The sequence below is a fragment of the Tinamus guttatus genome, unplaced genomic scaffold (assembly GCF_059628265.1).
Source record: "Tinamus guttatus ecotype Peru unplaced genomic scaffold, ASM5962826v1 Tinamus_guttatus_pri_ptg000563l, whole genome shotgun sequence".
In the NCBI taxonomy this organism is placed as follows: domain Eukaryota; kingdom Metazoa; phylum Chordata; class Aves; order Tinamiformes; family Tinamidae; genus Tinamus; species Tinamus guttatus.
Genome location: NW_028289097.1, coordinates 1,154,199 through 1,215,995, shown reverse-complemented (window position 1 = coordinate 1,215,995; position 61,797 = coordinate 1,154,199). Strand labels below are relative to the sequence as shown.

General features: G+C 54.2%; 2 protein-coding genes across 4 annotated transcripts; both read left to right on the top strand.

The window, feature by feature from the left end:
- Positions 1-4,625: 4,625 nt before the first annotated feature.
- Positions 4,626-46,389, top strand: KIF21B (kinesin family member 21B). The gene is made up of 36 exons (XM_088534510.1): positions 4,626-4,729; positions 22,130-22,352; positions 22,709-22,891; positions 25,419-25,568; positions 25,790-25,924; positions 26,330-26,494; positions 27,008-27,123; positions 27,776-27,971; positions 28,748-28,937; positions 29,047-29,110; positions 29,708-29,932; positions 30,243-30,324; positions 30,762-30,879; positions 31,171-31,362; positions 31,871-32,070; positions 32,333-32,440; positions 32,931-32,999; positions 33,543-33,772; positions 34,259-34,406; positions 34,507-34,701; positions 35,734-35,835; positions 36,063-36,228; positions 36,627-36,687; positions 37,006-37,063; positions 37,582-37,787; positions 38,271-38,345; positions 38,517-38,630; positions 39,319-39,357; positions 41,242-41,378; positions 41,629-41,809; positions 42,691-42,855; positions 43,368-43,485; positions 44,133-44,303; positions 44,813-45,012; positions 45,500-45,752; positions 46,294-46,389. Exons 1-35 carry the CDS (start codon positions 4,692-4,694, stop codon positions 45,597-45,599), a joined length of 4,920 nt encoding a protein of 1,639 aa, XP_088390636.1. The 5' UTR covers positions 4,626-4,691; the 3' UTR covers positions 45,600-45,752; positions 46,294-46,389.
- A 10,297-nt stretch (positions 46,390-56,686) lies between these two features.
- On the top strand, positions 56,687-61,170 carry ELF3 (E74 like ETS transcription factor 3). Of its 3 annotated transcripts, none has more exons than XM_010218124.2 (9): positions 56,687-56,794; positions 57,759-57,932; positions 58,611-58,832; positions 59,081-59,167; positions 59,253-59,360; positions 59,569-59,664; positions 60,146-60,262; positions 60,432-60,627; positions 60,751-61,170. In XM_010218124.2, exons 2-9 carry the CDS (start codon positions 57,770-57,772, stop codon positions 60,869-60,871), a joined length of 1,110 nt encoding a protein of 369 aa, XP_010216426.2. In that variant the 5' UTR covers positions 56,687-56,794; positions 57,759-57,769; the 3' UTR covers positions 60,872-61,170. The 3 variants fall into 3 exon arrangements, with proteins under 3 accessions (XP_010216426.2, XP_088390664.1, XP_010216425.2); XM_088534538.1 differs by having other exon boundaries at positions 56,703-56,794; positions 57,764-57,932; positions 59,310-59,360; XM_010218123.2 differs by having other exon boundaries at positions 56,703-56,794; positions 57,764-57,932.
- The last annotated feature ends 627 nt before the right edge of the window (positions 61,171-61,797 follow it).

Sequence of the window (61,797 nt, the reverse complement as noted above, 5' to 3'; positions counted from 1 at the left end):
TGCCGTCAGAGATCTGCCCCTGATCTGAGGAACGCACACCCTAACCAGCCATTTTGGGAATGTGAAGCTTTGGGAGGCCCTTGGCATCCCAGGAGCCGGCACCCAGCAGCTGGACCTAGAGCCCTTAGGTCTGTGGTGGAGTCTATTTCTCTTGCTTATGGCTGAGTGTTTCCTGTGGGGAGCTGAATGAACATTGTCAGAGGAATATGACTTTGGGGTAGATACTGAATAATGATTTATTTCTCTTCAGGAACAGGTCCGTCTAGGTTAGTGCTGCAGATTTCAGTGTTCCAGAAGGGATCTCGCTGAGACTTTCTCTTTGTCGCGATCTTGCTCCAAAGGGCCTCCAGCCCAACCTAGCTGAATAATACAGGGCTTTTTTGCTAATATGTATTAAAATGCAGAGAACTGATGAGTCCCAGGGGAGGTATTGAATCAATAGAGCTTGTCTGTTCTCCAGCAGGGCATTTATTTGTTAACTTAATAAAAGAGAAATGGCTGTTGTAGAATTCCAGCTGCAGCCCGAGTCCTGCAAAGTCAGCCTTGTATATGGGGCATGCAGAGCAGACATCATTTCCCTGAGGGCATTCAGGCCATCAACAGGGATAGTGGTGGGGGTAGCCCTGGCACCTCTTTCTCCTGCTTCACTGCCATGGGACAGGACATATGCACACCACACATACACCAACACCTTAACCCATTCATGGAAGACGGGGGTAGGGGGTAGTTGCTAAGGTGTACCTGGAATCTGGCATCTTGAGGGAGCATCAAGGACTCATTTCATTAGAAGTGGAAGGTGATGGTTTTCCAGTCCCGTTAGTGAAGAAATGGTACAGGACATATGTGCCACTTTCCTAGGTCAGAGGGGTAGGTAGGTGCTCCAAATAGGGAGGATAATACAAATGTGCCTGATCATTTTTGGTGCCTCTCTGTCCTCTCCCTAGTGTCTGTGGCTGCATGGAGAGCTAATCTGCTCAAAACTAGTGTTTGTGGGGATTCTCTGTGGATATGGTTCCCAGCGGAATCAGGGGACTGATCCGGCTAGTGAGAGAGGCTGGCACAAGGGTGAGGGGCAGAAATGCCTTGCAAGCATCTTCATGGCAAGGTCAATGCTCCTCTTTGCCCATGGCTTCATTGGGAAAGGGTCCACAACATCCTGTCTCCCCCTGATCACAGCAGGATGCTGCTGTCCAACACCAGCCGTACAGGATGGATCCACCTTTAGAAGGTGGCCCCTGGCAGCTCGAAGGTGGGAGGACCATGAGCTCCTCCCTGCCCTAGATGCTGCTTTCAAACAGGCCCCAAAAGACCAAGGAAGAGAGAAATGAGTCCCTGTTTGCCGGGCACCTCAGAAAGGGAGGGAGCACTGGGACACAGAGGGGCAGAGACACGGCTGCTGTGAGGAGAACACTGGCCAGACCCCAAAGCAAAGGGCAGGAGGGTGCAGTGCTAGACATGGCGCTGGGCTCAGCGCTGCCTCTGTTAGATTTTGACCATGAAAGCTGGAATATCTTGGTGTCGCAGAGCAGATGAGCAACTTCAACCGGGAAACAGACTGGATTCCTCTGATCAACACGTGGGAAAGGGATGGACTTCAAAGTGCCCCTTCCTCTGAGAGTGCTCCCTGCTCTGTCGCCTGCTCTGAATGGTTATGTTGGAGAGAAGGAAGAGGAGAGAACTGCTGAGAAAACAGACATAACCTGAGCTGTCCAGGCTGACCACCACTGCCCTAGACCTGCTCCAGTAGCAGCCCTAGAGGTGGCCATTTCAGGGGGTGCCTGTGTTGCCTCCATCATCTTCTCATTGCTGCTGGTCTCCTAACCAGACAAAGAGCTGCACGGTCCTGGTCTCTCTCCCATCACTTGTGACATCCAGTATGTCAGCACCTCCCTAGCGCAGGCAGTCTTCATTGGGACCATGGTGGTGGCAAGTTTGGTCCTGGGATGATGCTGGGCTGCAATTAACCTCTCTGCAAGGACAGATGTTTCCCTTGAGGGTGCCAGTTAGCACTGGTGTGACAGAAGTCAATGCTGGAATGGTCTTAGAAAAGCAGCACTGGGTGAAGCGGCTGCAGGGCCAAACACAGAACTCTTCCCTCTGAAACAGCTCAACATTGGAGGGACATGACAACAGGGGTGCAAAAGGGGCTGCTCTGATCTATTTCCAAAACCAAATCCAAATCCCTTCCCCATCTTGCAGCTGAACAACCAACCACTGCCACCACGAGTGCATAAAGCCAGATGCAGCTGCACTCTTGCCTACATATAGCTCTGAGGTTGTCCCTTGTTTCCCCAGCTTGTATTTAAGAAACACAGCAACTTCTTTGGGGGAAGGGGAATAGAAGGCGTCCATGGGAATGCTAGAGGTAGCATCCATTGGTATTGCCCCCTTCATCCTCCTTCTGAGGCTGGAGGGAGGAGCAGAGGGGGAGGACAGGGAGTGCAATATGGTAAGATGGTACTTTGATCCCTCCAATTCCTGCTCATTCCCGGGGTTCCAGATGTTGGGTGGTGTTTTACTGATGTTGGTGGCATTGGCTGGCACAGAACATGTGTTGCTTCTCCATCTTAGCTGCAGCCCGGGCATCCAGCAAGAAGTAGGTGGTTTCAGGCCCCGTGGCTCTGCCTGGGGAGGGGGAGAGGACAGCTACCCTGCTCTGAGACGTACCCAAAAGAGCACGGTGATCTGGACGGGATCTGATCCAACTAGCCCAAGCAGGACCAGGAAGGAGAGTCCCAGACCTCAGAGGAGGCAGGTAGGAGGGAGGGATGTGGTTGAGATTTACCCCTCTCCATTGCCCACAAAGGGGCCTCTGGTGGGTGGTGGCCATAAGGAGTGAGCCCAGGCCCTGGTGCTGCCTCACTGAGTCTACCACATTTCCAACTTCTCTGAGACATAAAGTCATGAGGTTCCCCCGGGCCAGGATGAGTGTGAGTCTAATGTGGCTCCATGCACAGCCCCGTGGAGACCTCTCCGCTCTCGGGACTGCCCAGCTCCAACCACGCTGCAGGAAGAGCATCTTGGCCATCCCCTCATTTCCGTGCACCAGCAGCCCCACACGGTAGCAGAGGGCAGCCGGGCTCCGTCCTAGAAGAAGCTGCTCGGTAGCAACACGTTTTTAGGAGCAGACCGGGAGCTTTGCAAGATAAAAGCTCTTGCGAAATGAAAGCCAGAAACTCGGCTGTGGCCGTGTGGTCTGGCCCAGCTGCTCCGCCACTGCTGCCGAGCGGAGGGGCCAGCAGGCGGCAAACGGGCACCACGGAGCGGCTGGGCAGGGCTCAGTGTGTGTGTGTGTGTATGTGCATATATGTGTGTGTGTGGTTGTGTGTGTGCGCCTGTGTGTGCACACGCATGTGTGTGTGTGTGCATATGTGTGTGTGCATCTGTGTGTGCACATGCATGTATGTCTGTGTGTGCATGTGCTTGTGTGCACACGCACATGCTTGTGTGTGTGCATGCATGCGTGTGTTTGCACAAACATCTATGTGTGACTGTCAAATCCGTGCGACAAGTGTGCGAGTATGAGTGTGTGTATGCATGTGAACATGTGAGTGGGTGTGGGAGTGTGAGCATATATGCATGTGTGTGCGTACATGGAGATGCACATGATAGAGGAGGGTGTGTGTGCCTGCATGGGTGCTTGTGCATGTGTGTGTGAGTACACACGTGCGGGGGGCGAATGTGCATCTGTGTGTGTGTGCATGTCACACACAACCTCTACATGCACTCGCAGACCCCCCTCCCACAGGCACACGCACAGATGCACACACACACACGTTCATGTGTGTGTAAATGTGTGGAAGAGCATGTGTACGTCTTCCTGCATGTGTGTGCACGCATGTCTATGCATGTGTGTATATGTAGAGGAGAGGATACACGTGACAGAGTTGTGTGTATGTGTGTGCACAAGTGTGCATGCCTTTGTGTGCATGCACGTCTGTGCATATGTGTATACGTAAAGGAGAGGATACACATGGCAGAGTTGTATGTGTGTGCACGTGTGCATGCCTTTGTGTGTGCATGCATGTCTATGCATGTGTATATATGTAGAGGAGAGGATACACGTGACAGAGTTGTGTGTATGTGTGTGCACAAGTGTGCATGCCTTTGTGTGCATGCACGTCTGTGCATGTGTGTATATGTAAAGGAGAGGATACACATGGCAGAGTTGTATGTGTGTGCACGTGTGCATACCTTTGTGTGTGCATGCATGTCTGCGTGTGTACGCGTGCGTGTGTGCCTGTGTGTGCACCTCTGTCCACGTGTGTGCACGCGTGTCCGTGCCTGCCGCGTGCAGGTGTGCGTGACGGTCGGGTTTTGCGCATGCACGCGTGCATGCGTGTGCATGCGCGTGCACGCGGCTGCGCGTTTGCGCGTGGGGGGGGTGTGCGCGCGTGCACGTGCATGTGCCGGGGGGTGCGTGTGCACGTGCGCGCGCCCCCCCCCTCCGCGCGTGGGCGTGTCCCGCGCGGGTCCGCCCCGGCCCGGCCCCCGGTGCGGCGGCGGCGGCGGCCGTGCCCGCGCGGCGTGCGCGGCCCCAGGGCTGCGGCAGCCGCCCCCTTGCCTTCCTCCTCCTCCTCCTCCTCCTCCTCCGCGCCCTCCTCCCGCCGCCGCGGGCACCTGGAGCCTTCCTCCCCCGCCTCCTCCTCGTGGATGCTGCCGCGGCCGCGCGGGGCCGGAGCGGCGGGGCCATGGCGGCCCCGGACAGCTGTGTCAAGGTGGCGGTGAGGTGAGTCCCGGCGCGGGTGCCGGTGCCATCTCCCCGCTCAGGGGCCTCCTCCGGCTGCATCCTGGGGCGGGGGAGGGAGGCTGGATGCGCCTGCCCGGGCAGGGCTCGCTGCATCCCGGAGGTTGGGGCTCGGTGCCCATCCGAGGAGGCGGCGGGGGCGGTTGCCGGTGTCCGGGACCCGCCTCTGCCGGCGTTTAGCGGCGAAAGCGACGGGGGAAGGAGCCGCGGGCTCGGTGCTGCCCTGGGCTTCCTCCCCGGTGTCGCCTCCTCCTCCTCCTCCTCCGCGCTGCTCCGGGGCTGCCTCGGCCACCCCCGTCACCGCGGTCCCTGCGCGGCTCCCCGGCGCTCCCGCTCTGCCCGGGGCCCGGTTCCCTCCTGCAGCGTTGGGCAAGGGGCGGTGACCGGGCTGGGGACCGGGCTGGGGACCCCCTGCGTCCCTGCAGGGCCCTGGGGCCCGTTCACCTTGAGCTCTCCCTGCAGTGCTGCCCCTCGGCGCTTCATGGCTGTGTTGTGCGTGGGTTTGACACGCAGGGGTGTCAAGTACAGGCTGATTTGGAGGCGGAGAGGGGGAGGGGAAGCGGGGGGGTGGCTGCTTGTGTATGTGGTAGTGGCCAATGCGGCATCTCGGTGTCCTTTGTGCTGTCTCTGGGTTGGGAACAAAAAGCCTGCTAGATCCTGCACCCAAATGAAGGCGCTGCCAGGGGCATCTAACCTGTGTGCTGTTCTGGGGGCTGCAGGGGGAAACAGGGCCCTGATGTGGGTAGTGGCCAGTGGGGCAGATCTGTCATCGCTTTCACTCTTTGCAGGTATGAATGAACCTCGGGGCCAGATTTTGGAGGCTCTTTGTTAAGGATGTACCGAGCTGGGTGTATTCTGAGCGCAGTCACTCGAGTCTGGGAGCCCGGAGTGTCGTTTTCTTTGTTCCTCCCCGCCAAGGAAGGCGGAAGGAGGGCAAGGATAGTCCCTGGCTGGAGAGGGGGTAGCAGCTGCCAGGGAGAGTGTGTACAGCCAAAGCCCAGCAGGAAAGCGGGGTGCCCGTCTGCCACGGCCAGGCTTGTCTTGCGTGGTAGCCAGCGTGCAGAGCAGCCCGTGGCTTCCTCCGTCTCACCCCATGCCTCTGCTGAGTCAGCCCAGCTTATTCTGGGCACAAGTGAGCATGCTGCGGCCCCAGTGCTCCCTTGCAAGGTGTTGGAGGGGCGAGAGGGAAGGATTAGGCCTCCCCAAACCGCCTAGGGAGGCAACCGCCTTGGCAGATTCTAGACAGATTTACACCAATCTCCCCATCCAGCTGCTCTTCCCTTGTCTCCTGCTATGGGGCTGCAGTGGTGCCCGTGCAGGACCAGCTTTCCTGACAGATTGATGGGGTAACTCTAGGGAGCGCAAAGGGGTGCAGTGTCCCGCTGTCCACGGTCCAGAAAGGCTCTAGCATAAGGCAGGTGGGAAGGACATTGGGAATCTTCATTAATATAGGAAAGAAGGTTTGCAGGTGGCGTTGCTCTGGCTGGTCCCTGCCTGCTTGGGTAGAGCAAGAGCACAAAAGATGCTCAGTGCAGTTGGTGACGGAGGGGGAGTGGGTGTGGGGCTGCGAGCACTGCTGCATACGTGTGTGCGAGTGCCCTGAGACACCTCCCAGCGCTGCCTGTGCTTTGAGCCTTCTTATCCTGGAAGCAGGAGGTGATTTTTTTTTTTTGCCCTGCTCTGTTCAAAAGGCAGAAAATGGGAATCAGGTTCTTCAGTGTTTGCAAATCTGGGGGAGCTGCCCACGACATGACCAGGTGCCTCCTGTGGATCCAGCGGGGAGCAGAGCCGGCAAGGGGGGTGTCCGTGCCAGGACACTGACCTGGGAACCAAAGGATGCTGGAGTGGGGAGGTGGAGATTTCCTGCTGGCCAGACCCTTCCCATCCTCCATCCTGCCTTTCTTTCAGGATGGAGCCTTTTAACAAAAGACCCGACTCCAGCCTGGGAGTCCCTTTTCCCCAGGAGCTCTCGTGGGTGCTGCAGCGCTGGAGGCCTTTGTTCCAGCCCATTCCCACTTGGTGCCAGCAATGGGGTCACAGATTGTTTGTTGCAAGCGGCGTGGGAGAGGTCACGAGTGGGAGGTGACTCAAATGCGTGGGCTCCCCTCCACGGGACCACTGATTGCCGGTGTTGCAGTGGGGCTGCAGTATCCTGACGAGGACCTGGGCAGCTTCACCTCTTTCTCAGCTCCTCCTTGAAGGAGCAAGCTGTTGTCCAGCTCCATGGGCTGTTTTATTTATTTATTCATTTATGGATTGTGGCTTTGTATGCAGAAGGGATGCTCGAGCAGAAGGTGAGCTTGCAGCGTGAGGGAGGGGGATTTCAAGTGATGCAATTCAGCACCAGACAATGCAGGCAGGTTTTCAGCATTGTGCTGACAGCATCGAGCTGCTCCCGAGTGCCAGGCTGGGTGGAGAGGGCTGAGCTGCGCTCCTTCAAGGGCAAAACAGCTAAAGGTCTCAGGATTCAGACAATATGTGCGTCTTTTCTGCCCAAGCAGCCTCAGGACAGGGTGATCTTTATTCCTTCCTGCCCCAGATGGGGAAGAGAGGGAGGTTGCTCTATGTGTGCGCCCTGGGATCTCATGCCGTGGGAATGGCCAGGCATTTTGCACACCCCAGCAGCCTCTGTGCAAGCAGTGGGTTGAAACTTGCCTTCAGATTCCACCTCCCACCTCTCTCGTGCTCTGCCCAGAGCCCTGTCCTACGTGAATGTGCCATCTGTGATGTTTCTTTGGGCTGTGTCCCAGTCCCTCACAGCCCTGCTGCTGAATGAGAGCAAGGTGTGACCAGCACCCAGGACCCTGAGGAGATGCAGGGATGCTCTGGGGTAATGGAGGCTTTGGAAGGAGTTGCTGTCCGTCACTGTGGTTAAGTTGCCAGTGCTGGGATGATGTCGGAGGTGCTGCAGCCATCAGAGCTATCTGCCTTTGAGGCTCTGCTGCAGCAACAGGGGTGGCAGGGCTGTGCCAGCTACGCTCCTTCCCTTGTTTACAAAGCCCAGCCTAGGAGATTTGTTCCAAAGGCTGCTTAAAACAATAAATGTACCCAGATCCTGGGCACACCTTGCATAAATGAAGCAAAATTTGCAAAGTTCCCAGCACCTGGTGCACAAGCAGGGGCAAAACTGGGGCTGTAAATCAATCCCCTTTCTTCATCAAAGCCAGTTCCAGTACAGCCTTCTCGAGCGTTTCCAGCTAAAGGCACAGATCTGTCTTGAAGGTACATGAGAAAGGGGGACAGTCCATCCCGATCTCCCCATGATGGTGGCATGGCTGTCATTGCAAAGGGGTCTTTGCCTTGCTCTCTCCGCAGCTCTCTGCTTTTCCCGTGCAGTAACAGCAGGAGGGATCATGCTTTCCTCACACCGTAGTTTGACTCTGTTATCTACCTGCAAACCAGGTGCAGGCCTGTCCTGGAAATGCCAGGGCAAAAGCTGATCTTTGCAGGAGGCTCTTGATTCCCAGCTGGGTGTCCTGGCCTCCTGGCAGGAGGAGTCTGGAAAGATGCTGTGATGTTTCACTGGTAACTTTAAAGTGAAACTTCTCATCGTCTTCCTTCCTCTGTGGAGGGCTCCCTCTTATAAATGCTCAGGGAACAGTGTTTTGTTGGCACTGGGAGTCCAAAGGACCTGAAAGCCAAGCCACTGATCAGGGGCAAGTGGGTTTCTTTAGGCTAGGCCTGCCCACAGAGTGGAACGGCCTGTACTTGCTGCAGAACCTTCGTGAGCTGAGGGAAATGCAGGCACCTCCACTGGGGTTGACTCGAAGCAGCATTGGAAAGCTGCAGCTCATGCCCTTGTTAAATGGCCACAAACTGAAGCACCAAAAGTTCCGCATGAACTTAAGGAAAAATTTTTTAACAGTGAGGGTGCCAGAGCACTGGAACAGGCTGCCCAGAGAGGTTGTGGAGTCTCCTTCTCTGGAGATCTTCAAACCCGCTTGGACGCAGTCCTGTTCCACGTGCTTTAGGTGACCCTGCGTGTGCAGGGGTTGGACTGGATGATCTCTAGCGGTCCCTTCCAACCTTGAGCGTTCTAAATGCTTGATGCATGAAGAAGAGGGCCGGTCCTCGTTGCCCAAGGAGCACCCCTGTCTCCAAGAGGAACCCCCTGGGCTCTGGCCAAGGGCAGGACACGTCTGCCTTTGCTTGTCAGTCGGTTTTGAACCCGTCTTGCTGCATACACGATCCCTGCGTGGGTGCTTCTGGCTTTGCCACCTTAAAGTGTTTGATACCGTAAGTGGAAGTGGGGCAGAGCTGACACAAGCAATGCTGCAGCGGAATTGCGCCTTCGTGGTGGTTTTTTTTTCTCTTTCGTGCCAGTTTAACGGATTCAACCTTGAAACCACCACCAGCTTTCGTGGTGCCATGCTGAGGCCAATGCAGAGGGGAATCTTTGCACTCCACAGCCCTGAAATTTGGGGAGGCAGAGGGGGAGAAATGGATGTGACCTCTGAGCTGTGGCTGCAGCGATCCCACCAGCCCTGCAGACTTCTTGCTCGTGTCCTCCATCTAGAGACCTGTCTCCCTTTGAGCCTTGTCCGTACCCGGGTGTTGGTGGCCGCTTGCAGCTACGGCAGAGCCCGGGGTGCTGTGGCAGGAGCCAAAGGGAAGCTAAATCCTGCACCCACTCCGTCTGCGGGAGGTTTTTGCTGCGTCAGGAAGGGCCTTTTGACCAGAGGCTGTTAAACTCCTTTGGTCTTGGCTGGGGGAGGTTTGGGAGACACGTTGTTTGTGGATGTGCTCTCCCCAAGAAAGGACTTTTGGAGGGCTCGAATGCAACCTCACCTCCCCCCGAGCCGCCTGCAGCACCCACGCTCGCCTGGTGGGCTGTGGACTCAGGAAACGGAGCTGGTGAAATTGGGGAAGGAAGTTGAGTCGGATTTCAAGTTTATTTAAACTGTGCAACCTCCCTCCTCTGCTGCTCTCATAAATATTCCGGCTGAGATATCCTCTGCCCCCCGGCCCTTGCTGACAGCCTCCAAGTGTCTCCTGCTGCAGGGAGCTCCTCTCATCTCCATCCCGTTCCCCCTTGGGACGGAGCGGGACGTGGAGCTTGGCTTTGGACGGGCACAGCAGGAGCACGTGGCGCCTGCAGCCTCCCTGGGCAGGCCCCGGGATACCGGGACAAGAGCTGGTGCCTGGGCACAGGGAGCTACAGGGTTAACTGGGCTCCAGGCCCTGACGGGGGTTCTGGCATTTTCGCTCCAGGTGGTTGTGTTTGCCAGGATGGTTTATGGAACATCTGGGATTAGCCGAAGTTGTTTTCCGCAGAAGCAAGTGAGCCGAGGTGCCTCCAGCCTTTCCAAACCCGGTAGGGAGGGGTTGTCTCCACCTCCGGCAATTTTGGGAGCAGATGTGGAAGGGCCTGAGCCCAACATGTGTCGTGCTGGGTTCAGGTGCTGAATGAGAGCGTTGACCCGGGTAGGGTGGTGCAGGTAGCGATGGGGTCAGCAGGGTCCGTGCAGCTCCAAGCTCCCTTCCAGTGTGGAGGGATGGGGTGGCTCGTGGGATGCAGGCTGCATGTGGTGGCTTCACAGGGCAGAGGGGGAGATGAGACCAGCTCACCCCCACCTCTGCACTGTTTCTACCCCCAATATGTCCTCTTCCTTCTGCCTGTTCTACCCCCAATATGTCCTCTTCCTTCTGCCTGTTGTGGGGACATGCCCCAGCTCCAGTGAAATAAAAACACCCCATCCTGGTGTCACTGCAGAGCCCAACCTAGGGAAGAGAGGAGGGTTATGGGCCTTGTGCCACGTTTCTCACAAGGAAAAAGGTCTGCTGGGAATTTAACGCAGCCTGGACACATCACCCCCAGATTGAATGGGTCCAAAGGGAACATTACCCACGGGGTAATTACAGGGGGCTGTGGCTGGGTCCCCAAAGGGCTCTGTGTTGTAAGGAAGGGAACATCTCAGGGGGCTGCAAAGCTCGTGTGGGCATGCAGGGCCACGGGAAGCCCCAGGTTGTTTCCCCCCATCCTTCACCTCCATCGGGGCAACTCAGGTCTCGCAGCAGCTCCTCCCAGCTCCTGCAGTTGCATTTCACAGCTCTGCTAAACCCATTAGCGTGACTGCTGCTGCTCTTTGCATTTGCACACTCTAGCTCTCGGCTTCCGTGGCTTCAGAGAGCCTGTTTAAGTTGAGCTCTCCGCTCCATCAAGGGAAGTCACTGTCCTGGGCAGATCTTTCCCTCACCTCGCCGTGCTGGCCAGGGGAAGCCACATTCGTGACCCCAGCAGAGCAGAGAGTTCAGTCTCAAACCGGGTCACTGAGTCCAACTGTGTGGGTGAGAGAGAGTCTTTTTTTATTTTATTCTTTTTTTTTTCCTGTGCCTGGTTTCAATCAGACACACGCTTGCTGGGTTTTACAGCGGAAATGTTAAAAACGAGATGGAAACATTGATGGTGCGTGCCGGGGGGGCAGCCCCACAAGCGCAGTTTTGGTGCACGCAGGGCAGTGACGAAGTTGTGTAAACACAAAGGCAAAACCACCTTAAGTGGCTTTTGGTGCCTGCACCCAGTTGCCCATCAGCAGGGATTCAGGTACTTAGTACCACGAAGTGCTGGGGACTTTGAGGCACGGGCTCTTTTTAAGCTGCTAGAGCTGCACTGAGCCTAGTTACAGCTTTTCTGCGCAAGGAGTATTAGTTACAGCAAAGAAGTAAAATTGGGGGTAGGAGAAAATCACAGGAGATGAAGCTCTAAACAAACTTGTTAGGAATAAAACTCCTGAGCCCCTAGAGAGAAAAGGAGATACCCCCGCTGAGCCTGGTGCTAATTGAAAAGCCAGCTCTGGCCACGCAGTTGTTAAGTTGTTCCCATAGCGGGGCTGGCCTTGGTGGTCCCGCAGGGGGTATATCCTGCCAGAGGCTGTCAAAACAGCCCATGTTGTAGGTTAAACAGCATGGAGGTTTGGGGCAAAGGGAGTTACTGCCAGCCCCTGCCACCCACCTCCTTGTCCCCCTTGGTGTGACCGTGAGGAGCAGCCCTGCAGCTGGGTGCTTCCCACCCTGGTTGGGTGCTAAAGGGTTTGTGTCTTGGCTTCCAGTAGCCCTGCAGTCCTCTGCGAACTGGTCTTGTTCATGTCCAAGGAGCCAGACGTGTTTCTGTTGGTCTGGCCAGCCCGAAGGGGTGGGTTTGGGCACTGGGTCGGCCTGAGGAGGATGGTGGCACCGGCCTGACCCTCCCCAGGGGTAACAGATTTAATAAAGATCCATCTTTCCCCACTGACAGCTGGGAGCCTGCAGGCACCCAGCCCCTTCCCTGCGGAGCTGTGCAGCCTGACCTTTAGCATTGGGAACAAAGCTGCCTGTGACTGCTCCCCATGGGCTCTTTCTTCTTTTTCAGTCACAGCCTTGGGCGCAGGGGAGTGCTGGGTCCAAATGTCCAGTGTCCATGAGAGTGGAGCAGCTGCTGGGTCATGGCATGGGGTGACGGGATGCTCCGTAGTGTGTGTTGAGCTGCGTCTGCTCGGCCTGTTCCTTCCCAGGAGAAGCAATAAGGTTTTCACTCCTTCGTGAGAGCTTCTGTGGTGACTGATACAATAATCGCAGTCACCCATCTGCAGAGTCCTCCCCGTCTGTGGGCAAACTGCGGAACACGTTGTTTGGACAGACGCATCAGGACGGTGATGTCTCTATCCCTGCACTGGTCTGGAGAGCAGGTGAGAGAGATTGGGAAAGGAGGAAGGGCTTTGTGGTGGGACACGGGGAAGACTGAGCTCTGAAGAAAGGCTCAAGGTAGGGCCCCGCCCCTTGTGAGAGCTGTGGGATTTGTGCAGTAACCTCAGCCTGGTCCCCTGTCTGTAGTGGCCCCAAGCCTTGCTAGGAGGAGGTCCTCTGAGTTTAGAGGTGCTAGATGAGCAGATGGGCAAGGTGAGCAGCCAGTGAAGCATGTTGAGAACTGACCGACTGACGGAGCTCAGGGGATTGCAATCAGTGCTGCAAAGTCTAGTTGGAGGCCTGTAGCTAGCAGTGTCCCTCAGGGGTCAATACTGGGTCCAATCCTGATCAATTTATTCATCAGTGTCTTGGATGAAGGGACAGAGTGCGCCCTCAGCAAATTTGCTGATGATATAAAATTGTGAGGAGTGGCTGGTATATCAGAGGGCTGTGGGGGGGACCTTCAGAGGGACCTTGACAGGCTGGAGAGGTGGGCAGAGAGGAACATCTTGAATTCAGTAAAGGGAAAGTGCAGAGTCCTGCACTGAGAGGCATAACCCCATGCAGCAGGACAGGCTGTGGCTTGACCCGCTGGAGAGCAGCTCTGCAGAGAAGGACCTGGGAGTCCTGATGGACAACAAGTGACCATAAGCCAGCAATGTGCTCTTGTGGCCAAGAAGGCTAATAGTCTCCTGGGGTGCATAAAATGAGCATCTCCAGCAGGTCGAGGGAGGTGATCCTGCCCCTCCACTCAGCCCACATGAGGCCATACCTGGAGTGCTGTGTCCAGTTCTGGGCTTGCCAGTTTAAGGGGGACATGGCACTACTGGGAAGAGGCCAGCATAGAGCTATGAAGATGATTGAGGCCTTGGAGCATCTCTCATGTGAGGAGAGGCTGAGAGAAATGGGCCTGTTCAGCTGGGAGAAGAAGACTAGGAGGGTTTTTTATCAGGGTGTATAAATATCTGAAGGGAGAGTGTAAAGAGGATGGGGACAGACTGTTCTCGGTGGTGACTAATGATAGGACAAAAGGCAACAGCCACAAACTGAAACACAGGAAGTTGCATCTGAACATGAGAGAAAAAACTTCTTGACTGGGAGGGTAACAGAACATTGGGACAGGCTGCCTAGAATGGTGGTGGAGCTGGTGGAGCTGTTCAAAACCCACCCAGACAAGGTTCTGTGCAATGTGCTGTAGGTGACCCTGCTTGTGCAAGCGGATTGGACTAGTTGATTTCTAGAGGTCTCTTTCAGCCACATCCATTCTGAGGTTCTGTTCTGTGATTCTCAGTCTTGTGGCTACAGCCTCTGCTCATCTATATTTCATGCTGGAGCTGCCCGAGGGGATTATTAGAGTTTAACAAGCCTATTTCCCTTCCTTGCTGCAATCCCTGCCTTGGTTTACTCCCAGATTTTTTTTTTGTAGCATTCCTCTTCCTGTTGGCCAAGTGTTCAGGGATTTTTATAGGGGAGAAACCCCTCTTTCATGCTACCTGCTCTCCTATCTTGCAGGCGAGTTGTTTCTGATGTACCCTGTGGGCTTTGGTGTTGCAGGAAATAGGTTGTTTGGAATTTTTTTGCCGTGATTTAAATTCTCCAGTGGGGATGTGGCATGGAAGGGGACTGGGAGCTTCAGGTGGGCACTCTTGGACTTGAGGAAGTTGTGAGGCCCTCACCTCCAAAGGGTTCACCAGGTGGGACTGAGACTCAGGAGCACTCCAGAAAGAGAGAGACCCCATGGTGTGATCCACTGGCTTGGAAGGAATCAGGAGCCCTGCCTGGTTATGAGGATGCACATCTGGGGGACTGTGAGTAGGCAGAGAGCTCATCTACCAGCTTCCGTCCTGTGACATCTCTCTGCTTGCTTGGGGTGAAGCTGACAGCATACTGGGGACAGAACCTCCTGGCTAACAATGACTTCCTGTTACTAATTAATGATTGCCAAACTTCATAGCCTCCATGCCATCCCTGCATGGTTGTAGGGCCAGGGGTATGTGTTGAGTTTGGTTGTTTTACCACATGTGCTCTACGTTGTGTTGCTGATCTGTCCTGCTGCTTCCTTTTCTGGTCCTGGAGCCCTTGGCAGATGACTGCCCTGAGTTACTGTCCATCACCTTCAAACATCTCCATGGCACTTTCCACTCCCTTCTTCTAAGCAGTGCTCGGGGAAGATGTCAGTTCCCATCTGTTCCCACCAGTTGTATTTAGACTCCCGCTGTGTAGCCTGCTAATCCTCTATGGAGCTGATGGGATTGGCAGTTGCTTTTTTTTGGCTTGCTGAGGCAGTGGAATAATCCAGAGAGATCCCCGACTTAGTCCTCATCTTTCCTCTTAGGTGAGATGATGGCTATATAACACACCCTTTGTTTCTCTGAGGATCTTGTTATGCCCTCACCATCTAACCATTGGGTTGGATTTCTCCCTGGATCTTTCCTTGCCCCTGGCTGCTGAATCCTTGTGTCCTGGAGACAGTCTCCTGGAGTGGAAGGTGGGTCTCACTGCCCCTTCCCTGGCTGTAGCTCCAGACCAGATGGTGCAGCTCATCACCGGTGTGCTCCTGCCAAAACCAATGAGCAGCACATGCTGGTTGACAAGGTCTGATTTAAAGGTTTCCCTAAGCCTGGGAAAGCCTGGAGAGAAGGATTAGCAGGGGCCCAGGTGGCTCGGTGGGACTGCTGTGCTCTGTGGAGCCCTGCTCAGGGCAGTGCCGTTTGCACTGCATGGGAGTGGGTCTGGAGAGCAGCAGCAGAACGTCTACATTGGGGTTGGCTTCCTGCAGGGTCTGAGCACGGGACAGCAGCAGGCCCCACTGCTAGCCCTGTGCCCACACACCTCCATGTACACCCAGATCTACTTGCTCTGTCCCGACCTCACACCTCAGCACCACCAAGGTCTCAGAACTGGACTGACAGGCAGTTCACCTTGCCCTAATCCCAACCCACCCCTACCCATGGGACCACACTGTCCGTGGAAGCTTCTGCCTTGGTGGTGGCAACGATTTCTCTGCAGTAGGTGCCTCTGGAAACAGGTTGAGGCCAGCACTTTCCCATGTTGTACTCACTCCTACTAGGAAATGATTTACTATATCTCTTAATCTGAGCATTTGCTGACCAGACCTGACAGTCCCAGGGGAGCATTATTCGATTTCCTCTGATTGCGAGCTGATTGCTGAGCTGCTTTCCTGCATGGTAATTAAATGCTTAACTTTGTCTTGATTTGGGTCCAAAGCAACCTGTGTGCAAGTAACTGTTTCTTGGTAACAAGCCCTCTCCAGAGACCCTGTCCCTTGGTAGAGAACGAGGCTGGAGATTCCTAACTCTGGGAGAGAAGGGCAGACCATTCAAATGGAGAGACCCACTCTGAGCTGAGGCTCTGACTTGCCACTCTCTGCTGGCTGATGAGGATGGCTTAATGTGCTGGCCTGGAGCGATGGAAAAAAATCTCTTGCTCTGATCTTTCTCTGGAGATGCTACAAGCACCTAGGTACCCTGGGGAGCTGCTTACTGGCCAGTCAGGCTGAATGCAGCCCATAGACCGCCACACTTCTAGCCTCGTGTGCCCATTATCTTACCTGTTGGGCTTGCAACAATTGGTGGGGCTCTTAGGCTTGTAGGGTGTCCTACAAGGTTACAGAAGGATGTTAGAGAGATCTTCTGCTCATTGGCTGTGTCCTTCAACTCTTTCTCCTGGGAAGAGAGGCATTTCTAACCTGTTTTCCCGTCTTAAATTAAAGCTTTTGTCTGGTGTCCCTAGTCTTCCTACCAAGCAAAGCACCTCTTATCCCAGACTGCCCCATTCTCCTTTCACCCATACTGGGAGGGAACCCAGGAGAAAGAAAGCTCAGTGGGCAAGTTTGGGTAGAGGTGATCAAAGTGTGTGATAGGCAGGTAGACAGTGCACAAGTCTGGGTCATTTGGTAGATGCTCCTGCAGCGCTGGAGGCTGGAGAAAGCGTGATCAGGCATGGGAGCCAGAGCAGGTGATGTGGGAAGCAGAGCCAGACTCGCCTGGACTTGCTCCTGTACTTGCCTTGGCAAACACAGCCGAGGTGGTGGGGCTGGCCTGGGGGCTGCCAACCCCACGCTCTGCAAGTCCAGATCCTGGGAGGTGCCTGCAGCAAGGGAGCCCTGGCCTAGAGCCTCACAGTGTGAGGTACCGGCAGGTGTCCTTGCTGCTCTGGAGACAGGGAGGGCAAGAACAAGCAGCACCAAGCCTCCAGGGCCTGACACGGATAGGGAAAATCCTGCGGAGCTCTTCCACTCTGCTGCTCTTAAATCCTTTGCCCGGTGGTGCTGGTTCTGCTTGCTGTGAAACCCAACCCTGCCCAGCTGAGCAGCCTTCTTGGCCTCAGGAGAGATACGGGGAGGGGAGCAGCACTTTGCAGCCTCCCGTCTCCTTGGCAGTCCTGTTGGATGAGGACTCTGACATCCCAGAGCCGTCCTTGCTTCCAGACTGGTTTTCAAGAGATGAAAGCTCCCTGCTGGAGCCAGGGCAGGCTCTGCCTGGTCTGCAGGATAGTTCACACTTGCAGGATTATAAAAGGCAGTGAGAGGCAGCTGCAGACAAGATGCCAGGTCCCATGTGCCAGGTGAGCGCTTGGCATAAACTGGCACCCCTAATTGGGATGGGCTGCCATGCAGTCCCATGCCAGGAGTGAGAACATGTGTGCTCTGCCTCCATGGGGAGCACAGAGGGCTGGTACAGCCCCTGTTTGAAGTGGAGCATTGAATGGTGGCTCTGAGGGAGGTGAGATCACTTCTTCCTCTGTGCCCTTTCTCTCCTGTTGCTCTGTACCCAGTGGAGCAGCCAGTCTGCTCCAGAAGTGGCTGAGCTGAAGGAGGACTGTGCAGCTTTTGGGGAGCATGGCATGTGCAGGGCTATGGGAGTGTTCACCAGGGGGTGAACAGGGACGTTGTGATGGCTCTTGCTGTAGGTGTATTGAGTGTGATATGTGCTGTGATGGCTTTGGCAAAGTGCTGGGGACAGGATGCTCTGCAGCCCCCCGATATTGCCTTTGCAATGGGCTACGAGTGGGGAAACTGAGGCAGTCAGGGTAGGGAGGCAGACAGACACTGGGACACAAATGCAAACGTTTTTTCACATGTGTTGTGCCTTCTCATTCTAGGTAATGTCCTCCTCTGTGTCCCTCTTTGAGGGCTGAACGGCATTGGGTGGCATCTGCTTTGCACCCAGTGTGTGCAAGAGGCAGAGCGCTGAGAGCTGGACAGTTCATGTGCCCTGTGCACCCCTGTCCCCTCAGCGAGGAGCAGGGCACGGGGTGCCAGGGTGCACGAGCCTCTTCCCACGGGGGCTCCGCTTGGAGGGAACACCGAGCCAGCCCTTGGAAGGCTCCCCATGAGAGCGAGCTGCCCCACCGCTGCCCACTAAAGCCTTGGCTCCCGGCCTGGCCTGGCTGCCCCCCTCCTGACTAAATGTTGGCTTATGGCAGCGGCGCTGAACAACCCGGCCTTTGTGCGCGCCGGGCTCACCGAAGAGCGTTCCCGCGCACGCGTCGGCAGCGCCGTCGGCCCGGTGGGATGCAGCACCCTCTTCCCCCCTTCTTCCCGCTGCTGCATTGCCATGGCAGCGTGGCTGTGCGGACAGGCGCCTCACAGCCTGCCAGCAAGGCAGGAAAAAAGGGCGAGAGACAGCGAGGCTCCTTGCCGAGGTCCCCTGCGCGCTGCCTCTGTGTCTTTATAAACTGCTCTGGGGCTCTTGTTCTCTTGAATCTGGCTCCAGCGGAGACCGGATGCGGGCTCCCCCTGGCATCCATTGCCTCTGTTGCTGTGGGATTGGGATGCTGGGAATGGAGCAGGCAGGCTCCATTCTGTCACTGCCCCTGCTGGAGCTGCTGCTTTGGGAAGGATCAGCCCGCGCCGCTGTCTCTGTGTGTCCATGTTCCTCCAGCTCTGGGTGCTGGTGGTCCAAGGCCGGGGAGCAGCAAACCTTGCTTGGCGAGGGGCTCTGTGTGACTCTGTCCAGGGCACTCTGCTCTGTTTGGTCGCCTCCCATCACCATCCGTTTGCAGGGAGCAGGCTGAAGGTGTGGATGTGTGTGCGGGTGGATGGATAGGCGGATGGATGGGTGGCCGGTGATCTCCTCCTACCTCTTTGCCATCTACCTCCTCATGCTAAGTGTCCTTTGCCTGCTTTCTGACCGTGCCTTGCCTTGCCCAGGGCACATTTATCAGTTTGGGGAAGGGTGAGATAGGACTGGGGTTGCTCTTCCTGGCTGGGCCTTGGGGCAACCCCTATCACCCCAGAGCAAATAGCTTCAAGCAGAGGCTGCTTGGCACAACCTGCTCTGTGAAGCTTGGACTTTAATCCCTTCTGAGCTGGGGAACAATGAGGAGCTCCCTGCTAGTTAAGCTCTGGTTTATTCTGGATGCTGCTTAGAAGATAAGCCCCTAATTGCCAAATAGACATAGGAACCTGGGCTGTGGGTGAGCAGACTGTGGCTCATTTGGCTCTGTCATGGGCCTTCATCATAGGCAAAAGTTGTCCCTTCACCTGGCACCCATGACCACAGGCAGAAGAGTCATGCCAGCCAATGGGAACGTGGTTGAAGGGAGTGCATGGAAGGCACAGACTTACATTAGGGAGCAGCTGCAGGACCCTAGTAAACAAGAGCTCTGGATGCACTCAGGCCTAAAACCAGGCAGTGTCCACAGGCACTAGCTCTGTCACCCTTAATTTTGAGCTCCTGACAGCATCACCCTCAGTTCTCCCAGTGCTCATGGACAGACAGGACATGGGAAGCTTCCTTTTCGATAGAGGTAGTGATAGGAAGCGCCAGAACCAATCTAGATATAGTGACTTTATGATTTTCTCACCCTACTATCAAAGTTGCTCATTTCTGCTACAGAACAGGGAAACTGAGGCAGAACATCACCTGATGGGGCTGATGACAGGACTGAAGGAAGAACCTGTGCTGGGTCTCCAGGTCCTTAGAGCATATTTGCTTTTGTGCTGCCTGTTCATGGCTTTACCCACAAATACAGTCTGCTTCTGCCGCCACGGATTGCAGATGAGGGCAAGGTGCCAATGCGGAGGTGCTGGAACTGCCCTGGTTTGGGGTCCTGGACCATGTTTCAGGATGGGGTTGTTTGAGCTCTTTGCAGTCTTGAATTGATCCTGGTGGGATTTTCCTCTGCCACTTAAGTCTGGCCCAGCCAGGTCTTGTGTTGCCCACTGCCTGGAATGGAGATGTTCCTGCTGGAAGAGCATGGATTGTAGCCAGTTCTCCCAGTGGTGGTGAGCTGGGCCTATAACACTCAGGAGCAGGAGGATCAATTACACCAACAAATCCTATTCAGTGTCTCTTGGTGGCCGTGTAAATCTCCTGCGATGCTGGGTGGCAGGGCTGCTGGTGACAGCCAGTTCCCCTAGACATCTCTGCACCATGCAATGAAGGGCCAGGCCTTATTGTCACTGCCCACGGTGTCTGCCAGGGTTGCTGGCACACGGCGCTCTCATTCTGGCCCTCCTGCTCTGTTTTGTCTTGCTCTCACAGCTGGGAGGCCCCAGTATTCACAGCCCGGGTGGCAGCTGCTGTCAGCTGGAGTGGGTGATGCTTGGCCGATTGCCTGGAAAACGGAGCCCACACCGTAGCCTGGGCTTCCATGTGCTCCATGCAGGGAGCTCCAGCACGGGAGTGAGCACCGGGGCCTTCAGTTGCTGTGGAGAGACAGGACAGCTCAAGTGCAGTTGCTTTGACGTCTGGGCTGATGCCCAAGTCCCCTCTGGCCCCCTGAGTCCCATGTGTGCAGGGATTTGGGGTGATGGATGAGGTTCCTGTGGGCGCTTGGAGCTGGCCAATGCATTTGGACAGCCAATTACAAGAGTCAAAGTGGGGGAGACATCTGGTGATGGCACTGGTATGTGGACAGCTGGAAAAGCTCAGCACAGTGTGGTCAGGCTCAACGTGGTTTCCACGCTATGGAAAATGCCTGCGCACACATACACACACATGCATCAACTGTCCCGCTCATCCTGTCTTCCAAGCTCACATGCATGCACGTATTTAATCACTTCTGGGTGGGAGAGACATATTTTGCTGAAAACCCTGCGCTCATTTTGCTAGAGACAGAAACTTTCCAAAAATACCCTGCTTTCAGTTTGTTCCGCTCCCCCTTCCCTGGGGACGATGTCACTATGTGTGTAGAGGGATAAAGGAGGGGAGTGCAATGTGATGGTCAAAAAGTAATTAGGAATTGCTGGGTTAATTTTCCTGGGAGAGGGTGGGACTAGTGCAGTCTGTCACTGAGCACACCAGAAGCTGCTTTCTATTGTGGCTGCTGAGCTAAATATACCCTCGTACATATATAGGGAAGAGCCGTTCCCACATGCCTGCTAGCCAAGACTCCTGGTTGCGGGATGCACGATGCCCACGCTTCCTCCCATCGGCCTCGTCCTCCGATGCGATCCATGAGCCACGTGCAGGCTGTGCAGGGATGGACTCGCCCCCAGCCAAAATGTGGATGGTTTTGGTCTTCAGGGCTTTGGGTTTGCTGCCGGATAGCTTGGCAAGGCCTGCTGTGTTGTGCGAATGAAAGCGGAGTCCTGATCCGCAAAGCATCTGCTGCGGTCTGCATCCCGTCCTGCTAGTTATGTGGCTTAGGAGGAATTAATTGATGTATTTATGAAGCATCTAGGGAAGGGAGATATGCAGTCATTAGCCCTAATGAGAGTTAGGACATTTGCCAGCATATTTGGCTTTGTGTTCCTTCTTTCTCCACAAGTCCCTTGGGACTCACCAGCTTCCTGCTGCCAACGTGATCCCCTGAAACCCGAAGCTTCCTCCCAGTCTCATCAAAAGCTGGTCTCCATCGCCCGGCAGAGCTGCATTTCCATAGTCAGCATCACAGCTCTTTCGGTCTGCCGTGGTGTAGCTGAAGGTCTGGGCAGGTGGAGGGCAGGAACGAGGCAGGTAGTTGTTGCCTGCAGACAGAGTCAGGAGCCAAGTGCAGCTTTGTTGTCCCAGTTTCATCTGCTGACTCCTTGGTTTCAGTAAGCTACCAGAATGGACGGTGGTTTATTTCAGATGGTTGTTTTGGTGCTGGGGCTGTCTCCTTGTGATTTTGTAAGTGAGGCCTTCATAGCTGCAGCTTGAGCTTGCTGCTTCCTGAGTGAGAGCTCCCACGTTGCAGGCGGGATGGGCGGCTTGACACTGAGATGCATCCTGTCTATGTGCCTGTGCTCCAGCAGCCCCGTTAGGGCTCCTGCAATGAATTGATTCCTGCCTATGTGCAGCCTGGAGCTCACTGCCTAGCCAGGGACATTGCAGCAAGCGAGCTGATGTGGGAACAGGGAAGCTGGCTGGCATGGTAGGGGCTATGCTGAGCCGTATTTAGCTCTTGGTGCAAGGGAAAAGTTTTAGGTGTGGGCTGCCTGCTTTCTTTTCGCCCTGGAACTGCCCAGCCTTGCCTCTCTTCTAGCTTGTGGAGGTGGCTGGTGGCATTGCTGCCATCCACCAAGCCTGTTTCTCATCCACAAGCAGATAAGGATCATCGCTGGGGCAAGCAGATCCAGGCAGGGGAGCAGAACTCCAGGAGAACATCCCTTGTGCATCGTGTGCTGTTTGCTTCGACCTGCACACAGCAGTGCTATCAACCCCCTTCCTGCAGCAGCCAAGTTGCAATGAAGAACCATGCTCAGGTTCCCTGGGACCAGGCACTCAGGTAAGTCATGAGGCAGTTCTCACCCTGTTTCTCCTCCTGCAGGATCCGTCCCCAGCTGTCCAAAGAGAAGATTGAGGGATGCCACATCTGCACCTCTGTGACACCCGGAGAACCTCAAGTGCTTCTAGGAAAAGACAAGGCCTTTACCTATGACTTTGTCTTCGACCTGGACACATGGCAGGAGCAGATCTACACGACGTGCGTGGGCAAGCTCATTGAAGGCTGCTTCGAGGGCTACAATGCCACGGTGCTGGCGTATGGCCAGGTACCTGCTTTGCCTCCTCCTGGGACTCTGGGATGGACCCTGGGCTCTCTTTAGCCCAGAGTGTCAGCTCTTTGCTGAGTGTGACACCTGTGCAGGGTAGGGGACAGCGGGGGTGTTAAATCCCTTGGCTGTGGAGAGGGATGGAGGATTGCTCCTGGTCCATGTGGAAGCCAGGTTGGAGGATGACCATGGGTAGGAGAAGGGGAGGCACAACTGCTGTATGGCTTGGGTACCAGTAGAGTAGGGGAGAGAGGGAATCAGAGGAGTCCAGCAGAGTTTGGGAAGCCAAGGGGTAGCATGGGCAGGTGTGGGGCACTATGGGTTGAGCTGGCTTCTTTCTCATTCCCTCTTTGCAGACTGGTGCGGGGAAAACGTACACCATGGGCACTGGCTTTGATATGAACATCTCCGAGGACGAGCAGGGCATCATCCCCCGGGCCATCGGCCATCTCTTCAGTGGCATCGAGGAGCGCAAGCGGACTGCGCAGAGCCAGGGCATGGCAGCCCCCGAGTTCAAAGTCAGCGCCCAGTTCCTGGAGGTGGGTGACGGAGGACCAGGAGGGACGTTGTTGGGGGGACTGTCCTTTGCACAGCGCCTGTGTCCTGGTCTCCTCGAGTTCTGCGTGTCCCAGCTGCTCCCCACATGAGCCAGGGCAGAGCACCAGAGCATTGGTGACCTTGTGAGGACCACACACAAGGTGCCTGGTGGTGACGCTGTCTTGGCTGTGGAGAAATAGCTTTCCGGTGTGAATATATTTTCCCTGTGGAGAAAAGCTTTTCCCCCTGCTCATGTCTAGATTCCTGGGGAGGGGTAGGAGGTTCAGGGGTCACTGGGCTCCCTTAATCCCCCAGTTTGGAATAAAGACCAGTCTTCCTTGCGCTGTAGGTTTGGATGTTGTTTTCCTCAACCCCTTCCACCATGTGACATCCTTTCCCCTCCTTTGTCAGCTGCCCAGGTCTGCTCTTCAGGAAATCTTCTCTGGTGTCCAGTCATAGTTTCCCTTCCTCAATTTTTTTTTTTTCTGCTTGCTCATCAGGATGACCCCACACTGCCCCAGTGCGCTGGGTGACCTGTTAGCTAGGGTTGGGGTTTTGCTACTTGGAAGTGTGCAGGAAAAGCTTTGGAGAGGATTGCTGCTGGGGATCCTTCAATCCCCAGCCATCTCTCAGCCATCTTTGCAGGCAGCCCTGTAGAGCCCAACAAGGTCCAACACAATTGCAAATAGACCTGGAGAAGGGAGGTGAATGATGGAGCAGTGGCTTTGCTTCGGTCAGCTCTGGCTGCCACAGGGCTTTCTTGTGTATTTTCTCTCTTTTTGCCACCCCTCTAGCCCTGGTATTTTTTACTGAAATTTTTATTGAAATAGCCTTGGAGATCTTTAGGTTGAAGGGGAGAGGAGTTGCAGTGTTGCTGGTCCCAAGGGTGTGCGGTGACAGATGGGGACAAGGTTTCCTCCAAACAAATTATACTGGTTTATTTCAAAGCCGTTTGCATCCATGCTTAGCTGAGCCCAGGCAGCCCTAAGGGCCATCTCTAGCATAGATGGTAACATGCAGAACCATTCTGCCTGCCAGCTGGGGGTCTTAAGGCTTTCCAGAGGCCCTGTTATGTCTGGTGAGAGTTAAAACCCATCGCTGAAAAGCCAATGAGAAAGGCACTTCCAGCCTGCTGAGGACTCTGCCCACCAGACCACCCAGCCTGCAGGGAAAATATTAAGCCAGGACAGATCTTGTGCCTTTGCTTGAATACCTGCCCTTAAATACACCCTGGGCCGGGCATCCCGTGGAGGATTTTGTGGCCAAAACAGCCACTTTGTGCAGTATGGGCATGTGGCTGGGTAAGAGGCTGTTTACTGAAACTGCCATCCCAGCAAGGGAACAGGTTTTGGCTCTACTGATCCCTGTCCTGTAACTGCTGGGAGCAGAATTGTTAGAGGGAGGTTTAAATGCTCCTGAAATTCTTTTGAACCGGGGGCAGCAGGGTATAGATTAGCCCTGATTTGCTCTACTGGCCAGGAATCTCTAGTCCTCAGGTGACCTCCTTCTCTGAGTCAGGACAGGGGTGACAGCCCATGTTGTGCTGCCTTCTCTCTATGAGCAGTACAAAAACAGGATCTTCAAGGCCAGAGACAGTGATCATGACCATGCAGGGTGAGATCTCACAGCATCAGCCTGCTCAAAGAGCCTGGATGATCGAGTTCTGTGCCTGAATCATCTGCATGGCTGAAGTGGCTGCTGCAGGCTGTAGTATTTCACTAGCTGAATTTTGGCACTATATGGAAGAAAAGAGGAGCTGGGAAAGAGGGATGCAAGTATTAGGGGGAGGAAGATGTGTGGGAGCAGCCTGGGAGGATGGACAGGGTTGTGAAGTCATGAGGGAGATAAAAACAAGGTTATGGCATAAGCTGCGTTGAATCCTTCCCGTCTGAGGTGGAAGGCACTGGAGTCCCCCCATCTCTGCTGAGTAATCAGGAAAGGTCAAGGGCTGTGTAACTTGTGCGTGTACATTTAGACTCCCTGGAAAGGGCTCTGAAAGTCTTCTGGTTCCCACACAGCTGCTTGTGTGAGCCGGGGCCAGGATGAGGTTGGCAGCTGGGACCGAAGTGCAGCCGAGAGCTTTGCAGAGGTGTGGATGCTCTCCTAAGTGTGCACACAGCAGCTCTCCTGCATGGCCTCTTCTCCAAAGCAGCATGCGTGCCAGTTTGTGTGTGTATCTGCTGCACATGCGCACACACACACACACACACGCTTGCCTGTGTGTTATCTGCTATACACATGTACACACATAAACACCTCACAACACACCTTTTCCTGCCCTTGCACACATCTTCACACTAGCACTCCTGGTTATCCTTTCCTACATGCACAAGTGCATATAGACACATACATGTGTGCACATATGCAATAACACAGACACATGGATGCCCACATACAAGCTCTCCTCCCAGCTCTTGGGACCTCAACAGTTGGAGGGCGTATGGCAGCTCCTGTAACTCCTGCCATGCCAGGCTCTGCCAGCCTCCTGCTCACTGTTACTCATCCCGTAAATGTTTTCGTCCCTCTCAGCTGTACAATGAAGAGATTCTGGACCTGTTTGACAGCACCCGTGACCCTGATGCTCGCCACCGCAAATCCAACATCAAAATCCATGAGGATGCCAATGGGAGCATCTACACCACGGGAGTCACGTCGCGCCTCATCAGCTCACAGGATGAGGTGGGTGTAGAAGAGGACATTCAGACAGGTCCTACAGGTGGGAGACACACCACCCAGAGGCGTTAGGGCGAGGATGGGGACACTCATCTGGGATAGTTACATGGGGTGATGCGTGGGGCAGGTCTTCGGTAGCCCTGTGCTACAGATCTGTAAAGAGTGTTCTGGTCAACTATAGAGGGGAACTTAAAGGTTTTGTTTCTTCCTCCATGGTACTGTTGCAGCTGATCCAGTGCCTGAAGCAAGGGGCTCTTTCCCGCACCACCGCCAGTACCCAAATGAACGTACAGAGCTCCAGATCCCATGCCATCTTCACCATCCATCTGTGCCAGATGAGAGTGTGCACCCACCCCGAAATGGTGAGATGCAGGGAGGTCTGGCAGCGCTTTTCTCTTGGTCGGGCTGTTCCCAACTCTGATACCCAGGCAACGTGCAGAGGCTCCCCTGGAAAGACAAGAGAGTTTGGAGTCTTAAAGCTGGAGAGTGTGGGCTGTGTATTGTCTCCTTTCAGCTAAAGCAAACATAAGCATTTCACGAGATTAAAGGTCTGTGCAGAGCAGCTCCATTCCAGGCAGGGGTGGTCTGGCCCAAGGGATGTCCCAGAGTAAGCTGCTTTTGGTATCCTTTTCCCTGATTTTCAAAGGAGTGGATGCCAAGGGGAAACACAACGGTTCTTGCTGACTGTGGCTATGGAGTTTCCTGGCCACTCCAGGCCTGTGGTGGGCAATCCTTGTGTGTGTTTGTCTGCATGTGCTTGTCTGTAGGTGAACGGGCAGGTGACCGGCCTCCCGGATGGAGCCCAGCCCACGGAGTACGAGACCCTCACAGCCAAGTTTCACTTTGTCGACCTGGCTGGCTCGGAGAGGCTGAAGCGAACGGGTGCAACAGGAGAGAGAGCAAAGGAAGGCATCTCCATCAACTGTGGGCTGGTATGGCCCTGGGGAGGTCAGCGTGCGGAGGGCAGGGGAGGCAGGGCCTGGCTGGAAAAGCCTGGGACAGCTTGGGGTCCCTCTCAGAGCTGCTCTTACATCTGTCATGGTTTGTGCTTCCATGTCATGGTTTATCCATGATCCAGAATGCCAATGAGGAGTGCACAGCCCTTTTGCCAAGGGCAGAATGTGGCGATAACTGAACTGTGATGATGGAGTACAGAGGAACAGGGGTACCAGTCCTCAAAAGGTAGAAATATGGTAACTTGAGCTTAAAAACAACTTCAGGGTTCACTGCTGTTCCTCAGTGCCCTGATGCAACATGGGAGTGTGAGGCACAGCCCAAGGAAGGAGGGTGAATACTGGAATGGGCAAAGGAAGCCACGTGCCTGCATCTGTTGCACCCCAAATCTGTGACACATCATTCACCCCAGGCCTGAAATGCTGGGAATGTGACAACCATATTCCCAGCAGAGGCTGAATTTGGGGGGATACTTTCCTTTGCATTGGCAGCTGGCCTTGGGGAATGTCATTAGCGCCCTTGGAGACCAGAGCAAGAAAGTTGTGCACGTTCCCTACCGTGACTCCAAGCTCACTCGTCTGCTGCAGGATTCCCTCGGGGGCAACAGGTAAGGGATGCTGGGACTGACATGGACCATAGATGAAGGGGCTGACCCCAGTGGGAGAACTGTGGGGAGACGTCCCCATGTTCAAAGGGTTGAGGGTCTGTGTAGCTGTGTGGGAGCTGTATCAGAACTCGGACACCTTATGGGTTGCCCAGTGTGGAGGGGATGCCTTGGGGCAAGCAATGCTTGACTTTGCAGATTTTAGTACGTTACCTGCTCCCAAATCCAGATACAATTAGCCAACTTCGGCAAAATTGCAAGAGACTGCTGCTCTGAGAGTTAGCACATGGCATTGCCCAGCATGGGACAGCTTTCATTTCCTGCCTGCTTTGACTGTATCTGTTTGAAGAGCCCATTCTTTTCTATAAAGCTTTACATGTGCGAGGCAGTTTTGGAGTAGTGGATTTTGCTTCATGATGCTTAATGCTGTGCAGGTACAGTGGTAGATATGGATTCTGGCTCAGAGAGGTATTGAACCTGGTTTATATCTTGGTTGTGAAGTAAAGAAGGGCCTAGGTTGGGTGTCTGGAGACAAGTGATCTTTGGTTCCTGGGGGAAGCCCATCATTGAATATGACTGAACCTGAGGATTCATCTGCCAGGTTGGCATAGAGCAGGAGAAACTGTCACCTCACTCTGACCTTCATCTCCCCAAGCCAAACCATCATGATCGCCTGCGTGAGCCCATCTGACCGGGACTTCATGGAGACCCTGAACACGCTCAAATATGCAAACCGGGCTCGCAACATCAAGAACAAAGTGGTGGTGAACCAAGACAAGACAAGCCAGCAGATCAGCGCCCTGCGGGCTGAGATTGCTCGACTCCAGATGGAGCTGATGGAGTACAAGGCGGTGAGTGGCTGAGTAAACAGCCGGCCGCTGTAAAGGTGGGATTGATTCAGAAGCAGAAAGAATCCTCCTCATGTTTGAACTGGGGCCATTTTAGAAGGCAGGACCCTCCTGGTCACCACACTCTCACGCTATGGATACGTAGTTCTTATATGGCCCCATTACATAGCCCCACTTCCCCATGAGCAGGTTCTGTGGACAGTTGACTGCTCCAGAGATGCCACGTTTCAGTGGCAACGTGGTGTTGAGAAAATCAGCTATAACAAAATACTGAAAGTCTGTAAAAATGACAGTTAGCTGTTAATGGTGAGGGAAGTTTTTTCTGAGTTTTTTTTCTAAGAGATTACTTCAAGGTTTGTTTTGCCATTGTGCATCTGTCCAGCTCTTGCTGCTTTGCTCTCCATAAAAGCTAGCTCTTGGTTGGTGAATGGCTTGTGCCAAGTCATTTATGTCCCCACTGCAGGCCCCTGTGAAGGCTGGCATAGTGGTTAGTGCATGTGCTTCAGGCACTGGGGATAGGAGTTTAATTCCTGCCCTGTCACATGTAGGACCTTGGATAAATCTTTGAGCTGTTGAGGCAGGGAGAAGCCTTTAACATCTCCAACCCTCCGTCTATGCCATTTCCTTTTGGGGGTTTTTGCTCAGGTTTTCTTGGGATCCCTACATTCTCCGTGAGCCTACTTTAGGGATCAGGATGCATCTGACCCCAGGCATGCTCCTGGTGTGGCCCTACATTCTAGTACATCCTGTGCTCAAGGGCTCCTCTCCTGTCCCCAAAGGGCAAGCGGGTCATCGGGGAGGATGGCTCAGAAGGTTACAGTGACCTTTTCCACGAGAATGCCATGCTCCAGAAGGAGAACAACACACTGCGCATGCGAGTGAAAGCCATGCAGGAGGCCATTGATGCCATCAACAGCAGAGTCACGCATCTCATGAGCCAGGAGGCTAACTTGATGCTGGCTAAAGCAGGTGAGGCTGTGCACATGCAGTGCAGGGAGTCAACCCACACATAGGCCCATGGTGTCCATGTCAGGGCCTGTGTCTTGCCTTGACTGACCTGAGCTTCTGCCTCCTCCAGGCGATGGCAACGAAGCCATCGGTGCCCTCATCCAGAACTACATTCGAGAGATTGAAGAGCTGAGGTGAGTCAAGTTCTGTTGTTCTCCCCTTCTACTCACTGCTGAAGACAGTGAGAACTACTGTGTTTAGCACTTGTCACCTGGATACCGTGGCATGCAGGACACCACCTCTGCTACCTGCAGAGACTGGGTCTGAGCCCAGGTGCTGCTCTTCTCCTTGCTAATGTCATGAGCTAGTCATGGCTCGGAAGGACTGCTGGGAAGGTGGTTTGTTAGGAAGGGTTAAGGCTGAGGAAGGTGTAAGTCTCAGTGGAGTAGCTGCTGAGACCGCTGGCATCTCCTGAGCAGTGTGAATCCCAGTTTCAGTGTTGGGCACTACTATGGACATAGTTATACATTCTGTGGCCATCAGTAGAAGAAGAGAAGAATTGGCAGGACTTGATGTTTCCTAGGGACTGCTGACTCCGGGTACCTCCGCTTGTTTCACATTTCCCTCAGGTGCTCCCTGTTTGCAATGTCCTCGTCTTTTAGCCCAAGATGAGTGGGGATGGTTGGGTAGTGTGTCTGTGCCTGACTTTTGCCTTCTTAAAAGCCAGACAGGTCTTCTTCTTTTGATAAGGGTATCCTGCTCTTTGACCACATCCTGTCTCTCCTCAATAGGACCAAACTCCTGGAGAGCGAGTCCATGAATGAGTCGCTGCGTCGCAGCCTCTCACGCGTCTCCACCAGACCCCCCTACTCCGTGGGCTCATCCCCAGCACCTGGCCTGGCCGGCCTGAGCAGCCCTGCTGCTGCGTTGGAGACGGAGGCCTCTGATGTCCTCCGACGGGCTAAGCAAGACCTGGAGCGTCTGAAAAAGAAAGAGAGAAGGCAGCAGAGGAAGAGGTCAGGTCCTGCGGGACACGGCAGGCGGCTGCATGTCAATCCTATCTGACCTTGCAGGACCGGCTGTGTACCCTCTTCTCCCCATCCTCGCCAATGACCACAGACAGGGAACCCCGAGCCCTGCACTGCCTTCCCCACAACTGCCGCCTCCTTGATATCTCTTTCAGGCATCACACACATCTAGATGTTGCTTTCCCAGATGGGTCAAAAGCAAAAGGATGTGGGAGGGGAGCAGTGATGGCTCTTTCGGACCCTTCCCAGGCTCCCCCTCGCAGAGACTCACTCCAGCCTTCCTGTTTCTCTCCACCAGCCCTGAGAAGGAAGCATTTAAAAAGCGTCCGAAGCTGCAGCAGGACAACGGGGAGGAGACTGATGAGAATGAGGCTGAGGAGGTGAGGATCAAGGACTAGCCTGGCCCTGCGATGAAACTTGGGTGGGTGGTGGAGATACCAGGGACTCAATACAGACAGGAGCAAGAGTAAGGATTGGGATGCTCCACAGCCATTGTGCAGCAAGGAACCAGTGTCCTTTTAGGTTTTGTTTTATCCTGTGTCAGTGAAAGGAGGTGAGGTGATGCAGTGCTGCTCCGCTGCGAGAAGCGCAAGCATGGGGCAGGCCCAAGGCACAGAATTGCCCATCTCTGCTGTGTACACTGGGGGCTCCAGCTTGCATGTTGCAGCCTCCATATACCCTCTCGAGGAGGCTGAGGCCTGTTGCTGAGGCCACAGCCCCTTGCCGTAGGGATAAGCACTGGTTTGGAGATGGGGAGAAGCAGCAGAGAGAAGGACAAGGTCGTGCTGCAAGTTGAGGCCTGGCATTCTCCTTTTAGGAGGAGGAGGAACAAGATGAGAGCGGCTGTGAGGAAGAAGATGGGCGTGAGGATGAAGATGAGGACTCGGGGAGCGAAGAGAGCCTGGTAGATTCGGACTCAGATGCGGAGGAGAAGGGTAAAGTTCAGAGTGGCCTGAGCATCTTGGTATCTGGGGCTATATTAGCTATGGCGTCCTGCCACTAAGGAAGGGGGAGTCTGATGGGACCCTGGGCCACATCTCATCCAGGAGATGTTGCTACAGAGGGTGTCCAGGGCTCTTTGGGAAGCTGCTATTCCTCAGCAGTGTGCACTGCACCCCTTCCTCTTCAGCTCCTTCTGTCCTCTCTTTGCACTATGAATCAGTGGGGTTGTGGGAATGATCCTATCCTCAGTTCCTCCCTGCCTGACTATCCCTCCTGGCCTCCAGCTGTGAATTTTCAAGCTGACCTGGCGGATCTGACATGCGAGATAGAGATCAAGCAGAAGCTGATCGATGAGCTGGAGAACAGCCAGCGACGTTTGCAAACCCTCAAGCATCAATACGAGGAAAAGCTGATCCTACTGCAGAACAAGATCCGGGACACACAACTGGAGCGGGACCGTGTTCTGCAAAACCTCAGTGAGAACTATTTCTCCTCATGGGATCCCATTCCTAATCCCCCTTTTTGCCTAGTGTCCACAACTCCAAGCCAAAGCATACACCCCTCCACACAGTCATGTGGAAGCAGGACTAGTCCCCTGGAAAGCTCATGTGGTGCTAGAGATGTGGCTGGAGGGGAAGGAGAGGTAGTGCCTTTTCTATCCTTGGACACTGCTTCCTGGGATATGGGGTCCTGTAAGATATTTGGAGAAACTGAGGCACACAAGTATACCCAAAAGACCCAACAGTCTTAAGTGATCTTGAGGCTCAGCAGATAATGGATCACATAGGCAGGCTTCACATAGCTGTAGACCCACTTCCATGGCTTCTTCTATGGCCCTTTGCAATTGCAGCATAAATTGCTATCCTGAATGGTGCCTCCAGACAGACCCCAGGTCAGAGCAGAGGGGATAAAGAAAGATCTGGTAAGACGAGAGCACAGTGCCCCTCTGTGAGAGCATCTCAGTCCCTCTCCGCACTTCTCCAGGCACCATGGAGTGCTACACAGAGGAGAAAGCCAACAAGATCAAGGCAGACTATGAGAAACGACTGAAGGAGATGAACCGGGACCTGCAGAAGCTCCAGGCAGCCCAGAAGGAGCACGCTCGGCTACTGAAGAACCAGTCCCGCTACGAACGGGAACTGAGGAAGCTGCAGACAGAGGTGGCCGAGATGAAGAAGGCAAAGGTACCCAGGCGGGTGGCTGCTATGTGCTGGGATGGGGAGGGCATCCCATGTGCCCAGGCCTGGGAGGAGTTTTCCAGTGTAGTAATGAAGCTGAGACGGGCATAGCCAAGTGGGTAGGTGCAACTCTGCTCAAGGGAGAAATATTCTCTACTTGATAGAGCAAGAGGAATGTTTTCATGCTTGGTAGCAAGCACAGGGTGGCTTTCTGCTTGCTGCACTGCTGGGTGCTCGTGCCTTGGCAGACAGCATCCTTCTGTTCCAGGTCGCTCTGATGAAGCAGATGCGGGAGGAACAGCAGCGGAGGCGGCTGGTGGAGACTAAGAGGAATCGGGAGATTGCTCAGCTCAAAAAGGAGCAACGTCGGCAAGAGGTTGGAGCTCTGTCCAACTAGCCTGTGTCATACTAGGTGTCTCAGCGCAGTGAGCACTGGGCTTTGTAGGAAAGTCAACTCTTGTCCTGCTCTGGCACTTTGGGGTGCTCAAAAATATCAGTGAAACTTGAGACACTGCTGCACCCATTTGCTTGTAAGGAGCAGCACAGTACTTGGCGCAGGGCACCTGATTGAGCAGCTATGTCCTCAAGGCCTACTTGCAGCTCCCAGTGTGGTTATCAGAGATGCTGTGGGCTCCTCACCCTGCTCAGAAGGGAGTGTGCCACCAAGGGGGCTATAAACCTCTCTGTTAAAATCAGGAGTGACTCTGTTCACATCCAAACAACTGTTCAAGAATCTGGTCCCAGTATGGAATTACACCATGTCCTGGCTTCAGTGGTGGGACCTGAGGACTGAGATAATTGCTAGGGTGTTTGGGCAGCCCTCCCTTCCCTTTAAGACTCAAGGCATCTTTTTCTCTCGTGCTCAGTTTCAGATCCGGGCTCTGGAGTCTCAGAAGCGGCAGCAGGAAATAGTATTGCGAAGGAAAACCCAGGAGGTAAGAGAGTGACAGTCACCTCTATTGGGGCAGGGGCCTCTGAGAGCTCTCTGGGGCTGACAGGAACCATCTCCACCTCCATTGGGGTGGCAACCCAAGTACTTGACTTGGAGACAACCAGCCATTTGGAGAATGTTAGCCCTGGGGTTACATTTCCCAAAGGACTGGTAAGGTGTTTATGGCTGTGAGTAACCAGGTGGAAGACAACTGTGGCCAGCAGAGGAAATTCCCGTCTCTTGGGGCAGCTGATCTCAGGCAGCAGGAGGATGAATGTGAGTCAGGAGGAAGCAATCCTCTGCGCGCTGTCTGTAGAGTTGCACAAATGCCCCCAGGGCAGGGCTCAAACTTCCATTAGAGCTGCTTAGCCTGGGCTAATTTCCCATCGTGGCTTTGCTATCTGAAGCACCCATCTGTGTCTTGAAGCTTTGGTTCTCTTTAGAGCTGCTGCTCATCCTGGTTCTGCAGAGAGTAGAGGTTGCTGAAGCTGGGTTTGGCCAGGGATGCCTGTTTGATATAGACGTTCCTCTGCCTTGTTCTGGGTAGGTTTCAGCTCTGCGCCGTCTCGCCAAGCCCATGTCGGACCGAGTCGCAGGCAGGATGAGCCAGAAGCCGGCAATGCTGGACTCTGGTGCGGAGGTCTCAGCTAGCACCACCTCTTCAGAGCCTGAATCCGGAGCTCGCTCAGTTTCCAGTATTGTGCGCCAGTGGAACCGGAAAATCAATAACTTCTTGGGAGATCCCTCGCCCTCCATGAATGGAACTCGGCCTGCCAGGTCAGGACGGAGAGGGTCTGGCTTTGCTGAGCTGGGGCTGCACAGGGTGGGTGATAAGTTCCCAGGATCCCCATGATAGCAGACGTGGCTTATAGCTGGGAGCAGGAGTTGAAGTGTAGCTCTTTATTTCACATTTGGCTTGTACCAAGTTGCTGATCTTGTGGTAGATTAGACTGGCAGCGTGTGACTACCCATTGCCTGAACTTGAGCCCAACACTGGGCGCCTAGAAGTGTTACTGTCAATGGCACAAACTCTGCCAGGTTCAGCCCTGCTGTAATGATCTGGCAGTCTCTTGCCTCTGTCAAGAAGTGAATAGAGTTAATGAGCACAGGCAAAGGTGACAGCAGATCCGAGTCATCCAAAAATGATGCAGATGCCTCCTCCACCCCGGGGTAGCCAGAGCCAGGACATCCTTTAGGGGAAAACGCAGCTTTCCAGGAAGGTATGGCTGGTGCCCTGACCCCTTTTCTCCCCTTTGGCTGTAGAAAGAAGTTCCCTAAGAAGGGGTCAAGCCAGACCTTCAGTAAGGCTGCCCGTCTCAAATGGCAGTCTCTGGAACGACGCATTTTTGACATAGTCATGCAGAGAATGACCATCGTCAACCTGGAGGCCGACATGGAGCGGCTCATCAAGGTAATGAACAGCACTGGTGATGGAGAGGACTGGGCAGTGGGTGCAGAAAGGGGGGACAGCTATGCTGACAGTGCCAACCCACCTCCTTTTCTCCCCACAGAAACGGGAGGAGCTGGCGCTGCTGCAGGAGGCATTGCTTGGCAAGCGGACGAAACTACAAGCAGAGAGCCCCAAGGAGCAAAAGGGCCTGCAGGAGCTGAATGAGGAGATTGAGGTGCTGGGGGCCAACATAGACTACATCAACGACAGCATTTCTGACTGCCAGGCTACCATCATGCAGATTGAGGAGACCAAGGTGGGCAAGTGGACCAGGCTCAGCCTGCAGAAGTACAGGTGGGCATGCAGAGTGGGGAGCATCCCTGGGAGGTCAAGGCATCCCTATGGCCTGCCCAGGTTGTATGTCTGGCCTCTTCCTCTAGGCCGATGATGTAAATACTGACACTGAGATGTTGCACCAGCCCATCATGTAGTGTGGTTAACTGTGAGTGAGAGCTTTGCCAGGTGCTTGCAGCTTCCTAACACCTCTGCAAGGAGGCATCTGCCACCATGGGCAGGATGGGCAGCCAGGCTCTTTCGTTGCTCTTCCTCCAGGCTCAGTCAGTGGGAACTCAGCAGCAGGGTTAGGAAATGAACCCAACGGTCCAGATGCCTCATTCCCTGCTTTGAGAGACGTGGGAAAGCCACAGCCTGTGGCCTCCCCAAAGACTGATGGTCACTCATCTTCATGGGAGTTTGCAATCCTTTGTAAGGCCTGCATGAGATACTTCCTTGGGGAGGATCAACATTTCTCCCAGTGAGAGAAGACAGGAGAAAAAAAAAAAACTCAAAACAAACAAAACCCACACACATCCTGGTTTTGATACCGGATGCATGGTATGGCTTCCCGACTCGCCGCTCCCCTCTAGTGGCTGTAGCCTTGGACAGGAGGTGCTTGTGCTGTCCCCAGGTTTGTGTCACACGGGTGAGCAGGGGAAAAGAGACTCTTGTTAATACAAGCTAGACTTTGAACTGGATTTAAGGTCTGAATCTGGGTGAGGCTGGTGCCTGCAAATTAGCTGAATTAAGTGTCTGCACCAAGATGCTAGAGGCAGTGCCAAAGCTATTCAGGCTTTGATGTGAGTCTTGATGTCTAGATCCCAACAGTCACTTGGGAAGACTGGAGTAAATGGGAGTCAAGAATGAATGATTCCAGACTGAGGTGTGGCAGAGGTGCCACCAACAGCCTTGTGAAGCAGTGCTGGCTACTGTGCCCACTATCTGCCCTTCCCACACCCAGCATCAGGGCTCCTGTGCTGCATCTAATTCCCTTCCTAATTCTGTTCTCCAGGAAGAGCTGGATTCCACTGACACCTCTGTGGTGATCAGCTCTTGCTCCTTGGCTGAAGCCCGGCTCCTGCTGGATAATTTCCTGAAGGCTTCCATTGATAAGGTATGGGAGCACTGCACTGCTTGAGGCAGGGGACTGGGGAAGGTGTGACGAGGTCCTCCTGGGAACCTCATTGCCATCTTGTGACAGAGTGACAGGGGGTTTCTTGCTGCTGCATGGCTGGGAAGCTGGGACGTTGCATGGAGGTTGCTCCCATGCTCTATGGAAGACCGAAATGCGGGCTTTCGGTGTGACTGTTTTGGGCTAACCATGGTTCTCTGTCCTGCCAGGGGCTGCAAGTGGCACAGAAAGAGGCCCAGATCCGCCTACTGGAGGGACGCCTGAGGCAGACGGACGTGACCGGCTCTTCGCAGAACCATGTGATCCTGGATGCCCTGCGTGAGAAGGCAGAGTCGCACCCTGAGCTGCAAGCTCTGATTCACAATGTCCAGCAAGGTGGGCCAGGAGCTGACAGAGGAACCTTTGGTGAGGCAGACTGTGGGGCAAGGGCTGGGCAGGTACCTTCCTTGGGCCAGGTGTCCTTGCCCATGGAACCTCCACCTCCTCCCTGTGGCTTGAGTCTAGCCGGCCTATGCCAACCCTGGGCGAGCACTTGGAGGTGCCATGTCTGTCCAAGCATCAGCACCTGCGTCTGCACAGACGATACTTCTGGGCAGGGAACTTAAGTGATGGCAAGGATGGGACATGGGTTCACTTAAGTGAGCAAGGATGGGACATGGCATCTCACAGCAACCTGGGCTTTGCCCTGAGCCTTGCTGCCAACCCGTCCAGTTGGGAATTGGTGTGATGTGCTCCCCTTCATATTGCTCATGTGCTTTCTCCCATGTTCACAGAGAATGGCTACACAAGTACAGATGATGAAGTCTCCGAATTCAGCCTGGCTTCAGATGGGAGGTGAGCACCCAGCTTAGCACTGACTTGGCAGACTGTGCCTGACCTGATAGTGTCTGTGGTGTGGTAGGGAGTCTGGTGCCACTTGTGGGACCTCAAGAATGGATATAGTCCCATCTAAGCTTTCCTGTGGTGTCTAGCTGTTGTGAGGGAGCATAAACATTTCCCAGACCAGCAGGGAATGAAGAGTAAGTCATCTGATGGGGAATGAGTGCTGAGGAGTAGGAGGTGACCCAACAAGACCAGATGATGGGGGAGGCCAGGTGTCTGAAAAATATTCAGCATTGAAAATTCAGCTTGGTCTTCTCATACTCCTTGCAGCTTCTCGCAGTCTTTCACTATGAAGGGCTCAGCCAGCCAGGATGACTTCAAGTTCAAGGTGAGTTGGCCCTGCTATGTGGCCCTGTTGTGGGGTATGTGATGAGGGACAGATGGGCCATGCTCCAGGGCTTGATTTTTGGGGTCTGCTTCATTGTATTGCCCTTGGAGAACCAGGCCTGGGATTTCATAGAATGGCCGAGTCAGCTCTAGGCAAGGAGGGTCCCATAGCTCCTGATTCTGTGGTCTCCTGAAGGACTAGAGACTTGGGAAACATCTACAAGGATACCCAATACCTTCCAAGTTTGTGTACACATCAAGCAGGTTGCCATGCAGTATCATACCTGTTCATTTGCAGTTAGAGGAGGAGGAAATCCCTCTTCTCTGTCCAGGCTGTCACCCTTTCTTATAGTATGGAGAGCGAGTGCTGTGATGGACATCCCAGTGTGATACAGGGAAGCTTAGCCCCTCATGACCAGGGACCATGAGAAACAGCACCCTGTACCTTCCTGCTGTACCCCATGTCCTCTCATGTCCTCCTCCATGCTGCCTGTGTCTGACTCCTCTTCCCTGCTCTAGGGAGAGCCCAAGCTCTCAGGGCAGATGAAGGCAGTATCAGCCGAGTGTCTAGGACCCACACTGGATATCTCCACCAAGAACATCACCAAGTCCTTGGCATCCCTCATGGAGATCAAAGAGGATGGGATCAGCTTCTCTATTCGAGACCCCTATTATAAGGAGAAAGTGTCCCGCACCATCAGCTTGCCCACGCGAGGAAGCACCTTGTAAGCCTGGGGTGATGGGTCTGTGTGTACCAAGAGTTTCACGGAGGCATGGGTTGGTGACTGGGACGTTGTCCTACCCCTCCAAAGCAGGAAGCATGAGCCAAATTCTACATCTGTCCAGGCCTGTTTGCAGCAAGCAGTGGTGGGTGTCTGAAGCTGGGGAGTATCTAGGAATATGTTGATATCCTCTGCAACTAAAGACAAGAATACTCAAGGAGGAGAAAAAAAAGGGCTAAAGGAGGGGCACAAGTTCATTGCCCTGGTTCTGTTATGAACTTTGTGGGCAGCACAATCCTGGCAGCTTCCCAGGGTGCCACAAGGATCTGCATTCATGTGATGACTTGAGAAATCCTCTGACCTTGTGATAATGCCTCTGGAGCACCTCAACTTCTCCATTTGCTCTGATGGGGGAGGGCATCTGGGTTCAGCAGAAAGGGACTCAGCTCTGGAACAGTGCACTTATCATGCTTTGCTCTGCTCCAGTCCCAGGCAATCTCGTGGCTCAGACACTTCACCTCTGACAAGGAGGAAATCCTATGACCGTGGACAACCTGCCAGGTGAGCTGGGAACTTTTGCCATGAGGAGCCTTCGACAAGTGGGGAGATGCTTATTGCACTGGCTGTTGAAGTTCGGCATGGCTCTAGTGTACCAATATGGGCAAGATGGGTTTAAGCACCTGACAACTGAGTACTTCATGTCACATTTCTGTTTAATCCTTCCTGGCTCAGGCCTCCAGATGTTGGTTTCACACCTCCTTCATCCCCACCTACCCGTCCACGCAATGATCGCAATGTTTTCTCTCGTCTGACAAGCAACCAGAGCCAGGGGTCTGCCTTGGACAAGTAAGTCCTGTTGGAGTGGGCTGGTGTGAGTGAGGGGGATCAATGCTGTATCAGCAAACAGCAAATATCAGGTCCCACTACAGGGTGTGGAAGCACAGGAGCTGAGATGGCTCCAGCCAGACTCCTGTCACCATCTTCCTTCACTGCTGCTCTCTGCAAGGGAGCAGATGCCCCTCTCTTTGCCCCTGTCCTGTGGTGACCTGGTGTGCATTCCCTCAAAACTGGCTGCTCACTGGAGCTCGCAGGCTTGGGCTCTTGCTAAGCCGTGCTTAGTGGTGCTGCCAGTCTTGGGCTGCTGGGAAGGACTGCGGAGCAGGATGGGCTGCGGTGAGGCAGGATTTGGGGCTAATGAGAACCTCACGGACTTGCACAAATTCACAAATGCTCCTCCAATTGCCCCCTGTGGCAGGTTGGTCACTTGTTCACAAATTTGGCGCCTGACTTAGAGCAAACCTAGCAGCAGTGATGCGCCCGACAGAGATCTGCCATTTGATCCTCATGTCCCCTCCTGCTCCTTTGCCCTCTCCCCTGATTTTCCACGTGTACTTCTCTCTGTTTCTCTCTCTCTTTCTCCGTTTCTGTCACACACTGGCTTGGATGCAATAACAACCCTCCATCTCTGACTCCTCCTCTGCCTCTTCTATTCTGGGTTTTCTCTCCCGTAATCCTGCTAATTTTCTGCCCCTAGGTCTGATGACAGCGATTCCTCTGTCTCGGAGGTGCTGAGGTATAGACAACTTTCTATTTATTATCACTCCTTCCTCTCTTCCTCCTCCTCTCTTTTCTCATGATTCTGCTCTCCCTGGTACCTGCATGCTCCACTTGCACCTTGCTGCTCTGCCCCATCTCCCAGGACTCTTTCCCAGACTGTTGTCTCCTCTTGGCATGCCAACTCCATCATCTGATGCTGTCCTCCGTTAGTTTCAAGCCATTCTTGCTTTGATTGGCCTTTGCGAATGTGGGGGCACATATGGCCTTTGACTGGATGGAGGTGATCACGCGTTCCACCCCACCTCTGGTGGGCTCTCAGCAGTGCAATTTCAGCAATTTCGGTGTCCCATCCATCCCCCAGCTCTCTGATAGGATGGTGTGATGCTGGGGCACTGGAGTGGCTCAAGCAACATTGGGGCACTATCAGTGTGTCCTTCTTGCAAGCATCTTCCAAGTCGTCCCCATGTTTGGATGTGCTTTCCCAGTGCTGGGCTGAAGAAGAATAAATCTCTTTCCTCAACGTGCAGAGAGAATTTTTCTTGAGTCAGTCTGCAGCCCAGAGCTTGGCCTTGGGGGTGAAGGTGGCACGGGGCTTGTCACCCTGTACCATTCCACCTGCTGAAGTTACTTACCAGCAGGGCCACCTCTTCACCATCCAAGGAATATAAACCCTTTAGCTCCTCGGTGTCCCCTTGCCTGTATCTTGAGCTGGATTAGTGACTCCTCGGGGATAGTACCAGCTACATGGCCGTGCTGGTGCGTGCTGGGTCCCAAAGCTTGTTTGCAGTTGGGCAGCAAATCAGCACCCACTGATAATATTTCACCCCATGTCAGCCCTCAGGACCTCCTGATTGGATTAAACATTAGGAGTCAGGGTAGGACCATTTAATTTGTGTTTGTCAGTGCATTTGGTAACTGAGATAGAAAGAGCATATGCATGCAACTTCCAAGCCCAAATTAAGCAGCCAAGGTTGGCTCTGTCCTCCCAACTAATGCATGGCCATGTGCAAACCCTTCTCCAGCCCTGTGGCTCAGTTTCCCTACATGTAGGAAAAGAATAGCACAGCTCAGGGCCCTGCTTGCAGATTGAGGCTGTGCTTTGGCATTTCAGCTGGGAAGAGCTTTTAGTGGCCACACACATCCCCTGGGGACAGAGAGAGTGGAATGGTCAGAGCCCCGTGCCCCAAGCACTGCCAATGTGGAGGGAGTTGGCAGGTGCTCTGTATCCTGAGGCTGTATCGTGCAGTTACATGTTTTGAGAAAGAAAAAAAAAAAAAGTTTTGGCAGAGATGCAGGGATTTACCTTCTGCTTAGAGCCAGTGGTAGATAACAGAGCTCCCATGGCCATTGTAACCTAGATGCTGCAGGCAAAAAGCTACTGCTGTTCTGTTTCACCCTTGTGGTCTTGCAGCAGGGTCTGTGGCTCGCAAACTGTGGGCTGGGGTCTCCAGGCTCCAAGGAACTGGCATTCTGGATGTTGATTTCCTGAAACATTCATGAGCAGAGCCCTAGGCTGGACAAGGTGCAGGGTCCCATTTGCCTCCGTCTGATCTGACAGCAGATGAGCTGGGTCTGCTTGTTCCTTGGGTCTGTGCCAGTGGGGCAGGACAGTCTGAGCAGTAGAACAGAGACCACTGGCTAGATATCCCTTATGGATTCATTCCTGGGGACAGAGACATTAAGCATAGGTCGATGGGGATGGTCATGGACAGGCACAAGGGTCTCTGCAGAGGTTTGTATGGGCACGTCTAGCTCAGATAGAGGGGCCCATCCCTTGGCCAGCTTGTGGGAGATGCTCAGGATGAGGCAGTTCTTGTCCTCCCATGTGTCTGGGCCGTTGTAGCTTGGTGCCTGTCCACACACAGACCCCAACATTCTTGTTCTCTCTTTCCCATGCAAGGGGCATCATTAATCCAGTGGGTGGCACCAAGAATGCCCGGACAGCCCCACTGCAGTGTGTCTCCATGGCAGAAGGACACACCAAACCTGTGCTTTGTCTGGATGCCACCGACGAGTTGCTTTTCACTGGGTCTAAAGGTGTGTGACACATAGAGAGGACGCGGGAGTTGCTGGCAAGGGGGAATATGCATGAAATGCCTGGCACCAGGGGGGATGGTTCTTCCCGGACCTCTGTCCTGTCCTCCGTATTGAGCCTGCCCCTGCACTATGCTGGTGCCAGGGCTGGCCAGCTCATTTCCCCTTGTGACAGGGGAAACCCCTAAGCCCCCAGAGCCAGTGAGAGATTTCCTCTAGTCTGATGCTCTTGGGCACATTCCTTCTCCCGCAGACCGGAGCTGCAAGATGTGGAACCTGGTGACGGGCCAGGAAATTGCTTCTCTCAAGGGTCACCCGAACAATGTGGTTTCCATCAAGTACTGCAGCCACACGGGGCTGGTGTTCACCGTGTCTACCTCATACATCAAAGTGTGGGACATCCGGGACTCGGCTCGGTGCATCCGCACCCTCACGTATGTATCAGGAGGGAGTGACCTTGAGGGACTGTGGAACTGGGAGCATCTCTGGCTTTGCAGAAGTCAATATCAGGAGTTGTTGGGGCCTCAAGTGCTAGAGGCAAAGCCCCAAACCAGCAACTTTAATGTCAGTTTGCAGCAAATGCAGTGCTGCAGCCTAAGGGAAGTAGAAAGGTTGGGGGAGACCTGGGAGTACTCTGCAATGAGGGCCCAGGGGAAAGAACCTTGAAGGGATTTGGCAGGTAGCAGACAGATGTTCTGGGCTTGTGTCTGGCAGTCCAAAGTCGGAGCTCAGATCTTTAAAGATGAGTTTGAGAACTGGAAAGGAGCTAGGGACAGGCTATAGCTACTGTCTGCCAAACCAAAGCGGAGCTCAAAGGTTAGCAGAGAGAGAGAGAGCTCCCTAAGACTCACTCCAGCACAGAGATACTTTCTCCATCCAACCTCATCCCATCTGCATTGGTCTGAAGGTTCTTCCCCCTCCCAGCTCACCCATGATGGTGAAGCCTGATACCTCTGCCTCCTTGTGCTACCTGCCAGCCAGCTCTTCCTCTTCCTACATGGAGGAAAGGGAAATGGGAGGAGGAAAGAGCAGCCCAAAATGGAAAGAGGGGGCAGAGCAGGATGCTCCATATCATACACACACTCAAAGTGCATGATTCCACTTTCCAGGGAGAACAGTGGCTTGGGAGACAAAGATCTGGCTGATCCCAGGGTGGTCTTGCAGCAGGTGATATCCAAAGGCTTTTCCAGACATGGGATCTACCTGTGCCAAGCTGGAGCCCAGCAGTCCCATCCAGTTACAGAGCAAGGCCTCTGCGGTTCTGATCTTTGCAGCTCTCCACTTATCCTCCCTCCTCAATCTCTCCCTTCCATAGATCTTCTGGCCAGGTGATCTCCGGGGATGCATGTGCGGGGACCAGCACTCGCACTGTCACCAGTGTGCAGGGCGAGCACCAGATCAACCAGATCGCACTCAACCCCACCGGCACCACGCTCTACGCAGCCACTGGCAACTCCGTCCGCATCTGGGAGCTGAGCAGGTGAGGGCTGGTGGACCAGGCAGCTTTCTGACGCTCATCAGACCCTGTTCAGGAGGGCCTGAAATGACACCCTGCCCATCCCCTTCCCCAGCGAACGTCAAAGCCCTTTTAGTAGTGCGGTTTGCCAGGGACTGTTGGGGAACTCTTGCTTTTAGACCCGAATAGACGAAGCGGCAGAGAGGCTGCCTAAGGTGGAGATTTAGACAGAAAAGGGGAAAAATACAGAAAAGGGGCAGGATCTCACTGGTTGTGCTGTTTCCCTCCTCCCTGCCAGGTAGGCACCAGGTTGCTGAGCTTTGGCTTCTGCCTGGGCTCTGCAAAGGCTGCTGATGTGTCCAAGGGGGCTGCTCTACCCCTGGCATCACTAGGAAGTGGTTGTCCCAGCTAATCTTCCTCCTGGGTACCATTCCCTATCAGAGGGGCACCATGTGGGGGTCTGCAGCTAGGAGAACCTGTTGGAGGAGGTTTGGTGCCCAGGGAAGGGTGAGCTGACCCTATGCTCTTGCTCTAAGGTTACAACCGATCGGGAAGCTAAGTGGCCACATCGGGCCCGTAATGTGTCTCACGGTAAACCAGACTGCAAGCAACCACGACCTGGTGGTCACAGGCTCCAAAGATCACTACGTCAAGGTACTCTTACCTAGTTCCCCCTCCCAATGTCCATAGGGGAGCTCAGCAATGCTCAAAGTCTATACTCTCCTCCTCGCCCAGATTCCTGTCTTCCCCCTGCCTGTGGCTTTTTGAGCATCTGCTCCTCCCTAATCTTGCCTTTTGCTTTGCCCCTGATACAAATGAAGTTTTGGAGGCAGGAGTTTGCATCCCTGTCAAACCTCGGGCTCTGTGGGTGGCATTTGCTTGCTGTGGCTGCCACAGATTAGCAGCTTGCCCTGTCCTGGGTAATTTTTATCACAGATAAAGAGGCCTTGGGCCTGCCTATTCACAGCACCAACACAGTAAAAGCTTCCTCCCTCCCTTTTCTTTTTCTGCGAGAGAAATTATGAGCAGGGAAGAAAACCAGTATCCCCTTCTTCTGACAGTTGCAAGCTGTTAACTTGGCTCATGATGGTGTGTAAAAACTCCCCACGGGTAAAACGCTGTGGAATGAGACCTGTCTTTGGTGGCTGATTCCCCTGGTTGTGGCAGAATGCTTAGTTAGACCTTTGCCTCTCCCGCAAAAAAGCTGCAGTTAACCTAGAAACAGAGGCTGATGGCTAGTTGTGCAAGAGCAGGTGAGCCCCATTCCCATCTGAGGTCTCTCACCAACTGCTTTCCCCCAGGTCTTTGAGATCACGGAGGGCATGGTGGGCAATATTGGCCCCACTCACAACTTCGAACCCCCTCACTACGATGGCATTGAGTGCCTGGCCATCCAGGGAGACATCCTCTTCAGCGGCTCCAGGGACAACGGCATAAAGAAGTGGGATCTGGAGCAGCAGGAGCTTATCCAGGTCTGAAGGGGAGTGAATGGAACAGGTCCTCAGGGTGATGTGGGGTGGAGGAGCATTGCTGCAGAGGGCCTAAGGAGAGGTTCAGAGACCTGGTATCAGTGTCCTGCACTAAGCTAACCTGAAAGGGTGCCTCTATTCCTTGAACTCTAGCAAGCCCCACTGCTGTGGAAAGTGTGCAGGATGGCTCAGTACCCCCAAATGGCACTCAGGGTTTTCAGTTTCCCCTGGCACGTTGGCTGTGGCAAGAAGTGCTGTTCTGGGTCCCTGGTTCCTCTCTGAAGACAAGATTGTTGCCTCCCGCCCAAGAGACAAACCAAGCTCCAAGTCTTGGATTGAGCCCCTTGGCCTCTTAACTTTGCAATGCCATCCCCAGCATCCAGATGGACGGGGACATGGCAGGCAGCAGTGATCTGAGCACTCCTGCTTGCATTTAAGAAGCTCTTGAATGTGTGCTGCAGATTAAATTGTTGCTTTAAGGATGCTCATGGTTTCTGTCCCCCTGCCTACAGCAAATCCCCAATGCACACAAAGATTGGGTCTGTGCCCTAGCCTTCATCCCTGGCCGCCCCATGGTGCTGAGCGCCTGCCGTGGAGGCATGATCAAAGTCTGGAACGTGGACACCTTCACCCCCGTTGGGGAGATCAAAGGGCATGACAGCCCCATCAATGCCATCTGCACCAACTCAAAGCACATCTTTACTGCCTCCAGGTGAGCCTCGGGCTTTCTGGTCCCCAGAGCACCCTGGGAGGGGGAGACCCCTGGGTGGAGGTGACATCCCTGGGGTGGGGTGGGTTTGCACTGAGAACAGAGGAGAAGTGGGACAAGGAGGGAAGGAAGAGGGGGTTCCCTGCAGTTTTCTAGCCCCCACACTCCTGCACCTCATCTTGCTGATGTTAGCCTGCCCCATGGCAAGGCTGGCTGAGCAGAGCTCCTGCTGCTGTGCCAAGCACTCTGCCCTCAGCCGTCCCCTGCCCCACGTTCTGGTGATGCTGTAGTTGTCCCTAACGCAATGACTCCTCTTCCGTGGGGGCTGGTCATCCCCTGCTGCTCTTGGGGAGTTCTCCAGCAGCAAGACTCTGATACCTTCTTTTCAACCATGTCCCTTTTCTCCCTTCCTTTTTCTCTGTGTCTCTCTCTCTCTCTCTCTCTTCCCTTCCCTCCCTTTCCCCCCAAACACCTTCCATCTGTGCGACAGTGACTGCCGGGTAAAGTTATGGAATTACGTGCCTGGGCTCACCCCTTGCCTTCCACGACGCGTCCTTGCCATAAAGGGCCGTGCTACTAGTCTGCCTTGACCCTCCTGCTCTTTCTGTCTCTCTCTTGCTCATGCACTCTTTTTCTATCTTACTTTTCTCTCTCTATCCATCTCTTTCTTCCTCTGTGTTTCTCTCTGCTGCTTGCTTTAGCTCCTCTCTCTATTTCTCTCTGGTCTGAGCTGCTTCTTAACGGTATGAAACTATTTTGCGTTTTTTCTCCACTTGATAATTTTTTTTTTGCTAGAAGTGACTTACCCCTTCACCCCAGCCACATTCCTGTTTTTGTTGGCTTTGGTTTTGTTTTTCCCAGTGCCCGTATCTCCTGGCGCAGTCTGTGGGAGCCGTAGCCTGCCTGCCCCCGTGCATGCGTGACAGGACAGGAGTTGGCAGCTGCCCCCAAACCACCCCGTGCCTCAGGGAGGCAAAGCTCAACCCTTCCCTGCAGTGAATCCTACCAGGAGAGGCAGCTCGGGGGCCCCCGTAGATCATAATGTCTTTATTCCTTATCACAACTGCTGCCGCTAGCCTCCTCTAGAGGCTGAACCCCCCTGGGCCTGCCTGGTCCCCAGCATGGGTTGGGCAACCTCCTGCCAAGAGAAAGTAGTCTAGAAAAGTCTTTTTTGGGGGGCTGCATGCTGCTGTGGGCTGGGGGTGGAGCGCGTGTTTCTCCAGCAGTGCCTTCCTGCAGCGTTTGCCCCTCATTTACTCCATCCCTCTCACCTTTGTTTCTCAGTGACTTGACAGTGAAGCTCTGGAGTGGGAGGAGGTTACCTACTGGATCCATCTAGGAGCTGCAAAAAGACTGGAAAAAGTGACAGGAGGGCAAAGGTCTTAGTCCCTCTACCTCACTACTAGGACCTTAATATCTGCAAGAGTTCAGCAGTTCTTTGTGCCTGATCCCACATGATGGTTGATGTCCCATCTGGTATTTTGAGCACTGCCAGCTTCCATGAGGAATCAGCTTGGTGAGGCATTGTCATCTCCCCTTTTCCTCCAGCTGCAGCATCCTGATGGTTTTCCTGTGACCAGGAAGTGCTTCAGCTCCCTTCTTGCTCACCCTGCGATAACATTTGATGGGATTCCGGGGTGTCGGATTCCAGGCTGAGGTCCTTGGCTCCATCTTGGAGACATTGGTTTCCCTTCTGCTCCAAATGGGTTCGTACTGCCGTTGTCAGGGCTCCTTCAGTCGCTGTGGGCTCCAGAGCTGCTTCCTGCAGTCTGTTTCCACCTCAGTCTCAAGGCCGATGGGTTTTGCTGGCCAGGACAACAGCTTGGAGTAGGCAGAGTGTAAGGGAGAGTAACTCAGTGTGGTAGCAGGTCTGCCTAAGGGTATCCAGGTGCATCCATTCGCCTTAATGGTTGGAGATGTGCATTTGGTTTACTTCACTCAGCTGCTTTGCTGTCCCCTAACCACGGACACAAGGAGTAACTTAAGCCTGGGAATATCTTCCCTGGACAACTTCAAGACCAGTTTGCTGCACTTTCCTTCACAATGTCCACATTCTAATCATAAACTTAGCTGAACCATTACTCTTGAGCTCTTCCCCATGTGTCTGCTCCATGCTGCAGTGGGAAAGACTCAGCACCTTGGGTATTAGCAAGCATTCTGTGGTCCCTGAAACATTTGAATCCCCTTGGAGTTTGGAAATATAAGCAAAAACAGAAAGTTACTGAGTGAAGAAGCAAAGCCTGGATGGTGACTTTTCCCCAGGCTCTTCTCTGAGACCCGGTCCAGGGAGGACACTAGCTTGGACTTGGCCTATTAGCTCCTCGAGAGCTGAGGCCAGGAGGCAGGATTGGAGCCATGCATGGACATGTGAGCCTGGGCTCCAGCAGAGGCTGGAGCCGGAGAATGCTCAGCAAGGCATGGGTGTAGCTGGAGGATAGGTGCGAGTCATCTGTGCTTGAAGCACAGGAAGGGATTGCATGCAGGTCTTGCACCCATTCACCCTATGCTTGAAAGACAAACGTGTGGGTTCTGCATCCCCTGCAAATGATCTCACACAGTTCAGCTTCCGCAAGAGGTGGGAGATTCTTTGCAGGAGTTTGTTTCCTAGAAGATGCCACCACTGTTCTCCCTTCCACCTGCTCAAGGGGCCAGCAAGGCCCTCTCACACTGGCACTTTCATTACCCACTGGATCATCCCCTCCATCCTGTGTGGTATCAGACAGGGCTTATCATGAAACAGCAGAGGAGACCCTGGGAAAGGCACTCTCATGTCCTTCCTTCCATTTTGTCACGGAAGAAGCAGTATTTGAACTCTGATTTAAGGATTTCTCCATGTAATCCCACCAGTGCCAAACTGGGATCTCCAGGACCTGCCCAATTGCTTTTTAAAAAAACATAGACCATTTTATCCCTGCTTTCTCCGAGGATGCTTACTTGAAGACCAGATCCAGTCTTTTTGCCACCAGGACTCCTCAAAACCATTCCAGATGGAAAGTGGGAATTCTTCTGCATCCCAAAACACAGGAGCATCTCTATTTATTTGATGGATTTATTTGTCTTTTAGGGAAAAAAAAAAAATCCCGCTGCCGCATCCTGATGGAAGGCATGATGGCTTGTTTCTAGTCATGATCCTGACAAGGACAGTGAACAGCCTTCTCTTGATAATTGCCAAGCTCTGCTCAGCCTGGAACTGAAGGCTGCTTTGGAGGTGAGGAGAGCCCCTGGAGCCTCCAGCACCTGGAGCTGGCTCTGGCACCACACAGGGATGGATGCCAGAGGGATCCTAATGTCGTAGAGGCTGAAGTTCTTGAGTGCAAGCTCCAGGATCTCTCCTGCCACCAGCAGATGAAAAAGTGATGCTGGTGCACCCAGGGAGGCAGCAGAAGGAACAGCTACTTTGGAGTTTGGGTACGCTGCTGGAACCGGGAGCAGGACAAACAAAAAGGCACAGGGTACTGCGACCACCAGAATAATGCACAGATGTGAGATGGCTGAGCAGGAGCGAGGAGATGTTCCCCTCCAAGGGCACAGAGCATCTTGGAGAGGGTTTCTCTGCTCTTTGCTCAGCCTATTCAACTTTCATTTGGCTGGCGGTGTGTGTGTTTGTGTGTGTGTGTGAGTGTGAGACTGCCTGTAGCCAGGACTTGTGCAGGTAGACCATGATGTGTTAATGTCTACTCTCAGACCTGCTACTGCCTGATTGAAAACCTCTCAATGTTGCTTCCTGCTTGAAGTTGGTGAAGGGACCTGCTGCAGGGGGATTTTGGTTCAGACCTTCCCTGGCTTTTATGGAATCTTTGACTTTGGAAGGGACCTCTCGAGGTCATCTAGTCCAACCCCCCTGCACATGCAGGGTCACCTAGAGCACGTGGCACAGGACTGTGTCCAAGTGGGTTTGAAGATCTCCAGAGAAGGAGACTCCACAACCTCTCTGGGCAGCCTGTTCCAGTGCTCTGGCACCCTCACTGTTAAGAATTTTTTCCTGAATTTCCTTTGGCACTTTTGTTGCTTCAGTTTGTGGCCGTTCCCTCTTCTCTTGTCGCTGGCCACCAATGAAGAGAGGCAGACCCCATTCTCTTCGCTCCCTCACTTAAGGTATTTATATACACTGATTAGATCCCCTCTCAGCCTTCTCTTCTCCAGGCTGAACAGGCCCAGCTCCCTCAGCCTCTCCTCATAGGGCAGATGTTCCAGGCCCCTGATCATCCTTGTGGCCCTGCACTGGACTCTCTCTACGTCCAGGTTGCACCATGGAGCCCAGAACTGGACACAGTACTCCAGATGTGGCCTCACCAGGCCTGAGTAGAGGGGCAGGATCCCCTCCCTCGACCTGCTGGAGATGCTTTTCTTAATGCACCCCAGGATCCCATTGGCCTTCCTGGCCACGAGGGCACCTGTTGCCTCATGGTCACCTTGTCGTCCACCACGACGCCCAGGTCCCTCTCTGCAGAGCTGCTCTCCAGAAGGTCAGTCCCCAGCCTGTGCTGGTGTCTGGGGTTATTCCTCCCCAGGTGCAGGACCTGGCACTTGGCCTTGCTGAGCTTCATGATGTTTCTCTCTGCCCAGTTGTCCAGTCTGACCAGATTCCTCTGGATGGCAGCACAGCCCTCTGGGGTAGCAGCTACTCCTCCCACTTTGGTATCCCAGTTTGGCTTTACTGCAAGTTTCTTCCTGTGTGCAGCCTGCAGATGCTTACTTAATCTCCCATGAGAGTGAGGGGCCACTCTTAGGAAAGGCCAAGCATTTGTTACACTTTTATTCCCAGTACCATGTCAGCCGGCCTTCCAAACCTGGAGAAAATGAAAGGAGGCTCTGCCTCTCCTTCCACTGTAGCCAATGGGGAACCAGCCAGTCAAGGCTGGTTTCTCACCTTGTACCTGGAGAAAGCAAGTACCATAGCACATCTTCAAGCAGGTCAGAACGGGAGGTCTTTGAAGCAGGGCTCAAGTGTGGTCCCATGAGTCTGTGTGTGTGTTTGTGTCTCTGCCTGCATGGGTTGGTTGTTCCCATGCAGGAGAGTGGTTCTTGGGTGTTGATCTGGTTTAGCTACCTCACGGTGCAAGCTGGGTGTTGTCATTACTGGGTTTGCTTTGGGGAATGGGGTAGGGTGGGGGGTTGTGTTTGGATCGGTTTTCTTTATCATTGTTGTGATGGTTACGATTTTGACACTTGAATTAGTCCTGGGGACACATGGCCTCACCCACAAGGCCTCACCATGCTGCATCTCTGAGCCACCCCTCGCATCTCCTTCCCTGCTTCCCAACGGAGAGCGCGGCAGGGCAATGCAACCTGCTATTCTGAACACTCCTATCTCCAACCTTTACAGTGGGAGCCCCAGAGATTTTGATCCAGGTACTGGTCGAATGCGCAGGCCAGAGTTCTGCATTGTTGCTGTTGGCTACTGTGCTGATTTGCAGCCTGGAAGTGGTTCCTCTTATCCTTTTGAATGATGGAAAGGGACCTCTGTCAGGCTCATCTCAGCCTGTAGTCCTGTTTTTGCAGATTGCTGGTGGCTGCAATGAAGCACTTCTTATCTGTGAAATATCAAGAAAAGCACACAGTTTGAATGGGCCTGTCCAAGCTAAAATTTTCCGGAGCCTATTCTGATTTGGTAGCAGTCTGGAACAGCCTGGGTTGAGTTGGCCTGTAAGACCAGCTGATTCTTGCATGTTCCCAAATGATACCTGAATCCAGATTGCCTCGGAGGCATTGAACATCAATTAGGAAAAACTTTGATCCTTGCTGGTCACTGCCACTATTCTCTTGTGGCTGAAGAGCAAACCTGACTCTCACAGCACAATGGAGTTTGGGAAGGAGTCATAGCTCTGATCCACAAAATTGGGGGAACCAGGTTCCTCCAAACACTGAAGCACAAGATCCCACCATGCACAAGGTCTAGCAAATGTCGCCCCTTGGACTGTGGCAACATTTCACTTCCTCTCTTCACTGCTTGCCCTATGGCTCCTATATGCCCAGAGCTACACGTGCCCATTTTTTTTTCTTCTTTTGTAAGTCTGAGATGACACTGACTGAAGATTCAGGCTGCGGCCATGGACTTAGATAACCAGAGGTAAGACTTGGGGGTATGGGAGAAGGTGAGGAGCGTTTGCCTGTGGAAGGAAGCTGCTGAGATGTTTCATGCTTTCACTCTGAGCTGGGCTGTTTCCTCAGGTCAGAGGTTATGCTGCTGAGTAACTTATGCCTTTCTTTATGGCCTCCACACGTCTCTGCCAAACCTCTCCGTTGTGGGGAAGGTTTGGAGCTGCCTTCACATGTTTTGCTTCTCCCTGGGTGCCTTGGTTCATGCCAAGGATGCAATGATTCCTGCTGTCCCAGGATGTCCTTCCCTTGGTGGAAAGGACACATTTGCTGTGTGACACTGTCTTTGCACATGCACTCTCTCATTCCATGGATCTTCTCCCTTCAGGACACAATTGCCTGCTCCATTCCCTGCCTGCAGTTTTGTTCAGGCCCAGGGCTGAGCTTTGCACAGAGAGGAGGGAGATGACTGAGGAGCCCAAAAGCCCTGGGCCCCCAAACCACTGTGAGCCTACCCAGGCATTGCACTCCTTCCCTGCATGCGCAGCTCTTTTGGAGATGCTGTCTGGCCTGCTTTCTGTGCCAAGTTTAGCATCTCCAAGTTTGGCATCTCTAGATACAAAGAGTCGAAGCATGAGGGTCTTGCCTCCCCCTGGGTATATTTTCTCCCCCAGCACCTCTAAGCACAGCTGTTGCTTTGGGATCTTAGCTACTGCTCTCTGGCCTTGGCTCTGCAGAGTCAGTGCTGCTCCTTGTGCCCATCTCCTGGTTCTTCCCCAATCCTGTACTAGATAGGGGTTGTCCAAGTACAACTCCTGCTGAACACAGGACTCAGATCTGCTTTTTGGCACTGTCTCGCAGCTGACAGAGGAGGAGGGGGATCCAAGGACTCTGGCTCCTTTGCACCTTGGTGCTCCCCCTACTCCACCTAAAACAGGGAGTCCAGCACAATCCCAGCCCACCAGGGCTCAATCCTGACTTCCCTGGGGCTTCGTCCCTTCCCCGAGGCTCATCACCCAACCTGCAACAGCTCTGCTTCCTAAGCACATCCCGGTGGTACCTGCCCAACTGCTTAGCATTTCCCACATCCTGGGACCAACCTCAAGTCCAGCCCAGCAAGAGGGCTTGGGGAGCTGTCACAATGTCAGCTCCAGGACCCCTTCTTGCTGCACAAGTATCACAAAAAGCAGGTGCCTTTTCTTGCTTGGAGCTGTTTTGTAGAGGCCAACTTTCTGAAGGCTTTTTTTTCTGTGTTGGCTTGGGCAGACCAGCTCAGTGGTCTGGGTTTGTTCATAGGACAAGGCATGTACATATATTTTATACCTCGATGTGTTCTTGTAAATAGAGTAAGTTATTTCATGATGTAATTTTTTGTTTGTTTGTTCATTTTGAGTTTTTTTTTCCCCCAATGGATGTGTTTGTTCCTTGCCTTTTTGTCTTCACAAATAAAATGTGTTGAAATGAACTGATGGAGCAGAGCTGGGACCTGCTTGTTCCCATGAACGTGGTGAAGAGGCTGGGTGAGATGGTGGGAGGAGTGCTGCAGGTACAGCCTTTCTGGTCTTGCCTTGGGTGTTGTGAGATGAAGACCTTCACCTACATCCTTACATGATCAGAGGCCCGAGGCAGACAGGACAGATAGGGCTGGATTGCCGGAATCATGAGGGACTGATGTGGAAAGGCTGCAACCCTGGCCAGTTTGGCTCTGCACCTCGCTCCTGGTGAGAAGGGGGATGAGGAGAGGAAGGAATAAAGCCAGGCAGTCCCAGGCCAAAGTGTCAGCTGTCTCTGTGCTTCCTCCCCAGAGAGCAAAGCATCCCGTGGCTGTGCTGGCCCTCAGCACCCTCTTGGTGCACCCCGATGAAGCAGAGTCTGCAGGGACATGTCCATGGTAAATGTTCTGCAGCGGGGAGGATGCTCCATGCTTCCTGCTCCTCCTGGACAGAGTGGTGATGCCCACACCCCTGCCCTGTCCTTCCTAGGACAAGGCAATCCCGGGGGCTATGATAGCGCTGCATCCCTCCTGGGAATGAAGCTCTTAAGGCACTGGCCACCTGCAGCACGCTGTGTGTCCCATCTTGGGGAGCAGCCCAGCTGGGTGAGGACCAGCTCCCACCACCGCCTCATGGCTGCTGGCCCAGGAGAGCAAGGGAAGCCCATGGCTGATGGCTCTACACCTTGGGGACAGCCAGCAGGTGGCAGCCCCGGCTGCGGGACTGCAGCGTTTGGGTCCTTGCGGCAAGGTGGAGCTGCTGGTGCTGGGGACAGCAAAGTCTCCATGGGGATGCCTCGTTTCAGGCCACCCAGCCATAGGATGCGTGAGGAGATGGGGATGCGGAGGAGGCTGGAGTGTGGAACCTGCTCCCAAGGTCACAGATTGCTGCAGAAGTTACAGGAAAGATAAATGGCAATGGGAAGTGGGCAAGGGACTCCTGCCATGCCAAGAGCTGTGGCTGGGTCCTTTAGGCATAGATGGGAAGGTCAGGTCACCTAGGTTGCATCTTTGCTGCCACCAAGTGCATGGTGATCCTAATACAGATGCACAGTTCCAACCAAGCATACAGAAGTGATGGATGTTGACATCATGCTGTCCTCTCTTCCCTTCCCCCTAAAATGTCAGGCAACAAACCTGCACCACAGGGCAGGGAGGATTGGCCACGAGCTGCACCCCCTAGTACTCAGAAGGGCCTTGGCTCCTTGGCACTTTCCCAGATGGCCATGCCACTGGTTAGACCAGATGGAGCAGCCAGTTCTACGTTGTCTCTATGCCAGCCATCCCCTGGCATGTGTGGCACATCCTGCAGCAGCGGCAGTGTGGCTGATCCCCATGGGGAACCCTTCAGACCCTGCCTTCATCTCAGGACTGACCTGCCATGGAGCTAGGTGTGGGGCTGTCATGGGCCTCTCCTGGTAAGAGAAGTGACTTTGGTGGCATTTCTCCCCCTCTTGGTACCCAACACGCTCACTGTATCCCAGAGATGCCTTTTCTTGCTGACCCTCCTGTCATCCACTCATGTAGAAGAGCTCTGGTTCCCATCCACATCCTCTCTTTCTCCATGAAGCAGGACACAGAGCCTGGCCTGGCTGGGCTGGCACCACCCTGCTCCATGCTCCACTCTTGCCTACAGGTGCCCTGGGAGCTTGGACCAGCAGAAAGAAGACAAGAAGGGCATAGCCACGAGCTCTGGCCATGAGATGGTTGCACTGCAAGTTCCGTGGATGGATCAGGCTCTGCCATGAGATGTTACCCTTCCAGGCCCATAATGTTGCTGTCAAAACCTGGGACAGACAGAGACTTGGGGTAAGACTGTTGCCTCCTGGTTTACCCCAGCATTATCTACCTCTGGGAGAGGGGAGAGCAACACCAAGTTTCATCTTCCAGATTGCCTGGTCATAGATTAGGGGGGGGGTGGCTGTGAGAGAGCCATAGATGTGACAGCAATGCAAGGACAGTCGTGCCTGGCTCCTGGAGGGGGTCCGGTCACCCTTAGCTCCCCAGGTTCCCAGCTGTGCAGATCCATGACATGGCAGGGTGACGTGGAGGGGTGATGGGTGCTCACAACTGCAGTGTGCAGATCCCTCGTTGCACCAGAGAGTGGAGCACATTTTGCAACCCAGAACGCTCTGGGCATGGGTGAATAACAGGATTTTTTGGGAAAAAAAAACTCAGTTTGCCACCTGGCCCTAAAACGTGCCACTAAGCAGGAATTGCTCCACACCCATCAGCAACGCACTAGCTATGCTGTCCTGTGCTCTGGGGAGAGCATGGGGATGTCCCAGGTGAGTCTCATGCCCTCTGGCTTTCCTGTCCTCGTGTCCCAGGGTCTCCAGGGAACAGGGGCCCCGCAGTGACCTGCTCTCCACAGCCCATCTGCAGGGCCAGGGCTGAGCCCAGGGGAGGGCAGAGCCTCAGAAGAGCCCAGAGCAGTGGGCAGGCTGGGCAGGAAGATCCTAAATGCTAAACACTAAGCCCACTTCTCCCTTGGCACATGGTGCATGTGAAGTGCAATGCAGGGAGCTCTCATGGTGCTCCTGCTCCACTGCATTTCAGTAGTGAGTGGAAAAAGCTCCCTCAGGAGCAAGTTTCTAAGCACAGATGCTGGAAGCCCAGCCTGGTAGCCAAGTCCCTGGGGGCAGCAGGAACCCTGCACTTCGCTCTCTGCAGGTCCAGCACCAGGGTGTTCCCCAGTGCTTGTGCCTGCTCCATGGCAGTGATGGCAGGGGCATAGTGATGTGCCCAGGAACCCAAATGGCAAGGTAAAACCCAGCTCTCATGACCGTGCAGGGAAGGAATGAAGCTGGAGCGGTTCATCAGCTGGCGTGACCTAGTGCCTCCTGGATGACAGGTTGGCCCTGCCTGCCCTGGATCTGCAGCAGGGATCCTGGCAGGATGGCAGGACAAGTGATGCAAGAAGAGGGATGGGACATGCAGTCACAGCGCCCTTACTGGCCACAGGGACAAGAGGGGACATCAGTGCTGCCTGATCCATCCTGTCCATCATACCTGCAGGCACACAAGCGGCTTTGCTCCAGGCACCTTTACAAAGTAAACAAGATGGGGCACCTAAAGATGGCTACATGATGCCAGATTCGTCCCCGTTCAAACAGTGCATGGGTTTGCTTCAGCCAAGTGTTGCGTGGATGCTGCTGGCTCTGCTGGTTGCCACCTCCAGGCAAGTGGGTGCCAGGCATCAGCTTTGATGCGCCCAGACTTCCCTATAACAGTGCAGGGCCAAGAAGAGCATGACCAAATCCAGAGAGAGACCCAAACACCCCTGCCCGGCAGCCAGAGAGTCAGAAGCCACGAAAAGCAATTCCTCAAATGCATCCTATAGCCCTGCCCTTCCCTTTGGCATTTATCCCTAAGTGTGTGCCCATGCCAAGGCACTTATGAAATGGCAGGGAATGGACTGGCATAGCTCTGCAGCCCATCCCAGCCACCTGCAGTTAAAAAAGGTCCTTCCCAACACAGAGAACAGAAATATTCAGCCTGACCCCACTTCATGTCCACACAGACAGCCTGATCCCACCTAGGTCCCGCTCCCAGCCTCTGCCAAGCTTTGTCACCTAGTCCTTCCTCCCTGCTTTGGGACAAGCTGTGCCTGACCACCGAGTGGCCGAGCTGGTGTTGAGGACGTGGCATCAGCACCAGCACTGGGCTTGTGCCAGGGCTGGGCTTCCCTCCTGGACAAGGCTTCTGGAGGGGGATGCTACCACCCCTTTGCCAACCAGAGCCCCAGGGAGAGGATGTGCAGCACCCCCAGGGCCTGCCGGGAGGCATTCGGCCCTTCCGGATGTTTTTTTCTTGGCAACGGGAGTGGAATGAACCTGCTGCTGGGAACAAACAAACAGCAGGGAGCGAAACAGCGGTGAAGAAAACACCCCAAGAAGTCAATGCGGGTGAGATTCTGGGCACCAACGGGGCAAGGGCTCTGACAATGATTAAACTGGCCAACCCAGATTTCCCGGCAAGGCAGAACTGGGCTGGGACCTGGTGGTTCATATTATGCAAATCACCTGGATCTGGGAGCATGAACGTTTCAGCCTGGAATTCCCCTCAGGCTGCCAGATCGCGTTACGGCCGCACGCGCTATAAAAGACAGACAAGGGCAGGGCCTGCCCATAGGCACCAGACTGCAGGCCAGGGCCCCCATGAGTAGTGACTAGCTGCAGGGCACGGTGCTTTTGGGCCTCCCTTTGCTGCTCTGTGGATTAGCTGCTGCTCCCTGGATTGCCATCACAGAAGGTACCAAAGCTTTCCCGTTCGGTGCCTGTTTTCCCAGTCCCGGGACGGCTGCTTTGCTTTCCTCCCTGTGCATCTTTGCTCTCACCAGGGATACAGGTTTTTTGTGTGGTTTTGCTTGTTTGTTTTGTTGCTGTTTTTTGTTTTTTTTTTCATAACTTCACACCTGTTTTGTGGTCATAGCCCTGAACCTTTTTTTTTTGGGAGAGGGCTGATGATCCAGCGATGCTGAGGGTTCTCTCCCAGCTGCCAAATTTTCTCAATCAACCAGCAAGATCTGGCTTATCAAAGGGAGCCGAGCGCTGTCTTGATGCTCTTCTGGACAGAAAGATACAGGGATGTGCATTTGCTTTTCATGACGGGTTCCAAGCGCTTGATCTCCTGATGCCGGTCCCTCCTGTGGCGGAGCGCGATGCCGGTGGAGTTGGCAGCGCGCAGAGCCGGGCTGTGACTTTCCATGGGCCTGGGAGAGCCCCGGACTGCTGCACATCCCGTGCCATCCAGCCCCGCAAAGGGGCCAAACCTCTGCGAAGGATAGCAGGGCTTCTTGCTTATTACCTGCTTACCTTGGCTCTGAGAGAGCTCAGAGAGGACTGAAAAAGGGACTTTCTTGCATGCGTGATGATGCTGTGCCCCCGGGATCTGTGTGAGCCTCCCCGATCCGGGGAAGAGCGGGCAGCTGCCCCACAAGGAGCCCTGCCGTGGTGGTGACTCAGGCCCCAGCCCAGAGGGGCAGGGTGTTGGGTACGGGCAGGGTGTTGGGTACGGGCAGGGTGTTGGGCACGGTCAGGGTGTTGGGTACGGGCAGGGTGTTGGGCACGGTCAGGGTGTTGGGAATGGGTGTTTCCGCAGCGGTGACCTGAGAACAGGCGGTATCTGGAGGGAGGGAGGGCCCGGCCGCACCGTCGCTGCGGGATCTGCAGGCCCAGGGCCTTGACGGTGCCAAGGACTCACTGTGGTCTCTCAGCACAGAGCTTGATGGCGGGATCTTGTGAGATCAGCAACATCTTCTCTAACTACATCAGTGCCATGTACCAGGCAGACGAGGGGCAGCCCGCCCTGGATGTGCTAGGACACCACGGGGACGACAGCACCCTGGGGCTGAGCCTCTCCACCAGCCAGCCCCCAGCAGAGAGCACAGGTAAGGGATAAGGCAGGACACCTGAGGAAGCAATGGGAACCCAGCCTGCAGGATAGGAACGAGGCAATACTGCTGTCTTGGAAGAGATCTTGGTCCTGCTGGGGCAAGTCAATGGCTTGTACTATGCCTCAGTTTCCCCAGTGGTGTGTTGGCTGAAAGCTTGTTGGAGGAGACACAAGATGGCACAAAGCTCAGTGTGCCCTGGCTACATGGGGGAGGAGGGAATCGTTGCTATCCCATCCCCTCCACCCTCTCCGACACGTGCCCAGGATGCAGACTGGGAGGGCTACATGAGTGATGGGGAGCAGTTTGGAAGGATGGTCCTGGCGCTTAGGGTCCCACTCTGCAGGTGGGACCATTGCAGGATGGGGAACCCGACAAGAGCAACACAGCCAGCAGAGCAATGCAGATCCCATATGGATGGGGCAAACAACACCTAAACCTGGCAGTGGAAAGGGCCTCAAATCATCCTGTCACCCAGAACATCTGTGGAGCAGGGCATGTATGACCGGCAATTCTGCAGGAAATGTCAGGCACGTTAGCCCTGTAAAGCGCCAAGTACAGGACCTACTGTGCCCTAGATGACCATCACAGGGATTGTCCCCACCCAGGCAGCGCACAGCACCCTGCCTTGGTGTTGCCTCCCTGCCCCTGAACCCCACTCTCCATCCCTTGCAGAAAAGCCGGAGTGGTTCAGTGAGCTCCCATACTTCTGGACCAAGGTGCAGGTGCTGGAGTGGATCAGCTACCATGTGGAGAAGAACAAGTACGACGCGAGCTCCATCGACTTCTCCTGCTGCAACATGGATGGGCACACACTCTGCCACTGCACAAGGGACCAGATGCGCCTCATCTTTGGGCCCCTGGGGGACGAACTCTATGACCGCCTGCATGAGATCAGTGAGTGGCCCCAGTGCTCCCTCTCATTTTGGGCTGCTGGGCTCTGGGCATGCTAGCCCAGAACCCACCCTGCTCACCTGGGCAGTACAGGGGGCTGCTCTGTGGGGAAGGCTGCCCGGAGGGGAGCTGACCAGGATGGCATGGGGGAGCGGAGGCACTGCTTGTACCTGGGCTCCTTGAGCGGGGCTCAAACCCCTCTGTGTGCCGTTCTCCTCTGCATCGCTAATCCCAAGCACCCCCTTCTGCAGCCTCTGATGAGCTCAACTGGATCATTGACTTGCTGGAAAAAGAGGATGTGACTTCCCAAGAGACATTCCTGGATACCAGCCATCTGGGTAAGAGCAGTGCTTTGGCCGGGCTTTGTCCTCCAGGTGCCAGATATTGCTGGCAGGACTCACCCTTCTTCTCCATCCCTTCTAGAGCTGGGAAACCCCGGTGCCAAGGACTCCCTGGAGGACATGAAGTTCCTCCCCACAGCCTTCACCTGCTTGCCTGGTGCCATGTCTCCAGACAGCTCGGATATCTCAGGTCAGTGTTTACCCTACTGTCGAAGCTGAAAACTACCCTTGTTTGCACCAAGCTGGGAGGGTGATTGGATCCTGCCCCAGTACAGGTCTAGACCTTGTAGAGACACTGAGCTATAGGGGCCTGATGTGAAAATAAGAAGGGAAATCCAGGGAAATGCATCTTCAGGTGAAAACTGCTGGTGGTTTGAGCCCTGTCCTTTTATCTCCAGGGCCCATGATGTCCCACAGCCCCAATTCCCAGGACTCCGGTGGAAGTGACCTTGACCTTGACCTCGACTCTGCAGAAGCAAAGCTCTTCCCTGATGGTGAGTTGTACGCTTCCCGCCTGGAAGCTCAGAGATGAAAGCTTGTTCCTGGCCATTTCCAGCTTTCTAGCTGGGCCAGGTGGGAATTGTGAGGGCCAGTGCGAGAGCACAACTCCTTTGACACTGGTTTAGCGAGAAGACCTTATGAATCATCTCCACAGAGGGAAAGAGGGAGAACATTGGCTTTCTGTGTGTCTTGGACGCCTTTCAGGGGGGATGCAAGGGAGAAACAAGGTCTGGGGGAGGAACAACAGGCTGTCCTATGGATGGAGAGGCATCTTTCCTGGAGAGGAAGGGGATGATGGCTGGAGGTAATGAGGACCCTTCTCTAGTGGGTTCAGCCTCTGATTCTCTCCACCACTAGCTCTTCCCTGTGCTTTTGTTTCCAAAGAAAGAGACCAGAGATATCTCTGCCTAGGGAGGTGTGAGCTGCAACCCAGGAGACTCTGAAGATAACGTTTCCTCTTGTCTGTGTGCACAGATGGCTTTGCAGGGGGCAAGAAAGGGGACACCAAACATGGTAAGCGGAAACGAGGACGGCCCCGAAAACTCAGCAAGGAGAGCAGAGACTGTCTGGAGAGCCGGAAAAGCAAACACTGTACGTGAATCCCAGCAAGGAGCTGGGAACGGCCTGACTCCATGGGTGGGAAGGTGGGAGGGAAGATGATGTCCATTGACCATGCTCCCTGGCATTGGGCTCAAGGGGGACCCAATGTAAAGGGAAACCCAAGAGCTTCCCCCTGCTCAAACAGTCTGTTCTCCTCCAGCCCCAAGAGGTACCCATCTGTGGGAGTTTATCCGGGACATCCTGATCCACCCTGAGCTGAACGAGGGCCTGATGAAGTGGGAGGACCGTCGGGAAGGTGTCTTCAAGTTCCTGCGCTCAGAGGCAGTGGCTCAGCTCTGGGGCCAGAAGAAGAAGAACAGCAGCATGACCTATGAAAAGCTGAGCCGAGCCATGCGGTGAGTGTCCTCCCCCTGCTCCCCACGGTGTACGTTGCCCGTGGGGCTGGGTCACATCCACTAGAGCTCAGTCCTTGTCCCCTACAGCATCCAGAGCCCTGATTCCACCTCTATCCTCTCCAGGTATTACTACAAACGGGAAATCTTGGAAAGAGTTGATGGGCGACGGCTGGTGTACAAATTCGGGAAGAACTCCAGTGGCTGGAAAGAGGAGGAGGTGTTGAACAGGAACAAAGAACTGTAAAGGTCCTGGATGAATTGAGCCTGGCAAGCCCCACAGGGCCAGCCTTGAACCTGGCTCCTTGCCATGAAACTTTGCCTACAGTTGGATCAGGAAGCTGCTGCCCCATGCAGCGTGTGAGACTCCAGCCCCTTGTGCGGGCACAAATGTGCACGCTGGTGACTGCCAGCACTGAGATATTTAAAGCTAATATTTTGGCTCCAGTAGGTTATTGTAAACCATTATTTCCCTCACTGGATTTATATCTCCATCTAGAGTTTCTGTGACTTTGGCTGTTTCAAAGTCTGGATAAAGACAAGGGGGAAGAGAAATCTGGGCGACAGATGGCACGGAGAGAATCCAGCAGGTATCCTACTGGTACCCACCTCCTGCTTGGGCAGAGGGACAGCACCACTGTGACGAGACAGGACTCATCCCAGCTATGAGGCCTATCTGAAGTGTCCTCCTCCATTGCTGCTCATGACCTGCTGAAGGTGCTCACTGCCCTGCTTTCTCCACGTGGGATGAGTGAGGCCCCTCTGTGAAGCAGGTTTTCAGTACAGCATCAGCCAAGAGCAGACGGAGACAACACACAGCCTCATTCAACTCTGGAAAACCCGCAGAAGGAGAGAGAACTCCAGACAACAGGACTTTTCTGAATTTCCAGCCTGGACACCTGTATCTGGAAATAGGCCTTTCCCCACAAGTAGCTTCTAATTTATGTAAGAAAAAGAAAGGCGCAGATGAATGTATATATCTATTTTTTTCATGAATTAAGATGTTCCCGTGTGACAATGTGCACTGTAGGGCACACGTGTCTTGTGGAAGGTGGTGATGCTCAGCTGGACTGAAGCAATGTCACAGGGGCACAGACTGGATCTGTGCCAGCCACAGGAGGGGGACACTAGCCCAGGCAGGCACCCAGCAGGTGCACGTGGTTTCCTCCTTTT

Coding starts and splice junctions, on each gene's coding strand:
- KIF21B (XM_088534510.1), top strand. CDS start 4,692: ATGGCGGCCCCGGACAGCTGTGTCAAGGTGGCGGTGAG. Junction 38,631..39,318: donor CAGGGGTCTGCCTTGGACAA/GTAAGTCCTGTT, acceptor TTCTGCCCCTAG/GTCTGATGACAGCGATTCCT. Junction 45,013..45,499: donor CACATCTTTACTGCCTCCAG/GTGAGCCTCGGG, acceptor TCTGTGCGACAG/TGACTGCCGGGTAAAGTTAT.
- ELF3 (XM_010218124.2), top strand. CDS start 57,770: ATGGCGGGATCTTGTGAGATCAGCAACATCTTCTCTAACTACATCAGT. Junction 57,933..58,610: donor GCCCCCAGCAGAGAGCACAG/GTAAGGGATAAG, acceptor CATCCCTTGCAG/AAAAGCCGGAGTGGTTCAGT. Junction 59,361..59,568: donor AGACAGCTCGGATATCTCAG/GTCAGTGTTTAC, acceptor TTTTATCTCCAG/GGCCCATGATGTCCCACAGC.